This window comes from Scardinius erythrophthalmus (genome assembly GCF_964197995.2).
Source record: "Scardinius erythrophthalmus genome assembly, chromosome: 4".
Lineage (NCBI taxonomy): Eukaryota > Metazoa > Chordata > Actinopteri > Cypriniformes > Leuciscidae > Scardinius > Scardinius erythrophthalmus.
The window spans coordinates 3,794,822-3,866,910 of record NC_138224.1 but is presented as its reverse complement, the minus strand read 5'-3'; the positions used below and the strand labels follow the sequence as shown (position 1 = coordinate 3,866,910).

At 37.8% G+C, this 72,089-nt stretch overlaps 2 protein-coding genes across 5 annotated transcripts; both read right to left on the bottom strand.

Annotated features, from left to right (window-relative positions):
- Positions 1–46,330: 46,330 nt before the first annotated feature.
- Positions 46,331–48,621, bottom strand: phlda1 (pleckstrin homology-like domain, family A, member 1). Its single transcript, XM_081364526.1, has one exon. It carries the CDS (start codon positions 48,475–48,477, stop codon positions 48,043–48,045), a length of 435 nt encoding a protein of 144 aa, XP_081220652.1. The 5' UTR covers positions 48,478–48,621; the 3' UTR covers positions 46,331–48,042.
- Positions 48,622–49,745: 1,124 nt separating this feature from the next.
- nap1l1 (nucleosome assembly protein 1-like 1) lies at positions 49,746–64,361 on the bottom strand. 4 transcript variants are annotated; one of them, XM_081363822.1, is made up of 16 exons: positions 64,187–64,361; positions 61,826–61,863; positions 60,539–60,624; positions 59,397–59,499; positions 57,915–58,056; positions 57,292–57,372; positions 57,040–57,168; positions 56,497–56,568; positions 56,273–56,412; positions 56,043–56,188; positions 55,918–55,937; positions 54,932–55,054; positions 54,814–54,846; positions 54,686–54,736; positions 53,431–53,462; positions 49,746–51,091 (listed from the first exon to the last, which is right to left on the bottom strand). In XM_081363822.1, exons 2-15 carry the CDS (start codon positions 61,840–61,842, stop codon positions 53,457–53,459), a joined length of 1,149 nt encoding a protein of 382 aa, XP_081219948.1. In that variant the 5' UTR covers positions 61,843–61,863; positions 64,187–64,361; the 3' UTR covers positions 49,746–51,091; positions 53,431–53,456. The 4 variants fall into 4 exon arrangements, with proteins under 4 accessions (XP_081219948.1, XP_081219947.1, XP_081219946.1 ...); XM_081363821.1 differs by having other exon boundaries at positions 57,280–57,372; positions 64,187–64,305; XM_081363820.1 differs by lacking the exon at positions 53,431–53,462 and having other exon boundaries at positions 64,187–64,356.
- Positions 64,362–72,089: the final 7,728 nt, after the last annotated feature.

Here is a 72,089-nt window from a genome sequence, read left to right as displayed (position 1 = left end):
CATAAATGTGCACAGGTTTAATACGCATAACATCACACATCAAACACTGTATTTATCAGACAGACTCTACATTTCTGACAAATTTAAAGCAAATTGATTTTGTAACAAAAATTTCAAGACAAGAAAATGTATCCAATATGTGTAGATATTTGAAAAAATATTGAAGATAAACATTTGTATTGCAACATTTATGCATGCGATAACTTTATGACTTTATGAATTTATGACTTTCTGCTCTGATTTAAGACCTAAATTTGTGTACGGCTTTTTAAGACCTTTTATGTGTGTGTGTGTGTGTATGTATATTATGTGTGTATGTATGTAGGCCTATATATATATATATATATATATATATATACATACATACATACATACATACATATATATATATATACTGTACATACATATATGTATATATATATATATATATATGTATTATGCATTTTTTATTTATATATCATTTGACTTAATTTATTTTACAAGTGTTAATTTTACAGAAATAGATTAAAATATATTTTCGGAATTATATTATTTAATTTATTATGAATAAGTCATAGTGTCACAGCATCATATACAAGCTGAGTCTGTGTCTGGCTCTCAATGGACCTGCACAAAACCATCAAGACTCATTAAGATTTTCTTCTTTATATTCTCTTTATGGTAATTTAATTTGAGAAATATCCCATGTGTCACCAGAAAAAAACATCTAGATATCATAAACAAACTTGATCTATTTCTGGACTGGACACTATCTGTGTTTGTCTCTCCGCGGCATGCCCTTCCCTGCAGCGGTGTGTGTGTGTTCATGACAGATGCTCGCGTGTGTGCGTGTCTGTAGGCCTGACTTTGTTCACACTGCACCATCATCACTGGAAGAGCTGGCGCTTCAAGCACTGACACAAACGCCCTTCCTCCTACAAACTCTCCGTTTGATACTTCAGTGTGTCGTGCATCATCTGTGCTTTACGACTACATCAGATCTGCCATCAGTCTCTTTCAAGTCCAACCTTGAATAAAATCAGTTCAGACAGCGTCATGTAAACAAACCAAACTATTAAGGGATTCGCTGTTCGGGAGCAAGTTTCATGTAATATGGTTCTTCATTAAACAAGAGCCGCCGAAGAAGCTTTATAAAGAGTGAAGGCTGGATTTCCTCCATCTCTCCTTAAAAGATCTTGTTTGTCTGTATCAGTTTCAATGGATCTATACTGCATCTGTGCTCAAGACAAAGACAGAGCCTCTCCACATTTCAAAGCGACTCGAGTGAGAGCAGAACTACATTAGGAAGTTCATTTGGTCTCTATATGGAGGACAACTCATTTGTTCTGTCCTGACTTCAGGTTTATATTACACACCCTTTACTGACTCCTGAGACTCTAGACCTGTGGGAACCAGCGATCGACCGCCTGGAACACACACTTAAATACTAGGAGTGTGCCGAGATGTCGTGCCATGAAATTAAAATGTGACAATATGAATATGAGAATTTATACTCAAAGTAAAACTGAAGTGACATTCGTTACAAGGACTGTCACGATTCCTCGATTAAATTTGAGTGCTCGATTAAAAAAATTCAACATGCGAGAACCCATGAACCGCATTACTAGATAGTTGGTTGCATTAAAACATTTTAAAAATCATAATATAGCATAGTGCTAACATTTATAAACCTACACAAACACAGAAGAACACATCTAAATATGCGAACTGTTGCTCATCGACATTTCAAAATAAAAGTTCCTCTGAGTTTGCATGTTTTGATGTCCACATGTTCTTGTTCAGGAAATTACAGTAGCTGTGGCATTTCTACTGTAAATAAGTGGCCAGATATTAAAGATTAAGTAAACATTTGAATTAAATGTTGTTTGGCCAATATTAAACAAGGATTTGATCATGTTGTAAAGTGTAACAACAACAATCAGCACCTTTTGTGACTTTCAGTCGAATAAAAGACTATTTTTTCAGTCATATTTTGTCATTGAATATTTCTTATATTTCTTGAAAATATCATCTGGACTCATTTTCGTGAACCCAGTATCATGTATCGTCTCGTGAGCTAAGTGTATTGCCACACCCCTGATAAATACACATGTGGGTGGGAGACATGACATGCAATTCTACCCGTCCATGATGTCATAACCTAATAAAAATGGGTATTTTAAAAAAATATAAATCTTCATGTTGTTCCTCAGACAAGATATTATTACAGCATACCATAACTGTAGTTGGTGTATAAAGACCTCTACTTCAAATTTTTATCTAAACATCAAAATTGTCATGTGGTGTGACTGTCCGGGATATGTGTGACCTTACTAATATGACAATATATATCAGCAAAGTATAAATAATTGATAGATTTACAGTTTAAGTAACAGAATTAGGCCATTTCAACAGACACAGAAAGTGTTGATGTCTGTGTATGATTTTAAAGCAAGTTCTGGCCAAATACATTTTGTCCGCAAAATGGGCTTTCTATGATGAGACACTGCAATCTATATTTTGAACGGGTAATAATTTGGATATCATTATGATGAAGAGGTCCACACTCAACCAGGAAGTTGCAGTTTCATCTCTGGAGTGGTTTGCAAGGTCAAGAGTTGAGTTCTGGCTTTTTAATTTTTAATTAAAAAGCTCTGTATCTGACATGCTCACTAGTGGTCAGTGTTTTGTGTCTTATGGTGTGACATTATTTACATAAAAATGAAACACTTTTATACAAATTTTACTTATTAATTCTTAAAAATCATTCCTGCCATGTGGCAATTTACATGCTAAGTATAAGCTAGCTGTTTTTAGTTAACCAAAAGATTAGCCTAACTGAGCAAAACGTCATATGGTGTGACACTGTATCATATGGTTTGACTGTTTTTCTAAGTCACACCAAATGATATTTTTGTCACACAATATTACATACACCTTTTTTAATGATAAATAAATAAGTATTCAAAACATATTCAATGATAATAGTGAATGTTTAATAGTGATCATTAAATTACCTATACAATGAATGTATTTCTTTTCAATTTTATACTTAATTTAATGTTATTGAAGTGAGATGGTGTTTGATTTACTCATATTTATGGGTTTCTTATAATTTTAAAAGTTTTAAAACAATGTTAGTATGTTTTTTGATGAATGTTAACTGAATTGAATTAATTGAATGTTGAATGCAAATAAAATACAGTTTTTTGCATTGACAAATTATGGAGTGGTGCAGTTTATCATATAGCGTGACACTATATAATTTGGTGTGACATTCAGAATTGTGCCAGTAAAAATACTTTCTTAATTATAAATCATAAAAAGGTCAACAGAACACAAGAGAAATAGTATCAGCAAGAGTCACAAGCATTTTCATAGATTTATAACTGGGTTTAACATAATTAATCTAAAATATCTGGAAAGGCTGAGGAGAGATGACTTACTTTGCATGATGGTTTAGAAAAACAATACAAAATCTAATGAATCTGCAAAAAAGAAATGTTAAATCTTAAGAGAGTAATGAAAACTATTTATGTTGAAGTTAGTTAATTAGGAAGAGTATATCCCATTTTCATTTTATATAGAATAACTTTTATGTCACACCATATGACAATTTTAGGCACGAATGCAACAAATTGGTGAATAAATCCAATTACAAATACAAAATCTAAAAGACCACATATGTTGTGGGAAAAGCAAGAGTCAGTACAACACAACTCAATATTTTTTATGCCTAATATTTGAAGTAAAAAATAAAAACTTTTTTCAGGCTTATATGTCTCCCACCCATGTACAGTACAGGCCAAAAGTTTGGAAACATTTTTAATGTTTTTGAAAGAAGTTTCTTCTGCTCATCAAGCCTGCATTTATTTGATCAAAAATACAGAGAAAAAAAAATGTAATATTGTGATATATTATTACAATTTAAAATAATTGGTTTTCAATTTATTATACTTTAAATTATCATTTATTTCTGTGATGCAAAGCTGAATTTTCAGGATCATTACTCCAGTCTATCACATGATCCTTCAGAAATCATTCTAATACGATGATTCATTATGAGTGTTGGAAACAGTTCTGCTGCCTAATATATTTGATGAATAAAAGGTTAAGAATAACTGCATTTATTCAAAATAAAAAAATATTTTCTAATAATATAAATCTTCTTTACTATCACTTTTTATCGATTTAACACATCCTTGCTGAATAAAAGTATTTATTTATAAAAAAAAAGAAAGAAAAAAAAACTACTGACCAGTCGTGTATATTGTTGTTACAAAAGATTTCTATTTTTAAAACATTTGCTTCTTTTTTTATTTTTATTTTTTACTTTTTATTCATCAAAGTATCCTAAAAAAGTATCACAGGTTATGAAAAAATATTAAGCAGCAGAACTGTTTCCAACTTTGATAATGAATCATCGTATTAGAATGATTTCTAAAGGATCATGTGATAGACTGGAGAAATGATCCTGACAATTCAGCTTTGATCACAGAAATAAATGATCATTTAAAGTATAATAAATTGAAAACCAATTATTTTAAATTGTAATAATATATCACAATATTGATGAGCAGAAAAAACTTCTTTCAAAAACATTAAAAATAGTAATGTTTCCAAACTTTTGGCCTGTACTGTAGTGGCAAACACTTGAAATGCACCGCAAATTATTGCAAAAAAAACTGTGCGAATCGAGTCTTAAATGCTTTTGCCGTGATGTTACCACAGTAAAATCATGGTAGCACACATCCTGGGATGAAGAAAACCAGATGTACAAAACTCACCGGCATGATGCTAGGGTGTTGTTAGAGGTTGCCAGGGTGTTGCTATGAGGTTGCTAGGTGTAAAGAAGAGAAATATTCTAGATATATCAGATATTTATCATTCTATGGTATTCTAATCTCTAGATATGGCTCATGTTGCTATGTGCTTCTGAGTGGTAGTTCAGCCAAAAAGTGCAAATGAAAAAAGAGCCTCTATGAAAAGAAATGTGAATCATTCTTAGAACAATGAAAGAGGAAGACAAAAGAAACAGCAGGACAGGGAAACAAAGAAAGCAAACAAGAGACAGATTGAGACACACGCGACTAGTAACAATGTTGGCACAGCGGGCAGCGCCAGCTCGAGCTGCCAGTCTTCTGCATGGCAGGAAGTGAGGTAGCAGCGTTCGCTGTGGGTTTCCGTGGCAACACTCGGCACATGCACGGATGCGAGGGATGAGCGGAGAGAAAACTCTGGAAGAGAGGATAGATAAGCAGAAGAAAACAGTGCGCTCTCTCTCTCTGTCAGAGCGATGAATGATTTAAGACTGTTCAGAGTCGCTCCACTTTCACTGACCTTCTTCTGTCGCTTCTACATTTGTTTTTAAGATCCATCAATGATCTTCTTTTAGTTTTTGATCTCGTCTACACAACCACAAACTGCTTTAATTCATAAATCTGTCGAGAACTTGTTCAGATCATATTTCAACCCAAAAACAAATGGAATATATAATAAACTATATCTTACATAAAGAACATTTTGAGAGTATTATTGCATTGCAACTTTAATTTCAAGACAATTAAGCACATTTTAGCCCCCCACCAAATTCTCATTAGAGTAATGCAAAAGAAAGTTTATTATTAAAATGTAATATAAAACATTTACATGTACAGTATATTGTTTTTTTACATCCTGGAAATATTTGAAGAAACAAAGGCCTTTAATTTACGCTGATCTAAATTTAAAGAAATACTATAATGCTATGAGTTTGATGTGATACAATGTGCTTATTTGGCATGCAAATACATGCAAAAACATCATAAGTGTCCTAAAATATCAATGCAATTTCCATAAAATAATTATTTAACAGTAATAATAAATACTACTGTTTTAAAAATAAACAAAAATAATAATAGAAATCTGACCTGAACATGTTTTTGTGAGCTTCTCATTAGATTGCACACTGTCACACATTCTGTTTAAACAAGTAATACGCAGCAAAGGCCAGACTGTGAATAACAAACAGCTCTATAAATCACATTCCTCTCTCTGTCACACACGAGCGCTGCACGCTGAGCCGTGGATAAATCACGCTTTCCCTGCGCGCGGGTTAAGAGGACACGTTCAGACATCATCAGTATGAATGAAGTGAGATTCACAGACTGAAAGATCAATTTATTTAGAGGGTTTGTAAAACGGCATCAATCGTGTTGTGTTTGCCACCAGGAGTTACGGGTTTGGATGCAATTCATGCACGACTTCATGCATCACATGTGCTGAGGCCTTTGCAATTCAGAGACCCCTCAATGAGAAAAAAGACAGTGTATGCAATGCATTATGGGTATTCTCGAGCCATTGAGCGTGCATCGGTTTGTTATTTGTTATTTGTTAACACTTGTTATTGTGATGCATTGTGGGATAGAATGAGTGCACTCGATTATGGGTATACGGGGCAATTTCAGACACAGCCCAAGACTGTCTTTATAAGTGTAATATATTAATTCATTACCGAAACATCACTGTGTCGCTCAGAGACGTGGCGCTACTGTGGATTTGTTTGAAACTATTTTTGTTGGCAAAACAGCAAAAACAGACAATATTCTTTTTTTGAACTGTTGTATAAAATCAATATCATATTTGCAAATGTGCTGATTTTCGGGAAGACAGCACATTTGCTTGCATGGACTCATGAACCATATCTTCAATTTTGGGGGACTGTTATACATTTTGGTGGCATTGTTGCCCCAAGCAATATGAATTCAAAGAAGAAATAGTGTGCACATCAAAAAAACGTTTTGGCATGCAGGTGCTCGATCAAGTAAAGCAATAAACTCAAAATGAACAAGAATCGGCACAACGCCACTTCTGCTCCCAAGAATTTATTAAAAAAAGAACACCGTTTCGACCCAAAAGGTCTACGACAGGCCAGCAACAATCACAGAAAGGTACAATTTATATCGAACCATCACACCTGACCTCATTAGTGAACTAATTACCCAATCATCCAATGCAGTAATGACCTAATCAAACACAAATGTAACCTCTTAAAAAATAAATTAGAAAAAATACAGAAAAATAGCCAACATGATATAAAAAATAAAGGATGTTCACAAGAAAATGTTCACATCAAACTCCATATTTAAACCTTTTGGAGAAAGAGTATGAAGTGTATGTATATAAAAGGCTTCCCTCTGTAGTAAGATCTTATTAAAGGTATAGCGGAGGATTTTTTACTTCCGGGTGGATCACCGTTACACGGCGTTAGTTGTAACACACTTGTTTTAAATACTTCCGCACATGCTAGGATGACGAAACTTGGTGTATTTACTAGTTTCCATATCAACACTATATGGAGAAAAAATTGCGCCAAAATTTGGAAGATATTCATAGACATTTATCAAACCATAGCAAAAGTAAATTTCTTACTTAAGTTAATTTTTTATCTCTATTTTTTGTTTATTTAAAATTAGACAAATCTGATATTATATTAATCTCCATTAAAGATGTTATTTAACAGTTGAGATAGTTCTTTAATGCTTCGCTAACTAGCAGAAGACACTAGCCGGGTTTAAATCCCAGTTGCACAGGCGGGGCATGTTGTCACACTGCTTTACAATGTGCCCCTATTAGAAATATGCTATTATATTCTATAGTTTTATTAATTTTATTGAGAAAACGTGAGAAAAAGGTGAATAAAGACTGAGAGTCAATGTTCAGAAATTACTAATTATTTATTTGTTTTGAACTATGTTGTATAGCTGTGTTTTCATGTGTTCGTAATCAAAACTCAAAAATGAGTTTATATTTAATTATTAAAATTTGCCATTATTTTATATGAAAAAGTTTTTTAATTGTATTTTATTTTGTCTTGTATATTTGTTTTATTAGATGAGATAACATTTTAAGCTGTCATATGGTCATGTTACAATGTGCCCCTCACATGTTACAATGTACCCCACCTATGGGGCATGTTGTCACATTTCACTTCCATTCTTTCGGGGTATATCAAGAAAAAAGTATACACTGTATTAATAAAATAAAACCACACAATTGTACTAGACATGTGGGAAATTAATGTGGGAAAAAATAAATACTCTGAACCATAAGTTGCAGCACGTGAAACGGGTGAAACGTAGTAGCTTGTGTATACCTGCACATGGACTTTACACCAGTATTGACAGTTTTGAGTCTCACTTTCCACCTGCATGACAAGCATAATAAAGAAAACACTTTTTAATGAATTAAAGTATTGCTCTTTCTACTTAAAAAAATATTGCCTCGCTGTCCCACTTCCATCTTAAGCTTGCAGTCAGAGTCAGTAATGAGTCCTCACACCAAAGTCACTGGTTTCCGATCTCCCAGAATGCATTGCATGTTTAATTTATGGTGTTTTCCAGCACAGCAGTGGGCAAAATATGTATTTACTCACTTTCTCTGCAGAGACTGTAAACAGACTCTGAATATCAAATGGTTGTCTCCTCAAAAAGAGTCCACTACATAAAAGGCGCAAGCTCATATTAATGATGTATGAGCATATTTGAATATGTGCATAACGAAAGTGATGCTAAGTTGTGAATACTAATTGTAGTTTAGTTTGTGAGGTTTGCAGAAATGCAGAAACATATTTGCTCAGCATGGTAGAAATGTGCATTTGTCTGCCAGATGAAAACATGTTAGATTAGATAGTCAGAAATAAAAAAATCTTCAATAAAGAGTTCACACACTTTGATTTGAAGCAAATAAAAAGAACTAATTATACAGTAAGTACAGTAAAACAGTATATTATACATTTATTTTATTTCATATGTTTATGAAAACTTTGATTTGACTTCGCAAACTTTGATTTGAATAAATAAGAACAAAAATTGAATAAAAAAAGAACACAAATTGACATAAGCATATTTTAAAGGGTTACTTCAGGATTTAGCATTAAGCTTTGTATTAGTAGAAAACCTGTAGTATTTTCGAATTACCATGCTTTCCCCCCTCATATCCCCCTGAGAGGAGAGATTTATGTATTTTTTGTCTGGAAAAAATCCTCCGATGACGCAAAAATCGTCATTTTGCGTCATCGGAGGATTTTCTGTCCAGAGGCTAAAGACTACAGCCAGTAGATGGCGTTGTTCCGCATGTTTTCAGCCCGCCCATAGAGGGTGGGATCTCACTCACAGAATGTACACAGTATCAGCCGTCTTTCTTTGGAAGCTAAGCTATGCTCTTGTTCTGTGGAGAAAGCTGAATAATAGGAGAAAGCTGAGTAAGTAGGGGTTACCATCTTCCTTTTCCCGGACTTGTCCGGCGGGCGAGACTGTTAAAAATGTCCGGGATTCGGCTTTTGCGTTCTGCGGTCGCCATTCATTGTTTACATGCACACCTCTCGTTTCAATCTAACTGAATTAATTCCGATCGGTGAATCTGACTGTAGTGTTTACATGAACGCTAAACAAGTGATTGGTTGATGTGCATTTTAACATTGCTAAGAAAATTCCCGCTCCTCCGTGAGAGATGCGAGACCCGGCGCGTCTTAGTAATGAAGCCACCGGCCTCGCGCCGTTCTCCCGCGGCCGTCAGCCTCGTCCTGCTCGCCACAGTAAACATGATGAATGGCGACTGTAGAACGCAAAAGCCGAATCCCGGACATTTTGGGCATCTCTAAATCCCTGGCAAACTCATCACTTACTTAGGCTAGCCTTGTTGTTTTCAACTGTGCTCTCTAACCGGTAGGCGTGGCCTCCTAAGGCAGCGAAGCAAGTGCATTCTGGGAGTTGTTGTCTTTCATCCACATAAGCCAAAAATACATTTTCTGGCTTTTCTCAGTCTAGAAAGCTCCAAATTCAAAAATTTCTCCACATTTCTTCTACTTAAATGACCTATTTTAAATACACATTCATCTTCCCAGAGGTGAAGTATCCCTTTAAATGTTTATATATATATATATATATATACTGTATACGCTCACCTAAAGGATTATTAGGAACACCATACTAATACAGTGTTTGACCCCCTTTCGCCTTCAGAACTGCCTTAATTCTACGTGGCATTGATTCAACAAGGTGCTGAAAGCATTCTTTAGAAATGTTGGCCCATATTGATAGGATAGCATCTTGCAGTTGATGGAGATTTGTGGGATGCACATCCAGGGGATGAAGCTCCCGTTCCACCACATCCCAAAGATGCTCTATTGGGTTGAGATCTGGTGACTGTGGGGGCCATTTTAGTACAGTGAACTCATTGTCATGTTCAAGAAACCAATTTGAAATGATTCGAGCTTTGTGACATGGTGCATTATCCTGCTGGAAGTAGCCATCAGAGGATGGGTACATGGTGGTCATAAAGGGATGGACATGGTCAGAAACAATGCTCAGGTAGGCCGTGGCATTTAAACGATGCCCAATTGGCACTAAGGGGCCTAAAGTGTGCCAAGAAAACATCCCCCACACCATTACACCACCACCACCAGCCTGCACAGTGGTAACAAGGCATGATGGATCCATGTTCTCATTCTGTTTACGCCAAATTCTGACTCTACCATCTGAATGTCTCAACAGAAATTGAGACTCATCAGACCAGGCAACATTTTTCCAGTCTTCAACTGTCCAATTTTGGTGAGCTCGTGCAAATTGTAGCCTCTTTTTCCTATTTGTAGTGGAGATGAGTGGTACCCGGTGGGGTCTTCTGCTGTTGTAGCTCATCCGCCTCAAGGTTGTGTGTGTTGTGGCTTCTCAAATGCTTTGCTGCATACCTCGGTTGTAACTAGTGGTTATTTCAGTCAAAGTTGCTCTTCTATCAGCTTGAATCAGTCGGCCCATTCTCCTCTGACCTCTAGCATCAACAAGGCATTTTCGCCCACAGGACTGCCGCATACTGGATGTTTTTCCCTTTTCACACCATTCTTTGTAAACCCTAGAAATGGTTGTGCATGAAAATCCCAGTAACTGAGCAGATTGTGAAATACAGACCGGCCCGTCTGGCACCAACAACCATGCCACGCTCAAAATTGCTTAAATCACCTTTCTTTCCCATTCTGACATTCAGTTTGGAGTTCAGGAGATTGTCTTGGCCAGGACCACTCCCCTAAATGCATTGAAGCAACTGCCATGTGATTGGTTGATTAGATAATTGAATTAATGAGAAATTGAACAGGTGTTCCTAATAATCCTTTAGGTGTATATATATATATATATATATATATATATATATATGTTGCAGGACGGAAGTGTTTGGGGTTTGTTCAAATCATCAACCCTAAATATGAGCAAAATAAGAGCTTAAAGCATTTCCACTTCAGCTTCAACAACAATAACTGAGCATTGTTTGGCAAAGCAAACAAAAGCAGAGCCTGACTCCCGTGATAAACAGACATACAAACAAACGTGTTTATGCAGAGCAGGCATGAGCTTTGAGGTCTGTTTACACATTCATACGCACTAAACTGCCATTTTAACACACTTTATCATGGGCCACGTCTTCTCAAGCATTTCATAAAACAAAGGGCTATGGCTAAACCCCCCCGAGTGTGCAGATTTCCATGGCAACCGCATGAATCCCGACTGCGCCTGGTGAATCCCGTATTCTGGCGCCTAGTGGGCCGAAACAAAGATCCGGAAAACTCCCACACTATCTCTCCAGAACACACCTGACCACCGCGGATTACCGCTAATGAACGGCAAAGCACGCCAGCAAAGCCCTCTAATTCTTCAGAGCATTATTGAAAATTAAATGTAATCACATAAGGTTTTTAAGTTAATTGAATAGCTCTGGAAATCTTATGGATTGTGTTTTTTTTTTCAGATGGCTGCAGGTATGGGCTGTAATATCTCAGGGTTCAGAGACACTGAACAGTGTTTAAATCCAGGCACATCTGTGCGGAGGTGAAGTAACGGCCCTGTGGGAAGAGAGACGTTGAATACTAATCAAGGATTTTGTAGGAAGCTTGTCTTTACGAGCTCCAGAGACCACAGATTTAGTCAAACACCCGCTGGTTTCCCGATCTCCACAGACACTGATTAGCTGCATTCACAGAAGAGCTTTATGAGATGCGTAAGATGACAAATGTCACAGTTTTATGAAGTGCCACCTGTTTATTTTCACACCACTTATCGCACAAAAGTACCCTAGCAACCATCCAGAATACCCTAGTAACCACACTAGCATCATGGTCTTTTTGTAATGCAGTCCGAGGAAAAGTTTTCCACTGCAGTACTTCCTATTAGATTAAGCTTCTTTTCAATCTACTTGACTAATTGTATTTTCTGTTTACAGAAGCAGTGCATCAGTGGAGGAGCCCGACGACTGACTGATTGGATTAGTTTCTAAAACATGTCCGATTCTGCAGGGACGGACGTTCTGATTGGCTAAAAGGATTAATTGCTGGAATGCTCAGCAGGAGATAGTGACGTTCAGCAGCATCGCTTCTGGAAGTATTCCCATAAAACAAGCATAATAACAATATATTTTAAATTAATTGCCACATTATTTATTTATATTTATTTATATATTTTAACAAATTTTTCATTAAATATTCTTAAAAGAATGTTTTTTTTAATAAATATTTTTTATTCTTAAAAATATTTCACTTATATTTTTGGCAATATATTTAAAATTGATAAACAAATTTTTGAAAACAAAAATTAAACAAAACATTTTAAATAAATTTCCACGAATATCTGTTTAAAATGAAAAAATTCTCAGTAGAATTTATAATGGGGTTTATATTTTAGTTATTTATTTAAATATCATTAGTAAAATATTTCATGTTTAAATATTTAAATGCATTTCAACATTAAGTTCTTCAGTAAATACAAATGTATGTAATATATCATATATATATATAACATTTTATAAATATATTTTTTAAACTATAATTATTAAAATATTATTAACTTTTTCTAAAAATATATATTTTTACAACAATAGATTAAAAATGTATACTGATTATAAGCATGTAATATTTATTTGCAACCATATCTGTGAAGTTCTTCAGTAAAAAAAAATAAAAAAAAATTCTCTATAGAATAAAATTAATGTGATTTTTATATCTGATATTTTATATCTGATATTTTATATGATTTTTAAATATTTATTTATTTAAATATTATCATCATTTCACATACCTGTGAAGTTCTTATAATATTATTAAAAGTTTCTAAAAATATATATTTTCTCAGCAATAGATTTAAAATGTATATTGATTATAAGCATAAAACAATACATTTGTAATTTATTACCACATGTACATTATTATCTGTGAAGTTTAACGGAAAGCATCTTTTGTTTCAGAACTGTTCTGCGCTCTATAGAGGAATTAATCAGGTTTTAGGATCAGGAGTCTGTACAGTGAACACTATGTTCTTGGCTGTCTCTACACACGAGCTGTGATCTGTCTTCATTTGCTTTGGATATTAAAAAGCCGTCCAGTTCAGATGCGAAAGCTGATCAACGTGCATAATTCATGATGAGCCGCTTTAGAAAGAACTCGCCTGCTCCAGAAACACTTCCTCCAAATATAACTTTTATCAACTGGCTTTCCTCCATGGGCCCGGACAGAGGTGGACAGTAACAAAGTACATTTACTTGAGTACTGTACTTAAGTACACTTTTTGAGTATCTGTACTGTACTTGAGTATTATTTTTTCTGGAAACTTTTTACTTTAACTTCACTACATTTGAAAGACAAATATCGTACTTTTTACTCCACTACAATTCTGTCAAGGTCCTTGAGTAGAAAGTAACATCAGTCAGTGGATGGTTTTGGTTGCAGGGGTTGCATTTTGGTTGGAAATGAAAGTCGGGTTGACGTCAGAACCCTGCATCTGATTGACATCAGAACCCGACGTCAGATTGACGTTGGATATTGATTGAAAATGAAAGTCGAGTTGACGTCAGAACCCGACTGATGTTGGTTTCTGACGTCAACCCGATTTTCATTTTCAACCACAATACAGCGTCTGTCCAACGTTGGAGATCAACGTCAATCTGACATTGGATTCTGACATAAACCTGACTTTCATTTTAAACGTTGGGTTTGGTCTTCTACATGCAAATTTTGTAACTTTTTTGGAGCACACTGGCTTATAGATAACAATAAGGCTAACATATTCATACTAAAAGCCAAAAAACTTTAAATAGGGCAGTATTTGAGGGAACAGCCATTTGGGTGTCTGAAACCATTGTGAGTGAATTTATTCAATCTCACATTCAATCCCACTACTGGAACTGTGTTCTAGAAATAAATGTGATATTGATATGAGGGTAGGTATGCAGGCATAGATTCAGAGGCATACGGTACTTTAAGTATTACATACAACAATGCAACAATAATAAAACAATGCATTGACATTTACTTTTTACTTTTGATACTTAAGTATTTTTAAAAACGAGTACTTCTGTACTTTTACTTAAGTAAAAATAGGTCTTTACAACTTTTACTTGTAACGGAGTAATATTTGACCAGTAGTATCTATACTTTCACTCAAGTAAGGAAGTTGTGTACTTCGTCCACCTCTGGGCCCGGATGAAAGATCACATCCGTTATGAATTAATAACATCAAACGCTTTTATCATTCACGACCCGAAGGAGGGAAAAGCTCCGAGCCACAATTAAAGAGGGCCGGCTAACGCTTCAAATTATGTTCAGAAGCGGAAGTCTCAATAACAAAGAGAGATTCTTTATGTCCATATGTCAAGAAACGTCTTTTTTCCAGTTGCAAGTTGTTAAGAGGAAATGCCAAGTCAAACTATCACGGCCCTCGGGGAAAAGAGATTTAATTAGTAGTAAATCAGTTGAAAACTTCCTGGATATTGATGGAGAAAACTAGTACAAAGAATCCGGCCTGATTCAATCTAACCACTTGCCAACCAGAGATGGTGTAAAATAGTACTAGATTCTATGGTGTATCTGGATGTGGGTGTCTATATGACCTATATATGCAATTAATTATAATGCATATAATTAAGGCAAAGGCATAAAACACTGGGTTCCCAGTGGGCTGCTACTTTTCTGTGACTAATTAACAGAGTTGACCACAGGAGCTTTAGTATAATGTTTTAAGAATATTGGGTTAATTAAGGCAATATTAAAATCGTCATTTACTCACCCTCATGTTGTTCCAAACACGTGCAACTTGCTTTCCCCTGTAAAACACAAACAGAAATGTTTTATTGTGAATGCTTTCTTTCATTTTAAGCGAGCTACTGCATTATTATAATCTAACGTTCCCATTAAGTGATAAAAAACTTTCCTGAATGTTCTCTGAACATTCAAACAGTCTGTTATTAAAGGGATATTTCACCGCTGGAAAGATGAATGTGTATTTAAATTGGGTCATTTATGTAGCAGAAATGTGAAGTTATTTTAGGAGTTGGTGCCTTCTAGACTGAGAAAAACCAGAAAATGTATTTTTGGCTCATGTGGATAAAAGACTACAACTCCCAGAATGCACTTGCTTCGCTGCCCTACGAGGACACTCCCAAGCCACGCCTCCCGGTTACAGAGGGCAGTGTCGGGAGAAATGATACAGCTAGGCTACTAGTGGACTCGAAACTGAAAAGACGGCGTTTTATGGTGAGATCCCCCTATGGGCGGGTTGAAGACATGCGGGACGAGCTCCTCCTACTGGCTGGAGTCTCTCGCCTCTGGACTAAAGAGCCTCTGATGAGCTAAATGATGATTTTTGCGTCATCGGAGGTTTTGTTCCAGACACACAATACAGAAATCTCTCGTCTCAGGGGGACATGAGGGGGGGAAGCACGGTCACTCGAAAATACTACCGGGTTTGCACTGATACAAAGCTTATGCTAATCGGTGAAGTATCCCTTTAAATGTTTTTCTTGGTTATACGAATGTTAAAAGAACATTCCATTTGATCATTCTGCAAACAGTGTGAGAATATTACAGTTCTCTGAACATTCTAAAACTAGTTACATTTAAAAAACTTCAGAAGAATGTCCAACTAAAATTGAAAATGTTCATGAACGATCTACAATTAATGTTATTATTCAAGAGTAATCTGTTGACGTTACTGGAAGGTTCCCTGTTAGCTGTGATGTTGTGTTCAGGTTTCCAGAGATGGTTTTGCTCGACAGTTTCCTTGTACATATTGGCAGAGCGTCTATATATCATTTGCTTATTTTAGCTGCTTAGCTCATGCGGAGTAAGAGGAAACCAGGGCAACATTACAGCCACCACCCAACTTAGACACATCCTCAGACACACCTAGAGACAGTAACACTATCTGAGACCACACACACACACTCACACAGCCTTTCCAGAGGCCTAGTATGGCTGATACATCTGATCTGATACACTTACAAGGAAAAAGTTTCTTTTGTCACATTAGCTGCCAGGCATAAACCAGCCAAGATCTCTGTGTGTGTGTGTGTGTGTGTGTGTGTGTGTGTGTGTGTGTGTGTGTGTGTGTGTGTGTGTGTGTGTGTGTGTGTGTGTGTGTGTGTGTGTGTGTGTGCGTGTGTGTGTGTGTGCGTGTGTGTGTGTGTGTGTGTGTGTGTGTGAAAACAGCACACTAAAGTACTGACCGGCTCTCAGTGGAGCAACTCCCAGTTGTGCGTCATAGATACTGTTGTCATGGCAATTTCTAAATTCTGACACCCTGTATTTAGAGGATTACCGGAGAAATACTGAGTGACAGTTTCACATTAAAGGAATACACTCTTTATGGTTCCATGAACATCCCTGGACTCTTTCCATTACACAAAAGGTTCTTAATAATGGAAAAAGTTTCTTAGAATCGAAGTTCTTCACACTAAGAAAAAAAATAAATGGTTCACTGAAAGGTTCTTTGGGGAACCGTAAATGGCATCACTGCAAAAACTGTTGGAACCTTTATTTTTAAGAGTGTAATTGCAAAGACATGCAGCAAAATTGTAAAGTGATTTATTATATAGTGCAACACAATATAGAAGGAATCTGTGCACTATAATCCAAGTCTTCTGAAGTCATACACCATATCTTATATATTTTGATCCAGACCCGAAAAAAAAAAAAATTAATTTAGTCCTGGTTCGCTTAGCGTTCACAATGTCATTTTTAACACAGAATCTAAAAATACAAGTCCAGTTTACAAGTCTTTGGTCCGTGTTTCAATAGTTCAGTAGTGTTTGGAAGCGGACTGAGACTCTTTTCAGCGTCTCGGTCCGCTTGTTTGGTGCACCAGGGTTCAGATGTTAGCGTTCACACTTATTCAGATGAACCGCACTAACAGAGCAATCGCACCAGGCTTCGTCTTAAGTGAACACAGGCTAAAATAACACGGCTGTTTCATCCCAGGAAAGTGACTTTAACTCCCACTTATCTTCCAAAAACAGTATTTGAGGTGTGTTTAGAGGTTCCCGAGTGCATCCGAAATAATAAAAAGCACGGGGTACCATATCGTCAATTGGACGGTAACCATGACGACCGATCATCTGTCAGGTTCGCTACAGCAGTGAAGTGGGGGAATGCCAGCGCAGGTCGAGACGAGTCCACACCCACCAAATTACCCAGCAGAATATAGTATTTAAAGGATTCATGTTTCTGTGCTCAAACTATTTTTACATGCACACACACTTCAGCTGCCTACAAAGAGCTTTCACTTGAACACACACATACACACGGATAGATAGATGGACGGATGGATGGATGGGTGCGGGGCAAACAGAACAATACAGACTGATCCAGTGTCACAGAGCATGTCAAACTTAGAATCAAGAAAGATGATCACTTACTCTATTCTGTATTGGTTTTCATTACTGGGAATGCAACAGAATACTGGTCATTCATTTGGAACATTCTAGAATCAATACGAAACATCCTTTAAACAATCGATGTTACAGTGACTTTCTGTTTCACTTAGCTTTATTCTGTTTTAGATTTACTTATACAGAGAGTTTTAGTGTGTGTGTCTATATATATATATGAGTCTCAGTCCGCTTCCAAACACTACTGAACTATTGAAACACAGACCAAAGACATGTAAACAAACCAAAAATGGGACATGATGTCACAAGATGCGACATTTTTTGTGTTGTATTTTTAGATTCTGTGTATATATATATAAATATATATATATATATATATATATAGACACACACACTAAAACTCTCTGTATATATACTCTCTGTTTCCAACCAGAAAAAACACACAAAGTGACTGTATTTGAGGTGTGTTTAGAGGTTCCCGAGTGCATCCGAAATACAGTACTGTGTAAAAGTCTTAGACATGTTAATACCCCCCCCCCCCCCCCCAAAAAAAAAAATAATTTGTTTTAAGTCAGTTATTTCTATCTTTTGCTGTAGTGTGTCAGTAGGAAATATCAGTTTACATTTCCAAACATTCTTTTTGCCATTAATTGTAATAATCCAGTGAGATTTGTGTGTGTGCACAAGGAGTCTGACAACAGCCGGTATGATCTGATCTCTCCATCATCGAGTCCGTCTGTGATTACATGAAGAAACAGAAGAAACTGAGACAGACTAAATCCAGAAGAACTGCGGGAACGTCTCCGAGATGCTTGAAGAAACCTTCCTGAAACATTTTTTTGGGGGGGATATTAACATGCCTAAGACTTTTGCACAGTACTGTATATATATATATATATATATATATATATATATATATATATATATATATATATATATATGTTATTATTATTATTTTATTATATTATTATATTTATAAATATAATAAAATGAATTATTATATTAAATTATTTGAACTATTTTTATTAATTATATAAATATACTAATATTGCTGTACAATTTTTCTGTTCATTTCAATTCAAATATTGTATTATATTTATATATTATATATTTAATTGTAATTTATTTTACTATTATTTTAGTTTTAGAATTATAAATTGAAATAGTGGGCTCTGCATTATGTGTTTTCGCTCATTTGTCACCCTCACCTCTCAGTCCATGCAAATACAATAAAAATTCAGTATATAACATTACCATCTAATTCAACTATATTTCCTAACCAGGTTGACACAGTTCATAAAGACATGAAAAGTAAAAAATACGAATTGAAATGAAATTTGACCACGGAACCCGGAGAGGCACATTTAGGAAATGAATATTAAGTTAATGTGACAGCTTATCTCTCTGGAAGGAGCTTTTATTGAAACTATTAAACTAAGCTTAACGACAGCATCTTTTATTCATGAGATTGGCAGCGTGTGCGGAGAGGCCGGGAAATGAGGTCTTTAAAAGACTCCCGGCGAGGACGGTGCTTCCCAGACCCAGCGGAAACCCTGATTTTGTGTTGTACATTATTGCATTATTAAAAATGCATGAATTATTTTCTCAATTCATACTTATATGTGCATAGAGAAGACTAGATGATAAAAATGAGTTGTGGTGGAGTGGTTATCAGGATCTTGCTGTTTAGTTGCAAAAATGTTATATATACAAACACATATGTTCAGAAAACGTGTGTGTGTGTGTGTGTGTGTGTCGTACATGTTGAAGCAGCAGGAGTGTCATGATCAGATATCACCTTGTAAGGAAACAGTGAAGCGCTTGTCAAACAGATCCACACTTGCAGGGACTGTAAGGCTGTTCATATCGCTCTAATGCTTATTGTCATGCATACAGACATGTGTTCTGCTTTAATGAAGTAGGAGAAATCCGCCCCGGGCCAACAACGCCTGCGACTCGCTCTGTACAAAAGACTCTTTATGCACACAAACACACACACACACACACACACACACACACACACACACACACACACACACAAACAAAGCAGCTAAAACAGTAACGGGCTAAATTTACTCATAAGAGCTTCTTATTGTCCTATTCACTCAAAACATTGTAAAAGATCTTGTGTTTTCAAATTTTAGGAACATCTATCCTTTCAATTTGAGGTCTGATGATTCCAAGAGAGCGAGCAAAAACACAAAGCAGTTTTTGAGCAAAAGACCTGTGGATGTGAAGTGGTTCACTGCATCCCCTGCTGTATTTAGAGATTAATCATCACTATTGTCGTTCAGACGGTATCTGGTCATCGGCTCAATCATCATCTTTCATGTCCCGCTGCAGGAGGCATTAGTTCAGAGGATTTAGAGAAGAGGACCGGCACCCAGTCCAGATCACATTACAAATGAAATATGAATTTCTAGTCAACTCAAATGTGAGTGGTGCTTATTTACCACCTCGAAACCGGTGTGATCGGGGTATTAACTCAATAAAGTGTGAATCCTATTGCAATGGGATGCGGTCGCTGGGATGTTGCTATCCAGTGCAAGTCTAAATTCAATCTGTTCAACATATAAGGCAAAAATTGTGACTAAACCACTCGATTCATGTGTTAGTTTTACTGTTTGTTTTTTTTCTCTTTATAAACTTTTTGAAATGACAAAGTGGTAGTTGCATGAACTGTCAAAGGAGGGACAGAAATCTCTCAGACTTCATTTAAAATATCTTCATATTTGTGTTTTGAGGATGCACGAAAGTCTTACGGGTTTGAATGCATTAGTGAGAGAGCGAGTGCGTGTGAATTAATTCTACCTGGCAGCGTCTCTCTACTAATAGTGAAGCTGTGGGTCTTAGTTACTAAGAAATATATGTTAGAACTTTTCAATTTCTAAGTTATTTTACTGTGCGAGCTACTGTCTGTATGTGTGCGATACAATGCAGCAGAACATTAGTTTAGAACAACGATTAACTGTTAGCTGTTTAAAACGTGCATTTACCCGATCAATATTGAAAAATCAAACATATCTTGTGGAGCGCTCTCTGCATTTATTTGTCACTTTAAAGCAACACTAAGGAACTTTTCCTCTTCGGTCGCCCTACAGGTTGGAAGCAGAACTGTCCATTACCGCTGTCGTAAATAATTTCTCCGCCCGCAGCCTACTGTCGCACACATACTCGCTGTTTATCCAGCACTGGCTTTGGAATGAACGATGTCCACTGACAAGGTAGAGTATGTTGCATGATTTCATGAAAGTATGATGTATTGCGACATCAGAAACGAAGAAAAACTAAATAATGACTATTGTAACGCTTGGCGTAAAGCAAGTCAAATTTGTAGTTTTCTTATGTCTCTTTCGAACTACAGAAACGCTACCCGGTTTGGCAAACTTGCATAGTGTGGTTATAGCAGATAATGGACTGCAAAGCGAATCCAGAAGTGCCTTTCACCCTGTTACGACTTGATGAACCACTTTGGAAACATTATTTTAAGGTAAAAAATGTTCCTTAGTGTTGCTTTAACTGTTGGAAACAGAGCGTAAAAGTGGACTTCAAAGATTTCTTATGCCCTCTATAGGCCATGATCAGCGACTAGTCGACGTCAAGCTTAAAGGGTAACTAAACCCTAAACCAACTTTTTTTAGTTAATGCTCTCTGTAAGAATGGGGCTTTATTAGTGCTGTTCACTGATTCAAGTAATTTTTTTAACATTTGTGTTTAAAGTGTTTTAATTTTACAAAATATGGTGTAAAAACGCCTGAGTGCTGCCCTCTTCAGGTTGAACAGTGGCTACTGCAGTTGAATTTTCCTATTGGAAGTTGTGGTACCCTCTGACGTCAGAGAGTACCAGCTAACCACGCCCTTGCCTGCAGAGAGATGCATCTCAGATGCACGCCCCCTCTCCACTGGGCTCTGCCTACTTTTCCAGCATTTTTCAAATATTGCCAGTGGGTGGAGTCAAGCTCTGACCAGGGGTTTAGTTACCCATTAAAGTGTCATGGCAGAGCATTAAAGTCGACAAAACACTTCAAGTCTGTGCAACCCCTATTTTGGACAGAAATTTCATTTTTGGATGAACTAACCCTTTAAATCAAAACGAGGGAATGAATTAGTACAAACCTGGCCATGATTTACTAAAGCGAATGAGGAAATTAATAAGTTGTGGGAGTTAAATCTTATTTCGGGGCCCCAATTTAACTAAAACGAGAGAAGAAGTTATTAATTTGAGGCCATGTAATACAGCTCTGTACTGCTCAGTTTTCTGCTCTTCTCTGGGTTTGATTTATCCACTGGCCTCTGTGTGTTGGCGGGTCACTGTATACGGTGTTATATTATGGCTCATGGCCATGAGGGCCGCTCCAGCTCGACCCGTGATGCCCTGCCGATAATGGCCGTCTTTTAGCTCTGTGTGCTTAGCGCTGCGATTAGCATTCAGCTCACCATGTGACACGGGCACCGTCTCAGATTTGACAGGCTGTGCCTCGAGGCCTCGTATGACGACCATCTGATCCCAAAGAAACGTCAGGGCAGAGGCCAGGTGCAGTCAGATAACTCGCTGTAAGAGTTAAAGTGGCACAGGACTACAGTACACATGTAGTGTTTGTTAGCCGTGTGCCACTGAGACGGACATGGAGGGGTGTAACAGTCCACTGATAAACTCTTTTACCCTGAGGCATCGAGAACAAGGCTCTATTGTGACCACGTGCTTCCATACGCGTGGACGTCATGCATTGGAGACGTCAGAGGACGAAAGGAAATTAGGGAATAATCGCACAGCACATTTTTGTTTTGTTTTCTTGTTTTCAAGCACAAATATCTAAGCATTCTTAATTTAAGACAGTAGAAGCCAAAAGTGATGTCCGGCCTAGGAAAATTGACGTCCTCACCCTTCATTCAAATGTTATTACAAATTTGTTAAAGATTTTGTAAGCATGTTGCGTAGTTGTGCTTGGAGTCAATTGTTTTATTTGTGATAATAACGCAATGTAACATGCCAAATTGTGCGGACAATTTTTGGTTAGGGTGTCATACAAAGAAATTATCATCACGTGCAAAAACAAGAGAGAACCAATGAAATATTAATAACTGATTTTGTTGTGGTCAATGTATGTGTTTTTTTTTTTCTGTGAGCTTTTTGTTTTTCTATGCATTTTGTTTTTGCATAGTAAAATAAAACATGTAGCCTTTTTTTGCCAAATAATTATGTCAGATAAATACCTTAACCAAGTGTAGTTTTATACTTCCCTCATATTTAAAAAAAGAAAAAAATATTTTAATGAGAGTTAATGAGAGTTAGTTGACGAAGTTTCTTATAGTAAGTAGAATGTGGACATTTGGATTAAAGTGTAATCTATTCATCTATTGAATGACACTCCGATATTATGTGAATTACTGTACTGAACACCGAACAATGAATGATCTGGGACAGGACGGCTGATGTATCGCTGTTCTCCGTCCATCCGGAACGCTTCGCCTCGCTTTTGTGAGAGAAAGAAAGAAAATTCAGAGTGATAAAAGTGTCATTGTGACCTCAGAGTAACAAAAGAGGAGACGGCCAGCGTCCAGAAGAGAGTCAGATGTCCACCAGATACTGCAGCACAAGAGAGCGTCTGTCTGGCTAAAGCTCAAATGAGCTCTTTAATCTCTTTAAACATCAAGTCAGTGTGAAATCAAAATCTACTTTCTTACTACATTTTCCTGGTCTTATTGTGAACAATTCATCAGTGCTTTTAAAATAGAATAACTTGATTATCACCTGGGCTGCATACAAATTTCAATAAAACAAAATTAAATTAAATATAAAACATAAAATAAAAAAACGAATAATAAAATAAAATAAAATAAAATAATTGAAGTCCTGCTATTGCTTTAGTAAACTCGTATTCAAAATTGCCTCCATTTTGGAAGTAACGGCCACTTTTCGCAATCCAATAAAGACAAGATAAGATATGTTAAGATGATAAGATCAAATTAAATTAAATATAAAAATGAAAAACACTTTTTGCAAACCAATTAAATCCCTAATTATGGAAGCTTGTTTCCGCCACAAAATAAAACATTTTAAAAGATAATTGCGACTTTTTATCTCAAAATTGCGAGTTTACATCTCGCAATACTGACTTTATTTCTCAGAACTGCGAGATATAAAGTCAGAATTGCGTGAAATAAAGTCGCAATTGCGTGTTATAAAGTCAGAATTCTGACTTTTTTTCTTGCAATTGCGACTTTATATCACGCAATTCTGACTTTATAACACGCAATTGCGAGTTTATATCTCGCAATTCTGACATCTTTTCTCAGAATTGTGAGATATGAAGTCAGAATTGTAAGAAATAAAGTCGCAATTCTGAGAAATAAAGTCGCAATTGCGAAATATAAAGTCGCAATTCTGAGATATAAACTCACAATTGTGAGATCTATAAAGTCCAATTCTAAGGGAAAAAAAGACGGACTTTTTTTTTTTACCTCAGAATAGTTTATATCTCCCAAATGCAACTTTATTTCTCAGAATTGCGACTTTATATTTCGCAATTGCGACTTTATTTCTCAGAATTGCGACTTTATTTCTCACAATTCTGACTTCATATCTCACAATTCTGAGAAAAAAAAGTCACAATTCCGACTTGATATATCGCAATTGTGAGAAAAAAAGTCAGAATTGTGAGATAAAAAGTCGCAACTATTATTATTTATTTATTATTCAGTGGCGGAAACAAGCTTCCATACTAATTCTCCAATCAAAAGTCAGAGATCTTAAACATTTCTCATCAAATTCTCCAAAGACCACATGATCTGAGCAGCTGAAACATCTGAGAAACGCAGAGAGGGGAGAAACAGAATAGTGTTTCTACACACACACACACACACACACACACACACACACACACACACACAATAATATCCTGCGGTCTTGACCTTGAAGATCTGTTGAATGTCTCTCGCTTTTTCCAATAAAATCTACAGCCAGCAGCTCACACAACAAAAACACACAGGCCGTCTCGTCTTGTCACCAGACAGCCGACAAACAATTAATTGTTGGAGACAATGCAAACAGCCAATTTGCAAATCTTAATTATTCAGCTGCTTCAAACACGCTGAAGATAAAGCGCCTATGAGGAGAAGAATGGAGGTTCATTAGCCACCAGTTAACGAGAACTAATCGGAAACGGCGGCAGCGTTGAGAATCGAAAACAAAAAAACGCAGAATGAACATTGTTCAGCCTGTCGAGGAGTGTTGTGGAAATGAGATTTCAGAGATACTAATATCTCCGTGTGTATTTAACAGATCCTCTTCTGAGCTCATGAATATTAAAATGAGCAAGTCTACATTCTCTCACCAATAGCCGGATAAACCCGGTCTAATCGCTAGTCATCACGCGTCGATGAAACAATGGGTTCATAAATTTTTCCACGTCATTTATCACCCAGAGGCTTTAATTGCATGCGGATTAAATAATTGCATATAACTAATATCAGGTTAGATTTTGACAGGTGTCAGATCTCTAGAGGATATTTAGTTTTCCCAGCATCCTTCAAATGCGCAGAATAAAACATCAATCATGTTGAGCGGGAAAGGTCACACGCCTCCATAACCGAGTTTAACGTTGGTCACACAACAGGAAAAAAATTAATCGGAGATGACAAGAATGGAGTGTGATGAGAAAAAGACAATTTTGCAGTATGGTGTATGCACACTTTTGTTTTTGTGTACATATGTAACATATATTGTATTGTAACGTGTATGTTTTTGTAATACCTGCAGAGATGGTCATGAATGTCACGTTCAATACGGCTTCAGCCTGACGGATGATAAGCTGCTGAAGATGCTGCAGGAGACACGTGAAGAACATCAACATTATTAATGCAGACACACACACAGATTCAATGACGTTACACATGAACCACACGGGATTAGTATTACCCGGTGACCTCTAGTCATTTGTAATAATTGTGGAGGTTGTCTGTGATCTTAATCCCGTGTAAATCGGCCATGTCTGTAATGTGTAAAGTAATAATTCCCCCGCAAATGACCAACCATATTTCGCCGAACACACCGTGATGATAGTCCCGTGCGAATCGGCATCTCTGTGATTTGGCGGGTCGTATATATTTTTTCAGGGTTTTTGTTTCCTGTGCGCTTTTTTATCCATCTTTCGTGAAGAATAAAGTTATTAGTATTTTGGGTGCTGGGTCATATCATTATACACCACACAACTATACAATTTGCAGCAAGAGAAAGTTGAAAACCATCAGAAGAGCGAAAACAAAAAGAGTGATTAGATGGAGATTAGACGAAGGAACATTATTCTGTTTATGATATATCATACAGCTAGACCTATAACAACAAGACATGTCCAAGCAATAGCCTATATTGACATCATATACGGGAGATAAGTCAGTAAATTCAGGTAAAATCACAGGCTTCGCTTATCGCGTGCAAATGCGCCACAAGAAATTCAGATGTGTGTGTGTGTGGGGGGGGGGGTGATTTCTAAATCACACGAGGTCCCCATATAACTCTAATCCAGTGCGAATAGGGCTTTACTGAAGAGTATACTGCATACCGCCACCTATAAAATATATAAGTTAAGTTAACCACTTCATTAATCCCACAAGGGGCAATTGTTTTAGGGCAGTGGCATCACATCACAAACTATTTAAAACAATCATATTCCACATACACATATCTACATATTACAACATTCCCATGCAAAAAAATAGCAAACAACACCTCAAGAATCCTTAATAGAAAGATTTGCATTGCAAATAGGAATGACTTCTGGTACTAAGTGTACAAAAGTGAAGTATCGATTTGTTAGACACTTATAATATATATATATGAGTTTCAGAAGACATCTCCGCAAATTTGCAACGATAATCAAATGATCCTCTAATGAAATGAGAACTGTGGGAAATAAAGGTTAATTAACACAATTACTTCACTGGAATGAAATACTGTGGCTGAGGCTGGCAGCGATGGATAAAACACCAGTTCACTGAGCAGCAAACTCTGTTAAAAATGCATCATACAGAGGCAGGAGAGCGCGGGGAGTGTTATATGGACAGGCGTTATTCCTCTGGGTCTGTGGAAGAGCAGACATTAACTGAGAGATCCACCAGCCCTCCTGCATTAGGACTCAACCAGCGTCTTCCAGCTCACTTCACCAGAGCTTCCCTAGAGGTCTGACACACTCCGCCAAATCTGCAGACCATAACATCACAGAGACTCGAGGTGTGCTGACTTCTGACTACCTAAACACCCTAGCAACCACCTAAACACCCTAGCAACCACACAAAACACTGTAGCAACCACCCAAAACACCCTAACAACCACTTACAACACCCAAGCAACAATCAAACACTGTAGCAACCACCCAAAACACTCTAACAACCACTTAGAACACCCTAGCAACAATCAAACACTATAGCAACCACCCAAAACAATAAAAAATTACAGAGAACTTCCTAACAACCACTTAGAACACCCTAGCAACAATCAAACACTATAGCAACCACCCAAAACAATAAAAAATTACAGAGAACTTCCTAACAACCACTTAGAACACCCTAGCAACAATCAAACACTATAGCAACCACCCAAAACAATAAAAAATTACAGAGAACTTCCTAACAACCACTTAGAACACCCTAGCAACAATCAAACACTATAGCAACCACCCAAAACAATAAAAAATTACAGAGAACTTCCTATCAACCACTTAGAACCCTCTAGCAACAATCAAACACTATAGCAACCACCCAAAACAATAAAAAATTACAGAGAACTTCCTAACAACCACTTAGAACACCCTAGCAACAATCAAACACTATAGCAACCACCCAAAACAATAAAAAATTACAGAGAACTTCCTAACAACCACTTAGAACACCCTAGCAACAATCAAACACTATAGCAACCACCCAAAACAATAAAAAATTACAGAGAACTTCCTATCAACCACTTAGAACCCTCTAGCAACAATCAAACACTCTGGCAACCCCCCCAAAACACCTCTAAAAACATAGAACACCATATCGATCACTTAGAAGACCATACCAACCATTTAAGACACCCTAGCAACAATCAAACACTGTAGCAACCACCCAAAACACCCTAACAACCACTTATAACACCCTAGCAACAATCAAACACTGTAGCAACCACCCAAAACACCCTAACAACCACTTAGAACACCCTAGCAACAATCAAACACTGTAGCAACCACTCAAAACACCATACCAACCATTTAAGACACCCTAGCAACAATCAAACACTAGAAACCCCCCAAAACACCCAGGAACAACATAGAACAACCTAACAACCACTTAAAACACCCTAGCAACAATCAAACACTCTGGCAACCACCCAAAACACTCAAGAACAACATAGAGCACCCTAACAACCACTTAGAACACCCTAGCAACAATCAAACACTATAGCAACTCCCCCCCCCACAAAAAAAAACCCACCCAGGAACAACATAGAACACCCTACCAACCACTTATGACACCCTAGCAACAATCAAACACTCTAGCAATCACCCAAAACACTCAAGAACAACATAGAACACCCTAACAACCACTTAGAACACCCTAGCAACAATCAAACACTATAGCAACCCCCCAAAACAATCAAAAATTACAGAGAACGTCCTATCAACCACTTAGAACACCCTAGCAACAATCAAACACCGTAGCAACCACCCAAAACACCATACCAACCATTTAAGACACCCTAGCAACAATCAAACACTATAGCAACCCCCCAGAGCACCCTAGCAACAATCAAACACTGTAGCAACCACCCAAAACACCATACCAACCATTTAAGACACCCTAGCAACAATCAAACACTATAGCAACCCCCCAGAACACCCAGTAACAACATAGAACACCCTAACAACAACTTAGAACACCCTAGCAACAATCAAACACTCTAGCAACCACCCAAAACACCCAAGAACAATTTAGAACACCCTACCAACCACTCAAAACACCCAAGCAACAATCTAAAACACTCTCGCAACCACTCAAAGCACCTTAGATCAACTCAGAACACAATACCAACCACTTAAAACACCTTAGTGATCACCAGATCATCCTAGCTTAAAATCTTTAGAAACCACCTAAAACACCCACGAACAACAACCTCCTAAACACCCAATAACCACCAAGAACACCCTAGCATCTGCAGAGCGACCAACCTCAAAATACGCTAGCATAAGTGCAAATGGCACACTTGTTTCTTCAGAAAATGCTAAATCCTAGTAGTAACCAAACAAATCCATCAGTTTGGTGGTTTGAGAAGGTTTTCCTGGCACTGAATCAGAAACAGGACGCCTGTAAAGCGCCCATGTGTCCTCCAGTCTCTGAGCAGTGAAAGACGCTCCTCAGGAGGACAAAGCTCCCGCTGCGCCTCCTCCGTCTCACCTGTGGAGAAAACTCACACAAACGAGTGATAATTACCTCCTTCATCTCGCTCTCGGACTCAAACAAAGCTGCAAAACAACACTCACTTATCACTCAGCAGAAGCAAACATCAAGAATACAGCAAATCGCACATTTAAAACAGACAGCCAATCAACGCAAGAACCTTAATTTGCTTTCTGATCAGATGCAGGGTTTTAGAAGGGAAACTCATGTCACACTGTCTGAGTTTCCTCATTATGTGCTCTGATTTGCTCTTCAATTCCAGAAAACGTGACTTTTATTGTCTAATAAAGTGAGTTGTCTGAGCATTTAGGCAAGACAAATGAACAAAGACATGACATGTTCTCATCATCAAATGCATTCATAAATCCTCAAAGCTTCGTATGTAAGAGAAAAAATGAATCAAAAACTACTTTTCCAGCGTTATCACCTAAGAAATTACAACCATTATCAGACTGACATCTCAAAGTCTGTTTGTTTAGAGAGAGAGCAAATGTGTTATAAATCAAATAATTGAATGTTAACGTGCATCTTCATTTACAGTTGTTTGCTGATCTATTAGAGCAGTGGGACTATGTATAAAACTGAGTCTTAAAAAGAGAGTGTGTGAAGATGAAACTTCTGATATCTGCCGTTTATGAGTTTACAATCCAGCTGATCCATCGCACAGCAGCTGTGGGCTGAATGTCATTTAAACACAGAAAACATGTGGTACACGTGCCTCAGGCTAACAGATACTCCAGTCTATTAACGCTGAAGAGGAAGTGGGTGATAAATGGATGTTTCTGTAACGTAATTATTGTCCCTGAACACAATGGGTCTCATGGACCGTTCCTTGTGTTCGTGCTCTGTGGCTTTAGGCTCCTCCACTATCTGCCCTCTTACTATGATAATGCATTTCAGAAGGACATTTTATTGCTCAGATGTTGCTTTTTCGAAGCTCAAGAGACATAATGGAGCGCTCATTTATCATTTAACTTTGTCACAGATGATTCACAAAATATTCTTTAGGCTCCTTGACACAAGTTGTGTTGATATAAGGAGTGAATCTCATACAAACTGGCAGGAGCATGACGAGTCATTTTATTTCACTTCAAAATCAAAATGCTAGAAATAGCATAAATAAAATTAAGCCAATTTTTAGAACCATGATTCTAATAATTCATAAAACCATGATATTTTTTTCATGACAATTAAGCATATTTTCCTCTAGAATTCATATAGCTGTAATGCAAAAAATTAAATACATAATTTGTTTTTTCAAATATATTACACAAAATTGAAAAAGTTTTTTGTTTTGGATAATAAGTGAATATATTAAGTGAATATATACTGTACGTGACGGGGATTTACATGATATTATATTTACAAACTTGTATGTTAGATATGATTAATCACGCTTAATCGATATGACATATATACATACACACATAAAAAAATATATATATATTTTACAAAATAATAAAAAATATTTTAAATTGTATTACAGTAAAAAAAAAAACATTTTGCTATGTTAACGTGCTTCATTTTAGGACATTTCTAAATGACATTCACCCACAAACAGCACAGATAATTTGATGAGAATTGTGAGATAATTAAGATCTCTGACTACGGGATCTAATCGATCTGAGCACAATTTGAGATCTCTTTTCACACTATTAGACATGCGATTTCTGGAGGGGGTTTTTTTTGTTCATGAGAAACATCTCCATTTAATCCAACAGCAGTCTAAGATAAACATTTAAGATATTTGCTACATGGGTTCAGGTGTTTTCTGGAAGATTCTCAGATTCTGTGACCCCTAGATGAAACTGAAACCCACCGTTGGAGGTTGTGAGCGAGGAGGAGGTGCTAAAGGAGAACCAGCTCGAGGAAGCACGGCTTCTCCTGGAGTTTTACTGTTTCTATAGAGCACAATCCTCAGGATCCCTCTGGGCCACACACACACACACACTCACACATACGATCCGACCTCCCCCTCGCTGTCTGACAGCGCTCCATCAAAACCAGGCCGGCCTCTTGCTCTTTGTTTCCATAGAAACAGCAGTCTGTGGAAAAGTACAAGGAAAAAGATGGAGTGAAAAAAGAAAAGCAAAAAAAAAAAACAGGCAACAATAGTTGACGTGAGAGGAAACACTGTGATATCACACACACACACTGACTGTACTGAGAGACTGATGCATCATAACACTGTGGAAACTGTTGAGGATTGAGCCCAAGTGTAGATTTATTTTCCAACAAGAATCTAAAACATAAATTAACTAAAGCAAAGTCAAAACACCCTAAAAACAAAAGGGGAAGTATGGACATCCAACTGAACTTCAAAAACATGCGAACAACTCAAAACAAAAGGTCACACAGCTTCATTTTCTGACTTGAAAGTTCTCGCAAATTATTTTAACATCTGTTTAACTCAGCTGGTCATTATTTAACCAGACATTTTTGTCTAGAATCAAAAACTAGAAATGATTTTCTGAACTAAATGTGCATAAAAAGATGATATTATTTATTTTTTTATTTTTTCATGAAAATAAATTATTATTTGACCTTTTTGTAATGAAATAATATAAAACCAATTGCCCTGAAGTAGTAACAAATGTTCTGCACTTATTTTGGGATTTTCTTTTGGGATCTTATGAATACATTTCTCTATTCAACTAGTTTAAGCAATACGATAACAAGATAATTATGCCACTTGCTGAACTGAACATGATTAACATGATTACTGAACATAATGTTTGAAATGTTTGTCATTGCATATTGCAAAATGCTTCATATACATTATATTACATTCCATTCCTGTTTAAGCAAATGAAATGAGTGTTGGACCCTAAACTTACTCCATACAAGTACGAAAAGTATGTGCGACAGGACACATGTTTGTGTATGTTTTCTGTCCTTTTTAGTGGCCACATTATCTGTGAGTGAGTCTGAACAACAAGTGAGAAAAACAACTGTGTGAAAGATGGAGGAGCAGAAGTGAGTTTAGTGCTGATGGGGCGTCTCTCTCTCTCTCTCTCTCTCTCTCTCTCTCTCTCTCTCTCTCTCTCTCTCACACACACACACACACACACACTCTCTCTCTCTCTCTCTCTCTCTCTCTATCACTGCCAGTTCTTCAGAAACACACACTCTCTACCAGCACACTGATATTGAGAGAATGCATGTATTGTCTTTCACAGTGGATCTCTGTCTAAACCACACAGGAAAAAAATAATCCTTTCTTATTCAGTATTTAAGACTTGTTTCACAATACAAATATCTAAACATTCTTAAATAAACTTACATTTACTTGAGAAGCAAAGTCACTTAAGGTATTAAGTATAGTGTTCTAAAAAAATATCAAAATGAAGTTTATACATAAAGCAAGAAAAAAATAAACATAATTCATAGAGAAAACGAGTTTTATTATTTTAAGCATAATCCACACTTTGGCAAACATTCAGGCAATGTTCTCTCAAAGTTAATGTTCTACCAGGGGGTGTTAACAGAAAGTTTATTAAAACTTATCTGGTCTTTAATAATGTTCTCTAAATGTTAGCACAAAAACATTTAAACAACATTCTTTGAACATTTTTTCTTGGAATGTTTTAGTTGGACGTTGATCTAACGCTTTTAAATGTTGCTACTTGTTTCGGAATGTTCCGAGAATATTCAAAAGTAACAATTCCAGAATGTTTGAAGAATGACAAAATGGAATGTTTTGCATAACCAAAAAAAAAAAAAAAGAGTTTGAAACATTTTAAAAACTGTACTTTTTAAAATTCAGAGAACATTCAGAAATTATGTTCCCTCAATCTTAGAACATATTATTGTTACCTGGGAAGCCATTTAATTTTGATGAACTTTTCAGACTTTTTATCTTGCTTCTCAAGTAAATGTATCTTGATTTGACAATGTTCAGATATTTTACTGTAAACCGAGGCAAAAATACTTGTTTGGAAAGTCATTTTTGGTGTCCCGTGTCGGTGTGTTGGTGCTCTGAGCTGACCGGATGTTTGGTTTGAATGATCTAACTGTCCTCAGGAGCACGAGACTGTGTGTTTGCAGCTGGAAGTGTTGAAGTTTTTAAGGGCACATCATGCCCTCTAATCTCCCAGCATGCACAAGGACGCCCTTCTAATCCACTTCCTGCGCTTTGATCCCTGATTGGCAGCATGTGGTGCGTCTGAGACAGTTTCTGCTCCGGCAGCGGGTCGTTGTGGCGGTACTGCCAGTTTACTGTATTTCACAGTGTGACTATATTTGATGGGAAGCTAAACAGCTGTTCCAAACACTAGTGAGCTGCCTCACTGTATACCAGTGGCGTAGCTACGAGGGGGCCTGGGTGGGCCTAGGCCCCCTCATTTATATGTCCGGCCCCCTCAGATTTCTGATGGCTTAAAATAAATTAATAAAAATAAGAAATTATTGAACTAACTAATAGATTGACCAATCAAAATACTGCGCGGTAAAATGCGGCTGTTTTCAAACTTGATTTGACTTGTTGTGCATAACCTACGCTGTCATCTTCGCGTGAGAGTTCATGCGGTGAATGGCAGCTTTGTGCAAAGTACAATATTACGCACGAAAAGATGAGCGAGAAGGAGAAAAGCCATCTACATCTGAGTTTGCTTCAGCTTACTACAAGACGACAGCGAGTGAAGCGGCTAGGAGACAGAAACGTATATTTCATCACAGGAATAGCGGTGAGACTTCGACTCAGATCGGCACAATAATGCGCAATGACTTGTTTGCAATTGATGAACCGCCTTCACAACCAGTGATGACCACATTTCCTGTATAGCCTATATCTGTTGTATATGAAGAGTTTGGTTTTAAAACGCGATAAATTCATTATGATTAATTTTGAGTAATAGTGTGTTTTCTTTACCAAGAGAGTGGAAAGATTAAAACCACTATTTTTTGTTTCAAACTTTCACATAGCATATTTAGGTTATAATAACATAACAATTTCAAATCCATATTTTGATTTTCAAATATTTATTATAAAAAAGGATTAGTTTCCCCTCAAAATGCAATAAATCCATGACACTTTTTCCCCAAAATGCAATTAATCCATTGAATCAATATAAAAGTTATTTTTCATATTTTAACTGTTGAAATACACAACAAAGTAAGTTGATCCACATATGACAGCCTCTGAACTTGGTCAATACTAATTATATAACTTACAGGCACTGGACTAAAAATAGCCGACATTAAAATCACCATCGCTAAGAAATACCTCCTGAACTTTTTTTTACGGCGATCAGCTGTAAAATGGCTTGGTCCTGCTCGGTTTTCGTTGACTTTGAGTAAAACAATTGAAAGTTTTTCAAAAGATCCCCTGGGGTTAAAGTGTCAGCGTGACAGAAGTTTGACGCTGTCGTGTGAGAACAAGCAACAGTCGAGATTTTTCCTCCTCCCTCAGTCATCTTCTTAATCTCCTCAAATAGCCTAAATGATTAGATTTCAATGGCTCACGTTTCTTCCCCACCATAGGGTCACCAATGCCGTCAAAATGATTATTATTAATATTTTTTATTTTTTTTTTGTGGATCACAAAGTAGAAGGAAAACTAGGATGCCGGGTTTATTCAAAGCGCCGCCGTTGCGGTTTACAAAGCGTGGAATGGTGCGCTGACTGCGCGGATATCGTAGGGGGAGACCGGGGACAGTTGCAACACTTTTTGCATTTCTCTCAGTTACTCAGAGACTATTTGGAGTAGACCAACCAAATTTGTATATATTAAACTTGCATCTGCCTGCTAATTACCCATACCATTTAAAGATGATTATATATGACATATCGTTCACAGTATTTATTTGAATGGAAGAAGTCAGATGTTGCAACTGACCCCGACCCAGGGGACGGTTGCAACACAACCCAGGGACGGTTGCAACATGTTAAAAATACCTTAAATTTCTCTAATTAATTTTAGCTTTTTGTCTCAATGAGCATATAATTCTGAAAATATTAACTGTTTTAGGCCTACTATAATATTATAGTATTATGTATTTCAATAATATTATTGTAGCCTATTATTTATTTATTTAGTCATATTTATCAAATAACAGTTATTGAGTTTTGTTTGTGTATGTGTAAAACATAGGCCTACATAGATTCAGTGTGCAGGAATTACAGATGATATTCAATCTCTCCATATTTCAGTGTCAGACATGAAGAATTGAACAATTTGCAATGCAACAAACCTTTATTAAACATGCAATTTATAACTTGTTGCAACCGTCCCCGACCCTATCAGCCATGACAGAACATCATATTCCTGCTAGACACACTGACTTTGACACATGCTAACCATGTCACTTAGAAGTCAACAAAACAATAATTCAAACTAAGTAAGTTTTGATTAATTCATACAAAATGTCTGGACAATATGACAAAAATACATCTCAAGAAAAAAATTACTTTCATACCTCCAAAACAAGTTTTGTTCAATAAATGCAGCAGCAGATGTTGAATATGTCTACTGTCTTTTTGGTGGGGGGAGGGTCTAACTGTGCATGTTCAGTATGAGTGTCATCACTCTAGCTTGTTTCTGATTGGAGAAAAATTACATGTTGCAACCATCCCCTGTTGCAACTGTCCCCGGTCTCCCCTATTTTACGTAAAATTAAAAATGGACTTTTCAACACCGACCAGATAGCCTACAATACAGATTTTTGGGGGAACTAAAAAAAAAATATATAGCCTACATATTTAACGTTTATCGCGTTTTGGAACCAAACTCTTATTTGCGGAGTAAGATGACATCATTGACACTTTTTATAATCGCCCTTGTAGGCCTACTTCATGTAAAAGATAATAATCGCCGAGCTATGTCGTAGGCTGCTATAGCCTAGGCTATATATATATATATATATATATATATATATATATATATATATATATATATATATATATATATATATATATATATATATATATAGGCTATAATGTGTATATATATAGCCTACTGTAGGCTATATTAGTTGCCCCCTCATTTTAAGTTGGGCCGCCCCAAAAATAAAATTCTGGCTACGCCCCTGCTGTATACTGAGCTGACTGCAACACCAGGCCCTTTTAATGAATCTCTAACACATGAAATGTAATTTTCCTAGAGATTGGCATGGAGTACTTTCCATAAGATCATCTCTCAATGCAAATCAAACTAGCTATTAGGCTAACTGAAATAAAATCATGCCAATCTCTAGGTATGGTGAAGGCTATGTGATGATGTGGGGCTATTTTAATTCCAGAGGCCAAGGGAACTTTATCAGGATGTATAGTATCCTGGATCCATGAAGTAACTGGCCTTTAAAAATAAAAATCTTCCTGCCTCTATGGGAATTTAACATAGGGGTGTCCAGACTTATGCACCCTGTATTTTAAGGAAGAGCATTTATTTATTTACGATACATTATTCATTCACAAAGAAAATTGGTGTCCTTAAAGGTTGGATTTTTCCTAATTGTTTTTAATTAAGGCATTAAGATCAATTTCCAAAAGATGTTTTTTTATTCCTCTTTTTAGTAAACTTTACCATGGGTGTCTAAACTTATGCATAGCACTGTATGCCCTAATGCTATTTAATCTACCCAGAAGCCAAAGTGTAGACACAAGGATTTTTGATGCATAAAGGCCATCCCGTCTGGTCCGGGCCAACAGAAGATCTATGTGGCACAAGTCACACAAAATTATGAAGATGGTTATGGGAGGAATGTGTCAAAACACAGTGCATCGCATATATGGACCAATCAGAGTGCCTATGGTGTCCACCATCAAAAGTGCAATGTGAACATGAACGTTGCAACTAAACCTTAGTGGAAGAAGCTCGCCTTTTACGATGAGTCCCGTTTTCTTTTACATCAGATGGACGGCCGTGTATATACGTGTGCCGTTTACCCAGGGAAGTGATTCACCAGGATCCACTGGGACGATAACAAGCCAGAGGAGAGACTGTTATGCTCTAGGCAATGTTCTGTGGGAAACAAATGTCCAGCCATTCATGTGGACATCAATTTGACACATGCCACCTACCTAAACACTGTTGCAGACCAGGTACACCCTTTCATGACTGGTGTTCTCCTGATCCCAATTCCTCTTTTAACAGGATAATGCGCCCTTACCACACTATAGAGCTTATGTAGCTCCGCCCCTTTTCAGCGCTGCGCTCGTTGTCTTTTGACTTCCGGCCTGTATTTTCACAGCGATCTTGCGTATAATGAATGAACGGCTCGTTTTAAAATCTTCCCGGTCGACTGACATTTGTTAAGACATCTGCTTTAAACATTACAACCTCATGATAACTTTCGTTAACTTTACATTAAGTAAATCCACTTCAAAGAGCTAATTACTCCTAGACAGCAGCGCCATAGAAATATAAAGCGACCGCAAAAACGTAAGTTCAAAGACAATATTCTAAAGATGGCGGCGCCCTCGTTTCTTTGGCGCATAAAGTCTATACAGATTGTTCCGGAATGGTTTGAGGAACATAATAAAGAGTTCAAAGTGTTGCCCTGGCCTCCAAATTCCCCAGATCTCAATGCAATTGATCATATTATGGGATGTGCTGGACCAACAGGTTCAATCCAAAGTGTTATTTTTCATAATTATTTTTGTGAACAATCTGTACTGTATGATGAAGTGCTACATAAACAACTCGACCTTGATCTTGAACTCATTGCGGTTTGGAACGGAGTCACAGTCTCATAACATTCCTTCCTCACAGTCAGACGGCTCACACCTTCAAAACAAACACGGTTCTCCTGCAGAACGATCAGCGAGTCAGATTTATGACCATTTCCATGGTATATTCACTCGTATCTGCTCATCTCTGACTGCTTACTTGAACACAGATCTCACAGTGTGAAAACAGTCATCTGCTTATGACAGAGCGCCGTTATCTTCAGATGATCTGAGGTCATCTGACCCTCAACTAGAAGCACATGATTCCTGTTGATGTTTCCCCTTAAGCACAGATTGAATTAAGATGTTCCACATTGCTTTTAAAGGGATAGTTCATCCAAAAATAAAAATGTCCTAGTGGAACAATGCATTCATATGTTCATAATCAATTCATTTTATGAACAAGTTTACTTGGGAAACAACACTCCATAAGATATTTAAGACTATAAGATATTGTTCACTTATTTAAGTTTTAATATTTTATCCAAAGTTGCTTCTCACAGCATTTTGTTGGTTTAAGATTTTTTTTAAAGATATTTTTACTAAAAAACAAGTCCAAAAGGGCGACTTTAAAACTAATTTTTTTGCGTTGTAAAGGATGCTGTTGGCCTTTACGAACACACAGGTGAATAAACAGTATCTATTCTCTAAGGGCTGAGAGGTACAAAGCAATGAAAGAACAATTATCATAGCCAGCGGCCGTTGTTCTTGAGAGGTGGCGGTTATGAGTGGGAGGAAAGGGTGGGACCGTCCCGTTGCGGTCACACACTCCTAGACTCCTGTATAAACAACCGCTCATCTCCCAACTGACTCACAAAACCAATGACCTTCCTCCACACATCTAAGAAATCGCACTCATTCCTTGAGAAACACTATCAAAATGTGCTTCCTTCATGCATTTTTGACATGGTTAGTATTTCCATAGACTTGGGCCAATGAGAAACCAAGCAACAACCCACATATTGACACACTAAAACCGCTCAGAACAACTGAATATCGACACTATTGTCTTCTGTAGAGCTGCTTTACAGCTGAAATTGAATTGGTTTCATATTTGATGAACTTTGCTACATTGATATTGTCACTGAACTGAATTGAATCAACATTAAACCAAATTGAGCTGAATAACAACACAATAATCTTCTGTAGAGTTGCTTTACAGCTGAATTAAATTTGCTTCATGACTGTAAACACTGATTTTTCAAAGTTGTAAAACACAGACTATTAAGAGTATGTTTCAGACTATTTCACTATTTCAAAATTTCAAAATGTGTTAATCTTTGTAATTATTTGTGAAAATTATGAGTGAAAATTGTTTCACAGTAAATTCTACTTTTTTTGTCAAAGTAGCTAAATGATGAACTTTACAACATTTACACTGTTATTGAAATGAACTGAATCAATTTTGAAATAAATTGAGCTGAATAACTACGATTGAATTGAGGTTGATTCATAATTGATGAATTTTGCAACATTAAGTAATTTTCCTGATTATTTCTGTATTGTATAAAGCACAATATAAACAACTTTGCAACACTATGCACAAACAGCATTGTGATTATTGTTATTAATAAGTTTGAATATTTATTGACTATTCCTTATTATATTGTTGTTGCAGCCATTAAAAGCAAACAGCCAACAGCCTTTACTAAAATCACTAACTGAGAAAAGCATGAGTGTGGGAACCCTGTTGCTCATGCAAAACTATCTTCAGGTTATTGATATTCCACTTTAACGCACACTAACGTACAGCACAGCCGCCTGGCAGGTTTTCTTTGGTCTGTTATTCAAATCAGTTGGGTGGTACAGAGGGGAAACCTCGGCTGATTTAAATGTCAAAAGATAATTTGAATGGGTATGTTTGGGAGTTATTTAATTACCAAGAAACCTTATAGGCCGAGAGAAGCTGAACATGAGTAATATTCTGAAATGTCAAGCGCTCTCTCGCCTCATTTCAGAGCTGAAACTCTGTCGGATGTGAATCAGCTTTTGATAGTCCGTCCGTCCATCCGTCTAATAATGTGCTTAGTTGGTTATTTCAGTCTAAAAAACGATAGATGAGAAAGTCACTCCGGATTTTTGTGCATGTATCATTTGGGAAGAGACACAGTTGATTTTCTTCGGCTACAGAGCCTTGTTCCTCTCAGGCGCCGTCTTATCAGTGACCTTGAGCGGTTTGCTGTGAAATACGACGGACTCGTGAAGTAAGCAACACCTGGGCTGTGTGGGTGTGTGAAAACACTGATACTAAACGCACACAAGGAAGCACTTAAACTCATTTCTGCTGACAAACGCAGAACTAAAGTCAACAACAAAATCCTTGAGAGTTTTACTGAACACACATTCACCAAACTCTGAGCAAGCAAATCAAGTGCTTGCTCAGAATTTTGAACATGTAGAAAACATGAAATATGAAACATTGTCCTCAGTGGTTTCTCCGAGAGAGCAATACTAAACAAACGGACTCCTCGGATTCTCTGGAAAAAATGATCCCAGTAATCATCACATGAGATCTCATTCTCAACAATGGCTCAAACTGTGTCTTCAACTAAAAGTCAAGAGCATTTCTCATCAATTGATCTGAGATGCAACCCACGTTCATTTTACAGCTCCAAACTCTTGCTGTATGTCAACAACATTTTTCAGTTGATACTCAAATGAAATGCATTCCCATTAATTCTCCAGAAATACAAAAGAGCAACTTCCAAACAATGGATTTTTGCTTTGGATTAATTTCCTTAAGTGTCCAAAACTGTTTCCTACTTTCATCCAGTTGCAACATTTTGATAACACTTTACTTGAAGCCTTATATACAATGCATTATACAAGTATTTTAATCATCTTATAATACAAAGTATGACATTATGGTAGCACTTTAAAGGTCTCATTTACTAACATTAGCTATTACATTCACCATATTTTACAGCATATATAAACCTTTGTTATGATAGTTTAAAAAAATGCTCATGTTGGTTCACAGTGCATTATATTAAGCGTAGCGTCAGTTCTGGCAGGTCAGGTTAGTCAAGCTCGCATCAGTGACTCTCAGCTGATCCACGTATATGCGAATACGACTAGGGCTGGTCCGAATACCATTTTTTGAGCTTCGAAGCTTCGGTCGTAATGAACATCGAATATTCGAAGCTTCGGAGAGAGGGTGCTGAACATATTCTTCTCTCTAATAAAGGCAGGAATCTCTATGTGTCTGTATGTCCGTTTGCATTTTGATTATATCGAGAACCATTCATCCAATCGACTTCACAAGGGAGTGCAGTGTCGATTTGGTGCAATATAGATTGACACGCGAGACGCAACACCTTCAGAATTAATAAACTTTTAATAAACTACAGAACAGCGCGAGCGGGAAGCGGCGCGCCTCAAGGCGGGCAGGGCTTATTTGCTCCTAACGGACACTGCACTAGTGATATAAAACGCACACACACAGGTCTGTTAACTTAAGCAATACTTTTAAGGTAGTCTAATTTTTTCTGACTAACAAATTACTGTAAAGGGCAGATTTAAATAAAGAAAAACGAAATTTAAATAAAGAAAACACGAAATTTAAATAAAGAAAAACGAAATTTAAATAAGAAAAAACGAAATTTAAATAAAGACAAAACGAAATTTGAATAAAGAAAAACGAAATTTAAATAAAGAAAAACGAAATTAAGTTAAATTAAAAAGGAGATTAATTTAGATTGATAATAACGGGTAAAAATAATACATTTTGTTTCTATTATTCTGTTTTCCACAATGTCAAAGCAATTAACGCAGCTTAACCAAAACACAAGCTCAGGCACGCACTTCCACACACACTCCGCTGTTCTCATGCACTTCTGTCCACACACACTCCGCTGTTCTGCTTTAGCCAGAGAACAGAACACTCCCGTTGCTGGAACACAAGGTCGGTTCTATTTCTAGCGTGCACGCGTTTTCCGCATGGCTCGAGCTGTGCCTGAGACGCGTGTATCACGCAGGCAGTGTGCAAACTCCAACCTGTTAACATGGGAGCCGAAATAAAAACGGACGCCACGCAGCCAGTGTGTCGCCGGCCTTATTCAAGCGCGAATGAGAACCGTTTCGCGGGGGATCCCAGGTGTGCAAAAAAAAAAAAAAAAAACCCGAATATTCGATTGTCAAATTTTCAAATCGAATACCAACCCACCGAACGAATATTCGATTATTTGAATATTCGGGTCCAGCCCTAAATACGACGCCTATCACTGTATACATATATAAGCTATTGCTGCTCTCCCACAACAGAACCACACCGCCAATCCTAAATGTATGCTAATTGTCAATCGTATTTGACGAAAGTGGTCCTGACAGAACTAATGTTAATACAACTTTTGAGTAGCTTAAAAATGCATTAGTAAATGTTGAGATTAAGATTAATTAATGCATTGTTCATTGTTAGATCATGTTGACTATAGTGTAGTTAACTATTAACAAATTTAAAGTGCTACTTGTCCATTCATTGTGACACATAAAATGTAATGCATTTAAAAACATGGCAAACAACCATTTTCAGAATCTGCAAATATAATGCATTTTTACAATTATTTATGAAAATAATGCATTATACATAAAAACCTCAAGTGTTAATAGAGGAAAATCCCTTTAAGTGAAGATAAGACAGCATTTTCTGCAGTGTTTACTCACTCACTGATGTAAATCACCAGCATGATCATGTGTCTTATTCTGGTCGCCAGCGCTTGATATGGGCAAGGTGACATTCTGTATCTAATCTGACTTCCTGTCTGTGGACTGAGGGGCGGCAGCAGCTGTGCTAATGAAGACTGGTGTGACTGGCTTCAGGGTGAACGGGAACAGGTGCAGGCTGGAAGAGAGAGAGAGAGAGAGAGAGAGAGAGAGAGAGAGAGAGAGAGAGAGAGAGAGAGAGAGAGAGAGAGAGAGAGAGAGAGAGAGAGAGAGAGAGAGAGAGAGAGAGAGAGAGAGAGAGAGAGAGAGAGAGAGAGAGAGAGAGAGAGAGAGAGAGAGAGAGAGAGAGAGAGAGAGAGAGAGAAAGGGCCCTCTGTTCCAGAGATCACTCACCCATAACAGACACAAGGGCCAAAGTCAAGTGTTATGCCAGGAGATTTAAAGTTAACAGCTAACACATAGTTCACATAGTACTTCTGAAATATCACATAAGTATTTTGATAACACTTCTGAAATATTACGTTAAAGGAATGTTCTTATAGGGATAGTTCACCCCAAAATGAAAATTCTGTCATCATTTACACGCCCTCAAGTTGTTCCAAACCTGTATGAATTTCTTTCTTCTGCTGAACTACACAAAAGAAGATATTTTGAAGAATATGGGAAACCAAACAGGCCCAGGGCCTCATTAATGAGTCGATGCACTTCATTAGGGGGAAAAATAGGGAAGTTTTTGGGTGAACTAGCTCTTTAAAGGAACATTAAGACTTTAGTGCATTAACAAAAGTGCATTAACAAAAATTCTAGCTTCAATGTTTTGTTTGTTTTCACGAACTGAGGTCTGAAGACTGCAGCATCAGGTATTTAATACGGTTACGTTATAGTTCGATTATCATACTCACAACCGCATCTTGAGTGCTGTAATTACTCTAAACTGAAAATAAGTGTGTGTTTGTTGCTTGTTTTCGGTACCTTACAAAGACGGGGACACGCAGACGCCGTGTGTCAAGTGACGGTTTTAGATACTGACGTCCACGAGAGCTTCCGTGTTTATTTTTTTGTTGTTTGTTTTTTGAGTTGTAACGTTACTCTGCGCGTGATGATCTGCAGTTGATGGATATACACTCCCAATTCAACCGAAATATTGCGTCAACATCTTTGATACTTACATTAGTCACTGCCACAACAATAGTTACAGGTAATATTCACAGCTGCGATTACCAAAAAAGCGATTGACCTCGGTTTTATGAAACGGTTCATTCAGTCGAATCGAGTCCGATTCACTTCAACTAACCTGTATGATTCGATTATTGAAAATGTGATTCTTTCCGCGAACCGGTGTCTTCAAACAATTCTACTCAATGAACCGGTTAAAATAATCGATTTCGTCAGTAATTTCGTCATTTCTACTCTATATGGCCCTTCAAATGGAATCAAATAAGTAGCACGGCTATTAAGGTTGTTTTTTACTTTATAATAGTTTTGCACCTAAAGCAGCCAATACAGGTAGTGAACGACTTCATTACATCTCTTCTCTAAAAATCTATTTTCCAAAAATGTTTTTTTCCATAAAATGCTATTTAATCAAAGAAAATTTAAGTAATAAACATATTTTCATCACATTTGTTAAACGTTCTGCTTGTGATTAAAGAAATATACATTTCTCTCCCTTAGTCAGATCTTTTCAGCTTTTAAAATAGCCTTCCAGACACTATTTATTAACTTTGTTCATCATCTGACAGGCAGCTGACTGGAAGATAACACACCCGAAGTGTCTTTGTCAGCGCTTTCAACAGCCATGAAGTTAATAACAAATATCCTTTTAATAGCAAATATCTAACTAGCTAGCTGGGGGTTTCACTTGGTTAATATGACAATCATTATCATCAGCTGACATTCACAAGGGTTTGTAAGTTTGCCCCAAGAAGTATCTGAGACTAAAAGCAAATTATAACCGTTCCAAACTGCCTGTTTTATCTCCAAAACTGAACAATATTAATAAATAAATAAAAAATAGAAACGTACTTGCAACCAATATGTCTCATATGTGTCTTCATGTTTTATGCTTCTGTTATTAGCTAACATACTGAAATTGATTCATCAGACTCTGAATCTTTTGGGAGTTGCTTTGCTGGAGTGCTTCGAATAAGGAGCGCTGTAGGTTTCCGTAAAGATGCTGTTTTAGACGATACCTATGTAGACAGCAAGACAGTTCACATGGTTCTGTAGCAAAATGACAAACACATAAATACAGCATGTGAAACAGATGCTGAAGTTTCACTGTCGCCCTCCGGCTCTGTCATTGGCTTGTTTTCAGCACATCTCTCCATCCTACACCTTCTGCTTTGATAATTAGCTTTCGTTTAATTCCACACGACTGCCGGAAGGAGTAAATGATTACACGATTAACTGGCATTTAGAAAATTACAATGATTTTGTAGCAGAAACACTGCTGAAGCACAAACCTCAGCCTGTGATTTCTGGTGCAATTACGTCATAATCTGACGTGGTTTGTGGATGTTTGATCACTTTAGGAGCTGATTGTGGATAAAAACGTATTCAAGAGGATGTGTGAATGTCCATTTCCTGGTCAATAATCTGGTTTGTGATCCAGAAATGCAATTTTTATAACAGGCCTGTTTCCGTTTGAAAGCCGTACGGTGCCATTTCTGATACTGTGACAAACGGATGTGGTTCATAAACACATGAGATCAGCATCTATAAGAGTGACATTCCTGGAGCACATCTCAGATTACACAGAGGTGTACAGGCGTAAAAATAGATAATCGGGGGTGTGTGTGCATTGGGTAGAGAATGAGGCAGTCTGCCATTTTTACACTCTTACCCATAATGCCCTGCGAGGCCTTTGAAAGAATCTCAGCCATGCACTGAAACACACACACATGCATTTGTCAGCAGCACGACTGATCTTTCCACTCACACTTGCTGATCAAATCCACACAGGAACTATGACACGACACTGAAGTACAGTAGTGTGATGTAATGAAGCCGTCCTCCTCGTCTGCAAAGGTCATGTGTATCCAATAACACACACTCATCCTTCACGGCGGTGCTCGTTCTGATTTAGCGTTCGGGTTTTAATTAAGTTGGACGGCTTCTCCGGGTGCGTTCGGAGGCGTAGATGCGTGGCCAACACTTCGTCTTACTGACAGCTCTGACAGTGAAATATTATTCAAGGAAACGGCTTCCACTTATAGCTCAGGAAGACAGACGAGTGATTTGACGGCAGGAGACACGAGACGCGCTGGAAACGACTCGAGAACCATAAGGCCTGAAACACGAGCATGTGATTGCAAACGCTGTGCAATGAATGCAATTCATAATGCAGTGCACGTGTGATTTGCATTCTCAGCATCTTCTTCCACGACTAATTTTCAAGTCGAGGCAGAGCGAGAGTTTGAAGAAGCCATCATCATCGTCATTTCACCGTCTAGGTTAATTCGTCCGGCTATAAGTAACACACTTCTAGCCAAAATAACCTTGAATTTGGTTACATGTCAAAAATAACTAGCGAGATGTATGATATTCCATCATGCAAGCAAAGTAAACAGTGATTACAAGGTGTTTGGTTTCATTTCTTCACTCATTTCATTTCTTTGTTATCTAATTGATGACTAGTCTATTCTTAGGATATGGTTAGACGTCTATTAAATGACCTAAATCGCCTTGTTTTAGCCTAGACGTCTGGGCTGTGTTTGGACGGCTATTAGACGTCTTTTAAACGCAAAATTGCATGCTGGGAACCTAGTTTAAGTTTAGCTTTGTTGTGTTGGCATTTGCACGTACGTAATGTTTCTGGCTGAACCGTGTGCATTGCCATTTGTTCTTTCTGTACCACGAAAACCCCAAAAATCACAGCATTAAGCAAAGACAAGGATGCAACATTCATTTGAAATGGAATGTATATTTCAAAAGTGGCATTCACATCAGCTTAAGGAACAATGCCGTTCCATCAGAAAATGTCATTGTCACGCAGGACTCGACAGCAGATCATCTGATGAATCAACAATATCCAGTTCTGTCGCTGCGCGTTCAACTGAGACGTTTTGCATTATTGATCGGAAAATACACAGATCAACATCCTCAGTCAGGATAGAGGCCACATTTAATTCAACGGGAATGAAGTGGAATGAAGTTTTTCCAGTGGAACAAAATGGAAAACTGCACATCAATCACTGCATTAAATATGGCGTCCACACACTGACTGAGGTCAATGACACAGTCAACGTTCAGTTCAAATGAATGAACCTTAACAGAGTATGAGTTACGTCATGTCAACATGATCCACCCAATAAAATGAAGTACATTCTTTGGTTTGAAAAACAACAAAGCGAACCAACAATGTAAATCTTCAAAACCAGCATTGGTCAAATGTGAATCCTCCATCCAAACCAGTTACATGAATAAAAAAAAAAAAGTAATCAAAAGCTTATTCTGAGATTCTGAAATGCATCAAGTGTACCTTAAGAGACATAACCTGACATTCAGATATGCAAATGACCAGTTACAAAATATATGTACAAATAAATATATAATCAAATGCAGAAGTGCTGAGAGCATCTCTACTGGTCGAGCATCAGAGATCACTAAAGATCTGGTGGATCTGAGAGGGTTTCAGGAGTCTGCAGTTTTCCAGTGAACGTTCACTGGACGTGTGACGCTCAGGTGGTCTCTTTAAAATCCCTGCACACACACACATGCAGACCGCGATCTGGACCGTGACGAATTGGCCTCTCAGGTCTCCTGGAAGATATTGATTCCACGTCCAGAGCCGCACAAGACTGACAAATGAAACCGCGCTGAAGTGGAAAGTGATGATGGCACTTCTGTTCAAGACAGAGACGAACGGTGATGCACTGAAGGCATTTCACATTCACAACCCATAAACGTATAAGAGAGACGGGGGTTAGTTGTCACACCTTTCACTTTCAGGCAGTTTTTGTATCAATACAGACTTTAAAGTATTTGCTTCAGAAATCATATGAACATTTACACCATTACAGCCCCAGAAAAGAAAATACAGTTCATTGGGGCATGTTGTCACAATGGGAACCTTTCATTTTTTGACACTAAATTTAGCTAAATAAAATAATTCTGAAACATAAATTCAAAGAGCAAAATAAAAAAACTGACCAACATGGATTTTAATTCATTACTTCGTGTGACAACTTGCCCCAACCTGGCATTTTTGGAGAATACAATCTCAAATCTACCTTAATGTATATCCCAGTGTGATTTTACAGATTAAAAAAAAAAAAATTATATTACATTCCTTATTAGGAGGGCAGAATCCACAAAACTGATCATAATTGAAGATGGATGTTTGAAACCAACACGCATAACCACTGCTAGACAATAAACCTCAGTGTGACAACTTGCCCCGGCCCCCCCTACAGTCTCCGAGGTGATATTCCCGTCTGGTATATGATGATAATTCAGCTGTGATGTCTTTCAATGCATGAAGAGCGTCTGCACGCGCGTCCAAGTGCACAGGGTGACACCGAACCGACGCCCGAGAGCTCCGCGCTCCTGCAACGCGCTTCCACGCGGGAGCGTCCCTTGATCTCGCGCACTCCGGAGAGGCTCCGCGGGGTCTCACGCGTCCTACTGCGCGTTTCGGAGCATCTTCTGCGAGGAGACCATCAGCAGCTGCTGCTGCTTCTGCCGGCTGGACTTCACGGCCAGGATCGCCTGGCGGTTCTTGTACTGGACCATCTGGAGCGTGATCTCCGCGTTCCAGCCCTCGTCCTGCGGGCACCTGAAGTCGATCTCTCGGCCCTCGGACATCACCACCGTGAAGTACACGTACTTCCCCTTGCGCTCCACGCAGTCCACGGTCTTCATGTTGGCGAAGTGCAGCTCCTTCACCTTGCAGCCGGTGTCGTGGGGGTGGTGGTGGTGGTGTTTGTGTGGGTGAAGCATCAGCCCGTCCTCGGTCAGCACACAGCGCTTCTTCTTCCACAGCTGCAACAGCCCGTCACTGCGCTTCTCCAGCGCGCCCTCCTTCAGCACGCGCGCGCCGCCACCGGACTCCAGCATCTCGTCAGATCGCGCATGAAACGAGCCTGTGCGGGACTGGGTCTGGGTTCGGATTCGGGCTGGGACTGGGGCTGTAGCCTAGGTAGGCGGACGGATGGATGTCCCGGGTCTGCGAGGACTGTGATGATCGGGACAGAGCGCGCACGGGGGTTTTCTTTCACGCGCGGACCGCCCACTGCATGAGTGAAGCACGCGCGCTCAACTCGGCAACATCAGCACGCGCGCGCACACACACACACAATCGAGTTCATCATGGACCGTCTCAAAACCAACCAACATTTGTGGGAATCATAATCTTAATTATGTTGCATTATGTAATTTAACGCGAACATTCAAAAACGAACGTTTAGAAAGAGATATCATAAATGCCTAAAATATGATAAATGCCTAAACGTCTTGAATATATCGATTAAATAAACTAATATCTGTTTAAATATTCCATTACAACGGTATAGTAATACCGAAAAATATAAAATGCGAACTAACATTAAAATGAGAAATTTCTGAATACAGCTCTATTAAATTACTAAAAAATAGCCTTTCAATATATACCATTTAATTACAATATGCACTAATAAAGCATAAAGCAAAGACATACTTTAATTTAAATATTCATTTTAACATTTAAACCTTTCTGTAAAAAAATATGATCATTAGGTTATGAAATGATTCTTACATTGCTTTTACGCATCAAAATAAGTTAAGCAACTTTCAACTTTAAGTTATACAAGTAACCCATAATAAACCATATTTACCTGATGTTGCTAGAAAGATAATCTCACTTGATGGTTTAAATCTGTAATGGATGAGAAAAAAAAAATGCAGGAAAAACATTGTATTGCACTTATCCTTAATTGCTTTATTTTTTCCTTTCAGTCTTCAGGACCGTTTTATATCTACAATGTTAAAGTTTCTGCCTTAAATTAAGTGCAATCAACTTGGATCTTAATAGTTTTTAATAATAATAGGCCAATTTGATCACTTAAATGACTGCACGTCAAACTTGATAATTTTGAGTAGTCAAACTGAATAACTTGAGGGAATTTAAACTCAACGCTGCCACCTAGTGGTCAATGAATGAGTACAAATATTCACAAAAATTGACAGACCATCGTGACATTGACAATTAGTTTAACTTATAGTTGCCATATTGCAGATTCCTGGTAATAACTTAAAAAAATATTATATATATATATATATATATATATATATGTATATATGTATGTGTGTGTGGATTTAAACATGCAAAGAAACAGACAGACCAATGCTTGCACATTTTACCAATTTATTTTTCATGAATATACATCCACGTACAGTTATTGAGTACATTAGTATTTTGTAGCATGGCATTTTGCTTTGACAACAGCTGCTGAGGGGAACAAGAAAGACCCCCGCTGCTAATCGACGAGCCACGCGGTCTGAGCCAGACATGTGCACAGAGCCGGGGCGACGAGACACGGGATACTGCGGCGTTGGGGGATTCGGAGTGAGAATATTGCTCTATCTGCTTCAGACCTGCTGGGCTGCGCTACGAGTGAGAGGAGACGAAGGCCTTCCTCTGAGTGCACACACACACAATCACACACACAGTCTGTCGCACCCCTTCACAGTGATAGGTCTGCCAAACAGAGGGTGGCGTGTCACCACAGACTCCTCAACAAACATCACTCAGGGCCGAGCTCAGAAACAAACCAATCAGAGACCAACTAGAAATGGCTCCTCCAATCAGGTTCTCGCATTCTAAGTCTAATCCTCCAATGAGGTCGTTGGGATCATTGTAAGTGCATTCTGGAGAGATGCATGGAGCAGAGAACCCACCTGAATAACGGCAAGCCAGCGTAACGTTAAGCGCTTGGTCTAATCGACGTTGGAAAGAGACGCTACCAACACATGACAAAGAACAAAGTGCTCATAGAAGAAAAAAATTAAAGGAAAAACGACAGTCATGCAGCATTAGAGCGTCTACTGAAGGACGAACTCCTTCGCACAGATGTGGAATGTACAGTCACCACCAACAAAACACAAGTCTTTGAACCGTAAGCAGAAATAGTGTGGCGCTTTGTGGAATGTTTTAACCGAGAACTGATTTAGCCTGATTACAGGGGGGGGGGTTTGAACTGAATGAACGAGCGCCTTTGTGTGAGACAGACGGTCTCGTGCCTCTGCTTTGGTTGCTCAGAGCGTAAAGGAATCACTTTTCCTGTAAACCGGACAGTCTTTCCACAGCTGTTGTCTAAGAGCAATACAAAAGACTTCACGAGAACCCGACTAGTTTAGCAGTGAAGAAACAAGTGTCATGCTTTGAGGGATTTTCTGCATTCTAACCATGTATACAGAGAGAAAAGAAAAAAAAAAGAAAAAAGAAACCGGTCTAGTAAAATACTATGCGTCATGAGCAACGGCTCCCAATAGGAGTTGTTTTTCTTTTTTTTTGTAACAAAAATCTTGAAACCCTTTTATTTATTTTTCAATTATTTCTACCAAGAAAAATACAAAACATTGTAAGGCGGTAAGTAACTATGTTTGTTTGAAGCCGTTACAGTGTAGGGGATCCTGAAGGAGGCGGGCGCCGCCATCACTGCTGTTTGCACTCCTCTGGGGGGTTGGCATCCTTCTGTAAAGCAGAGGACGGACGGAGAGTTACTTTTCATGCGCAAAACACATTTCACTTGTAAAACCAACAGCTGGGTCCTCAGCCAATCAAATCACACGGCCACAAACTGAGGGGACACAGGGCCCTATGATTTACACGATCGGTCTCGGCCTGAATCATCCAGTCAGAAAAATTATAATATTGGAATTTACAGTTTTAGCTTTTTACCATTTCATCATCAAATCATACACAGAAATTCAGGTCTTCAAGAATACTGGTGAAAATAAGTACTTGTGAAATTGTGACAAATACATTTTAGTAAAGTAATAGTAATAATAATTATTAATATTATAAATAATTACATTTTTCCCCCCATGTTTTAATTTCTACAGTAAACCTCTGTTGTGCAGCACTTAAAAAGCCAGCAGAGTCAATTTGATTGCATTTATTTATAAACATTTGTGTAAAACCATGAATCTAGAAACATTGAAACAATTTCTGGGGAAAAAGGAAATCATAAGTTCCTATTATTTAAAAACTTATCTTGATTAGATATATTTTTTGATTATTAATCCAATTAAACCATTAAAATGGAATCCAGAAAAATGTAAATGGGGGATGTATACACACACATACATACATACATGAAGAGTTCAGATGCAAAAGCCTCTAAGTGCCATCTTAAATTTTCTTCTAGAATGATCATTTTTATCAAGCTCGTATATTTAAGTTCACAGGGTTTCTGGGGGTTTCAATAAGTCAAATTTAAGACCTTTTTAAGACATTAAGACCATAGAGATTGAAATTAAAGACCTACACGACGCATTATCCAAGTTAGATAGATAGTTACCTCGGGATCATTAGAGTATCTATCTATCCATCTAGGATTATCTGATGTGTGTGTGAGAGAGAGGGAGAGGTAGATTTTCTTTTATATAGAAAATTGTACTTTTGCATATTATACTGTAAAAACACAATTATTGTTGATTTTAGTTGATCATAGTTGATCATAACTAAAGAGGAAATGAGATGATTAAAATTATCACGGTTATCACAGAATCCTGTTCAAAAAGTACTAATACTACATAATGAAGTCAATTCAACAAAGTTTTATGTCGAAAAACAGCAAATAACAAATTGATTAGCATCAATATGCACCTTTTGTTTACGTGAACATTAAAATACCATTAAAAGTGATGGCCAGATTTTAAAAGAGTGTCTTGCAACATGTTATCTACTAACATGTACAAGTTCAAATAGTTTTGACAAAAAAGTTTTATACAAAGATAAACCTCATATTTCAGCCTTTAAATATTTTTTTTTTATAAAAAGAATGAGTCAAAAAAGACAAATTACTGACATTTATACATTAGCTTATATTTATTAGTAGTGTTTGGGTGCACCCCCATCCTTCATGTTGACTGAGCTTTCAATGTTGTTATGGAAAGGGGTGATTGGTTGGTTCCTGTCACATGACCTGCGGTGCGTTTGCGGCATTCTGAAAAGTTTAGGTTTTTTTCACCTCGTTGGGTCTGGTAAAAAAAAATTAGCGCGTCGCTTCAATTATGAGCGCGGGTAAACACTTTTTAAGACCTGACTAAATGAAATTTAAGACCTAGGATGAAAATCTGGCCGTTTTTAAGACTTTTTAAGGCCTTAAATTTAAAGTTCAGAATTTTAGACTTTAAGACCCCGCAGAAACCCTGAGTTCAGTAATTACACTTAAATGGCAATGAAAATTACCTATGAATTGTCATTTAAGTGAAATTACTGAACTTAAATATACAAGCTTGATAAAAATTATCATTCTAGAAGAAAATTTAAGATGGCATTAGAGGCTTTTGCATCTGAACTCTTCATAGTGCATTAAAGTAACTTGCTAAACTTTTTTTTTTTTTACTTAAATTGTAAAAAAGTTTCATTATATAATTTAACCATTAAAATGGGGGGTAAAAATGAATTCAGAAGAATTAAAATGGGGAGAATTGTTCAAACGTCAAAATAAAAGGTTTCATAGGGCCCTAGGGATGGCACAGCAATGACTGACACCGGGCTCCACCAATGGCATGACAGAACGAGTGCGGTCGGTCTTTCCCACCCTCAGCGGGAAAAGACTCCAGACGACAACAAGTCAAATCAGGGTTTAATCTGGAGAGCTAACCGGATGCTTCAACATACAGAAACAATACAGATGCTAATGCCAACTCACGATGGTTAAAGAATGAAAAAAAAAACAAAAAAACAAGCACAACAACTGAGCGTGTTAGTGATTAGTGTGAGGATGGGGTGGAATCATGGGAAGGGATTTAAAACGCAACAGGAGGGTCAGGGAGGGACACTGATTCAGGAGCGTTACCTACCAGGGCAGGGTTACTACAGACATCACTTACACCTAGTGAGGAGAAATTTAGAGAGGAACTCACAAGGTGCCAAAGTGCTTGAAAAGTTAACATGTTAATCATGTCGTCACTTACAAAAGTCAATCTTTTTTCTAGTCTTGACTAATCGAACATCAGTGTAGAGTCGTTTTTAGAGCATGCTTTGAGAAAAGATGAGATGCACGGGCAGAACTTTGACATGCTGACAGAAGTTTACATAAAAACCCCTTGTGTAAAGATAAAGTTGTAAAAGTGGAAGATAAACGTGCAGTGATGCTTCTCTCATCAGGACAGCAATTTGTATAACATTCTAATATCAAGACAGGCTGTATGATTCATAAAATAATCGCAATAAGAAAGTGATTTTGATTTTAAATGTTTTAGTGAAATTAAGACGGCAAAAAACATCAGTATTGTAATTCTTACGCTAATTCGTTTAAATACTTGTCTTTTTTTTTTTCTTTTTTCAATAATATTATTTCTAATTGTTTTAGTAATTTCTTATTTACTACTACTACTGTTTGGCCAAGATTTGTTTATTAAATATGGAATATTAATATAGAAAAACCACGGACTGCAAACGTGGATTATCATCATCATTATCACTATTAATACTATATAGCCAATATTGAAATAAAATCTTGGCCAAACTGCAAACCGACAAAGCACATAATTATTATTATTATTATTAATATTACTACTACACAGCCATATTGATCAACCAAAAATATAAAATAAAGAATGCAATTAGATTTCCCCCCCAAATCGTGCGACCCTAAGTCAGTCGGTAATGCCAGAGGAAAACCATCCATTAGAATTCCCATCCTGAACCTTGACCTCTCAGAGCAAGTACTGATGCATATGTTCAGATTCAGTGAAAAATAGGAAAAGGACTGTGCAAACTGACCCTTGTAGGGCAGGATATTTTCAACATTGACGCATGAAGTTTTAGAGCTGCACTGTAGTATTTATAAATCAGGGTTAAAGGTCTGAATGCTCCTGCAATAACAGCCAAACAGAGATGACGCCAACACTGCAGTCAGTCATTAACAAAACAATAGTGTTCTCAATTGGCCTAGAAAATAATAACTCAAAGAATAGGATTTTTGCCAGGAGAATTAGCATTTGAGGGCGAGAGGCGGTGATGCATGAGTGGAGGTGACCGTATGTGTTCTGTATGTTGAGATCTCAGTATCAGACTGCCTTGAGGAGCATTGATAGACATCTGGACTCTTACCTTGGGCTCATAGTCTGGATCGTTTTCCTCGTCGGCTTCCTCTTCACCCTCCTGCAAATTACAAACACAGTTTACAAACAGTCGAGGGCGTTAAGATGATAAAAACAAACAACGAGATGAAAACTAACCTCATCGTCGGCTTCCTCGCCCTCCTCGTCATACTGGCGAACACAACAGAAACACAGAGGTCAGATGTTTGGAAATAAAGCATTTCACTTTATGACAAAGGATGTCTCGCTCACTCACGTCATCATCGTCATCTTCGATGGCCTCCCCAGTGAAGTACAGCACCGCCCTGGGAACAATGCGCTCACGGATGAAGTGACCAATCTCAAAGTCTGCTGCTAACACTGCCTCCGAGTCCTCGTCCTGAACACACAGCAAAAACAAACCATCAGACACTGATGCATGACCTCGAGATTTCATGGTTACTGGCCAAAATATCAGATTACTCACCAAGATGAATCACCATGCTTAAAAATAAAGGTTCAGCCGTTATGCTATTGAAGAACCATTTATGGTTTCCAAATAATCTTTTAAAAAGCTCTAAAAAGAGTCTTTTCTTAGCAGGGTTCGTACAGATACTGTAAATTGAAATTCCAGGACTTTCAAGGACTTTAAGCTCTACTTTTTGGTTTTCAAGGACTAACATCAGAGATCGCACTTATCAAACAATATTTTTAGTATTTTTTAAACTCAAATTACAGATATAAGGTATCCAAAATACAACTTACAACGTTTTTAATAATATATATTAAATACAAAGTTTATAATGGCTATTATTGTTCTATAAATAATATAGATTTATAATGTTGGCGTATCGAGGAAAGGTCTGATGGAGGTTTATCAGACGGGCTGCAGTGTTACATTTTGCGTGAAAAGATTGCATTTGTGCTTTAACAAACAAAAAAAGAAATTTCATATATTTTCTATTTAAATTAGTCAAGCACTTTTCAAGTACCGCTTCGTAAATATGGCTGTTTTCAAAGGTTTTCCAGGCCTTAAATTTCCAAAAGTCAAAATTCACCTTGTACGAACCCTGTCTTAGTGCAAAAAAACATTTTAAAATTATTAAGAATCTTTTGTGGAAAGGAAAGATTCCATGGATGTTAAAAAGTCTTCATGGAACCATCAATGCCAATAAAGAACCTTTTTGTGTGTAGAATAAAGTTACTAAATGTTCATGGCAAAAAAAAAAAAAACGAAAAAAAAAAAAAAAAAGGTTTACTCACCAGTTCACCGGTTTCTGGAACTGGAAAGAAAATTAAAGAAAAGAAAGTTTAGACCATGTCATTATCAGCAAAACCAACTCTTGATTAAAAACAAAACAAAAACCACATTATATAGTTATATATACCTTCAGGTGGTGAGAAAAAGTTGAAGAATGAATCATTGGGGACCGTCTTGGTAACCGTCCTAACTGTGCCACGTCCCTTATGTTTCTGTTTCTTCTTAATGGTTTTCAGTGTGACGTTCTTGCCCTTACTCCAGTCGATCGTGCATCTGAAAACAGACATTCAGTCTCACAGGTTTAATATTGGCACATCAATGCCCTCAATGGAGTTAAAGTCGAAAGTTGAGCCGTACCCTGTGCAGCCCATGATCTCTGGCCCGTCAAATGAGAAGGGATCGGACTCATCTGGCTCGGACCTCATTTTGTAGGTCTTTGTCAGGACTGTTTGTGTGAAGAAATCATTGGGCTCAAAGTGGAACTCTAATGTGAAACTCTGAAACGAGAGCAAACACACAAAACAGTGAGTGAACTGTGAGCTTAAAGACATCACACAGAAAACAACGACTTTCAGGCTCACCATCGGCTGGCCGGCGTCAGAGAATTTGACTTTGATGTCTTGTAAGTGCTTGAGGATTGGTTCATCATGTTCCTAGACGGAAACAAATCAATAGAAACAAATTAATCTAGTCTATTTGCTTTAATAAAAATGCACATTATAATAATGAAAATGCACACAAGACTAAATGAAAATGAGAATTGTTGCTTTGTCATTTACCTGATATAAAAGTCCAATATAGTTTTAGGTAACTATAATAATCCTGATCAACTAACCCAAGTTTCATGTTCTAAAACTGCGATTAATTATATTAATTCCTGATAGAAACTGAATATTTGGAAGGAAAGTCATATTATGCTGTTTCATGATGCCTGTATAATTACCTAAAATAAAATAAGTTGCAAAGTGCACTTTCACATCACTAGATGGCAGCAACGACAAGTCCAACATTTTCCAAAGAGAAATCACTCGCTGTAAATTCCCATGATGCATGACCTGCTTTTGAACACTACTACGGTCACAATCACTCCCTCGTGAGCCCACGTTTGGCCGCTCTTTCCCTACCTGCAACATTTCACTGAGAAGGTCAACGTTCTTGAAAACTGTGAGCCAGAACTCTGGGATTCCTTTAGGGTCTTCCTTTTCCTCATCTTTCTTCTCCTCCTCCACTTTGGCCTTTTCCTTCATTTCCTCCTGATAACGGCAAAGAGCCAGACAGAGTCAAGTTATGACCGAATAAATCAATACAAGAATGATATAAATGAGGTGGCATTTGAAGAGCATGCAGGTATGGATCACCTGTACCTGCTTACTTACTGTCAGCTCTTCCTCTTCATCTTGTTTCCACTCGCACTCCTCATCTGTGGGTTCGTATGCCGCTCTCACGATATCACTCCGCTAAAGACATAAGTTCAAATGCATCAAAATTAAACAATAAAAGGCTAATTCACAGAATCTTTAGGTCCAAGCAGCATTATCATCATTAACTACAACAAAATGCGTGTATATAATAGTAAAGGTGGTCCAGATGCAAACTTTATGCTGTAAGATTTAAATAGTTAAAGCATCTAAAGCAATGTTCTCAGGCTTTAATATCTTGAAGAACCCTGTTTTTAATTGAGCTTCTCAGCCATCACAACTCCTCTGGGAGAGAGAAAGAGCTATGGGAGAGGATAAACAGTTCCAGCTCAGGTTTTATTTTCTGTAAGACATCTCTTTGGCTGCTGTTGTCTCGTGTCCTCGATTGACCACATGATCTCACTGGAGAACACTTTGGTGTTTGCTGCAGTTGGAAATGCTGAGGCAGCAGGTCAATATAACAGCTTTAACAATCTGAACTGTCTTCTGGTACACAACAGCAGGTTGTTTCATCTTAAACTGCAGCTTTTACGAGAATAAAACCAACGTTATTCCTTCTGGATGAAAGAAATGAGTCTCACCTTGTCAAAGAGAGGCTGATACAAAGCGGCGTATTTTCGCTCCAGTTCGTGGACTTCCTCGTAGAACTTTGCTTCGATGTGGGCGCATTTGACCTGGAGGTTCTTAAGGGCATTAACGCGTCTCTTCACCACCTTTGGTAAGCTGCGTAGACACCAAAAACAACAAGAGGTCACAAGGGGGCAAATGAATAATTCATGAATGACTCAGAATTATAGTTTCGTAAACAAGAAAGAAATGAACTTCTCCATGATGTAATTTCAGCCCACTTAAATGGATTTTCAGATTTTTAATACCTTTATAATGGGCAGATTTTACATTTTACATCTTTTATGCCAAATTCTTACATTTAAAGAAATTCAACTAGATCAAGACGACGAGAAGTTATTAATCAAGTCAAAATCGTCCGGATACATTATTAACAACACTGTTGTTTGGAGACGAGAAACAGTTCTGCTGTGGATTCGTTTGTTGAACTATTATCATTTGTAAAACAGAGCAAAAACAGACAATATTGACATTAGGGGCTTTCATACCAGGCAGTTATAGGAAGTCAGTTATAGCAGCTAGCCACGAGGGCGCAAGTCGGCTAACAGTGTCGGTTAAGCGCGCCATTCAACAACGTCAACAACTAGAGCATGGAGGATGCCATGATCGGAGCCGTGTTTCTGTTGTGTGTCGTAGTTTTCGTGATAACGGAGATGGAATGTAGTCATAAGTTATGCAATTGAAAGAGCAAAAAGGAGGCAAAGAGACAACTTGCAGTGCTTCATATCAGAGGCTGAGAAATAAACAATGGCGACGGGTAAATGCTGTTAACATGAGCTTTCTGTATGTTTGCCATTTTCCATGTTCATGGAGTATATGTAAACTGTCTACACAGCTTTTTAAAAGTGGCGGTACCGGTGTTTTGTATGGCGTGTGTTCGGCCAATCAACGCACACTTACGTCACTGTTAGTTCCTGTTGTCCTGGGTTAGACCCTACTCTGAAGTTGGAGCTAATTTATTCCTCAAAAAGGTGTTCCTATAACTAAAATCATTCCCAGTACCAGTACACAGCAAAAAGCGGGTACATCTGCCAATAGTAATAGGAACTATGGTGTGAAAACCCTTAATATTGTCAAAAATGTAACTCACTCAATATTAACTTTTTATACATCAATTCAATGAACATCCCATTAGCAATTGTGCTGATATTCAGGGAAAACAACACTTTAAATAATGAAATCTCATTAAATAAAGGGGCATTTTTCCCCCATCATATCTAGAATTTGTAGCATTTTTATTAATTTTGATGCCATGCCAAGCCCCTGTTAATTTTCAACCCTGATGCAAAGTAGCAAGAAGAGGATCTGGCCAGAATTAGAAAGGTTTAATTCAGTCAGTGTTAGCAAAATAGGGAAATCAGATGCAGCCAATGAGAAACATTTGAAGTCGTGCTCTGCATATATGTGTGTGTGTGTGTGTGGGTGCGTTCACACACCTCTCCATGTACCCTGAGGGAGATCCCACGAGTCCGTCCAATCGCTCCTGCAGTGCCGCAAGAATCTGGGGGTTCTGCATCATCTGCATCGTCAGCTGACGTGCTAAAACCAGAGCAAACAAACATGACTGTTAAATGACAGCAGGAAGAACCAACCAATGACAAGGGGCGGAGTGCGATGCCTATATTATCCAATCAACAACTCTCAGAACTAGGGCACCTTCTTTGCCAAGGGTCAAAAAAAGATGCACTTTTCATCCCAAAAATAAAGCGGAAAACACAGGCGAGGTCAATGCGACAGAGCAGCAATCTTTAGAGAGCAAGCGCACATCTAATGCCCACATTACTTGATATTAAACACGCTTTGAGTTGCGCTAATACTCTGCCCGACGGATCGGTCCAGCTGCTAAACACAGCTAAGGTCACTGAGGTTACTGACTGATATCACGTTACCCAACACAAAAAGTGCCAGCGCTAACGTGCGCACAGCCTCTTCCTAATGACTTTGACCGACTGTCAGGTGTGTGTGTCAGCGATAAGAATCCATGACAGACGCATTTAACTTTCCGACACAGCAGCCTAGTGAAGAAAAACAGCAAAGGGACTCGAAACAATAAAAACACACTATAAGCTCAATGGAGGAGTTACGATTCGTTTAAGCAAATCGTTTCAATGTTGCTTTAAAGCATTAAAGACCCACTTTTTCCAACTTTTCACATCTTTTGTGATAAAACACCACTGTTTTATAATGGTTGTTGATTGTTACATTTTTGCTTTATGATTTTGAGAATCACTGCAAGATATGATACACAAACCTGGTCTGGTTGTGATGATTTGTAATGCAAATAAAGCGGATCAGTCAACCTGTCCTCTCGAGTGGTAGTCACACTCAACCAATATATTGTTTTTGCAGATTTATATGCACAGATAGTTGCGTTGTGGAACTATTTGTTGTCAGTAAACACCAGTGGCAATAGTTTTTAATTCCTTTGTGAACTGTCAAGCACCGGCAGTGGAGGATAGTTTTAATTGGTTATCAGCCGCTTGGTTACTGGCGTACATTTTTTTATTTAAACTGGTTGACCTTTAGTTTACACAGGAACCGAGGAGAAAAACATGCATAAAAGAGCCAAAGATCATACCTTTACTGTTGTCTTCCCCAGTCTCCTCTTCCTCCACCTCTTCAACATCCTCCATATCTGCTGGGTCCATTTCAGTTTGGTCTTTACTGCAAATACACATTAAAGGAGTTCTATCATGTTTTATGTTCATCTTTCTTTAGTGTGTAATGTTGCTGTTTGATCATGACTGAAACAAAGCGCAAAGTCACTCCAAAGGGAGTTATTCTCTATATCAGTGTTTCTGAACTCCCTGAAACGCCTAGTCTTGTGTTTTCTTCCGGGAACGAACATCACAATATTCATTTAAATAATTCCTGCTCAAAGCATATGCAAAAAAAGGGACGGGGCCTGGTTGAGTTGGTGTTTGACTTAATGTGTTCAGGACATTTCCCAAGCACATTTGAAGTGCATGACCAATCACAACACACTGCTCCAGCCGACCAATCAGAGCACTTAGTGCTTTTCAGGAGGAGGAGCTTCATAGAGACAGGAACTAAACAGAGCGTTACTGACAGACTTGGAAGAGAGAAGCTAGTCAAAAATTCGATTTTTTTGAACATTCAAGTATAAAAACCTGTTCTAGTAGACTACAAAAAAGAGATCCTCTTTAAAAAACAATTCCCAACTAACATTGCAAGTCTTAAATATTGTGCTTGCATTTGCTTCTACTGAGGTTAACATGACTTTCTCCCAAGAGATCTTTTAAAAGAGTTTTTAACTTCTTTAAAGTTAAGAGTTTAGCTTATTATTAAAAAAAATTGCTAACGAGAAAAAGTTTATGCATTCACGCTTTTATGTACATTGTTAAAACTTAAGCAGGGCCTGAAGCGCTGAGCTGAAATAAAAACACAGGAGCATGTGAACCAGCATCACATATATACGGCGCTCTTAAGAGACAGGAAGTTCCTGTGGTGAACAACAGGTGATTCGCGGATATCACTCGTACCACGTGTCGAATGAGTAAACCCAGAGCTGTAGAGTTGCAAAACACGTGTTAGGCATTGCATAAATGCTTGGGATGACACACTGAGGGTGAAAGCACACATGTTGCTGGCCTCGGTGTCTCTTACAGGGAGGAGAGAGGTTAGGACCGTACAGATCAGTTCACTGGTCACGCGAGGCTAATCAAACATCAGCCGAGAGGGGCGTTTATGTGCCATTTAATGCACAAACAGCCATAAAGAGATTTTAGCTGATAATGAGAAGGGCGTCAATCCAATAAGCTGTCAAACTGGGAAATGATACATGATCAAACCATTACTGACAGTCTAAAATAAAAAGCTCTTTAATAGACAAACAAGCACTTACTTGTCGAGATCTGCCATGTTGTTTCACCGTTCTGATTCCTACAGGAGAAAGAGAGAAGGGAAAATGTTAATGCTGTGCATTATGTTTAACAGCCTCAAGCCAAACTCGGTTGCTGATGGTCTTATCTGTCAGGTGATGGTTTACCCGCTGCACTGACGTGATTCAGGCATCCAATATGCACAAGTTTAACTATTTACGTAATGGACATTTGTCAAAAGCATCCAGATGTGTCCAATCAGACCTGATTTTGAGACACAAATGTATTGAAACTCGCACACGCTGCCATCTTCGTGCTAAAAAACTTCAATGGCAGAATTTCAACCCCTGGGGTTTTCTGAGATAGATTAGCAATAAACATCAAAGGTGTGAGCCCTCCATCTTCAGCTCTAATTCTGACTGGATCCATTTGTTAGTGCATCCGAGCCAGTTCCACCGCCTCCAAATCTGAAGTCTATGAGCCAGTCGTATCAAACACGACCTCAGACACCCACGTCCAGCGGCAACACTGAGCAACTTCATTCATTCAAGAGCTGATCGCTACAGACAGGAGGCTCTTCGCCTGTAGGAGATCAATAACATGAAGACCTGACAGCATCCATTCTTGACAGATTTGAAGGTTAATCTCTTCCTCTTTCTGTCTGCGTCAAGATCAGACAGCTGAAACCTGTCAATACAGACACATAAGAGTTTCCCAAACAATGGCAGCTACGGATCATGGCGGGTCACAATACCGGGACAAAGTTCCTGGCAGGTTTCCTCCAGCCTCTAATAACCGTTCGTCAGCAGTGAAAGCTGACAGCACGCCTTTAAACCTAATAAAAGCCATCCGACCTGGGAGCAAAGGCTAAATGCACTTGTTAAAAAGCCTCTCTAAGGTTCCCAAACCTTATGACCATTGAATTTCCAAGACTTCGCCATGATTCACCAAAGACTCTTTCATATAAATAGCAATTTACGGTCTACAATGTAGACTAGAAAGTGCATCACAATTCAATGTTATTTCATGACTGAGGGAAGCCTGTCTCGTCACAAATTAAAGGGATAGTTCACCCCAAAATTTAAATGGTCAGATAGAAGATATTTTTGTGTTCAACAGAAGAAACTGCACAAGTACACAAGTACATGTGTACTTGTAAATGCACAAGTAGAGCATTGGCGCTTGCAACGCCAAGGTCATGGGTTCGATTCCCAGGGAAAGCAAGAGCTGGAGTAATGGCCGATGAAAATATTTAACAATATGACTGTTTTTCTGTATTTTTAATCAAATAAATGCAAGCTTGATGAGCATAAGAGACTTTTCAAAAACATTAAAAATAGTAATGTTCCTAAACTTTTGGCCTGTACTCTAATGCAAAATCATTTAAACAATAGCAACATAAGACTTGCAAAAAATAAGCCAGACATAAATAAATAAAAAAAATTTAAAAGAGAAAATTAAATATTGTATTACTGGCTGACTTCAGTAGTAAAGCATTATTCTCTCCAATTAGAGCCTCTGGCAACTCACCAGCCAGAACTCATACAGATGTGCCGAATTAAACATCAAACTAGCCAACTAGGTCCAGGCATTGCTAAAGCTACCATTTAAACCCTCTGTTTAACTCTTAAACTGGGTTAATGATCTTGAAATTGATCCACGGGTCAGTGCAGTGGTCAATTCTCACCAGGCCACATCACCACGTGTTTCCTCCACAGATCCACCGGCTAAAGCTGTTAGCAGCACAGCATCCCTATAACCAAACCCTCACAACAAGAGAAAACTTATGAAATTACCAAAGCCATTCAACGATTCAGATTCAAGCTAATGAGGAAAACGTTAGAGTAAGCTGAATTTAAACCAGCATGCGTAAAAACATCAGATAATTTTATCCTAATCATGATCGAACATGTGCCATGTTTACGTCCCTCCATCAAACTTGCATTAAAAAAGACGGTTTAATCAAATAAATTGGTTTAATTTCCATTTTTCCGACAACGTGATGAGACACCCCCTAAAAAAAACTTACCCGCCAGATCAGACCAACTAACGTTACCATCATCCACCAACACGAGAAAAGACAACGTTCCTAACAACTGTAACCAAGCAAGTCTGTCAACAAAGAAACGTTTAAACGTTAAAACGGCAGGTTAAATATCGGTTAAACTTGGATTTAAACGATATTTAAAATACGAACAGCCATTTTCATCTCCATCATGGAGGAGTCTGTTTCAATGGCTGCTGACTGAACGGTTAGCTCACGCGCTAAATATCCAATTCTGACCACTTAACTCTCGACTTAAGTCGTACTTTATCTTCTAGTATGAACAAAAAGACGTCTATAAACACGGACAATCAGTCGCTCAGCGGTATTATGTCCTTACCGAGGAGCCGACGAGTAGAGGTCTGTCTGAGGCGGAGATGCTACTGCGCAGTGAACAGCGCGAGACTCCCGCTCTGATGGCGCTAAAAGGGGAAAAAGATCCCGCCGCGTGCGCTCATATACATCTGGCGTCAGCACGTAACTCAGGTCGCGCTTTGCTAATCCTACCATGGAATAGGCTGGGTGCATGAATATTAATTACGCACCGTGCTGTTCTGTCTGTAGGGCTATTCTCATTGGTTGAAAAGCAGACGTTGGCGTGCACTTTAGCTCATTAATATTCATGAGCCTAGCCTTGGTCATAGTAGGGTTCGGAAATATGCCACCAGGACAACGGTAAAGGAGAAGGAGGGGCTGCCGGAAATCGTTTAGGGGGGAATGCCATTGTTCCAGAGTGGGCCGGGGTGGAGGTTCCCGCCAAAGCGTTTGCGACGATATCTATCTATCTATCTATCTATCTATCTATCTATCTATCTATCTATCTATCTATCTATCTATCTATCTATCTATCTATCTATCTATCTATCTATCTATCTATCTATCTATCTATCTGTCTGTCTGTCTGTCTGTCTGTCTGTCTGTCTGTCTGTCTGTCTGTCTGTCATCTATCCATCTAATTATCTGTATGTCCGCCTGTCTGTCATCTATCTATCTATCTATCTATCTATCTATCTATCTATCTATCTATCTATCTATCTATCTATCTATCTATCTGTCTGTCTATCTATCTATCTATCTATCTATCTATCTATCTATCTATCTATCTATCTATCTATCTATCTATCTATCTATCTATCTATCTATCTATCTATCTATCTGTCTATCTGTCTGTCTGTCTGTCTGTGTGTGTGTCTGTCTGTCTGTCTGTCTGTCTGTCTGTCTGTCTGTCTGTCTGTCTGTCTGTCTGTCTGTCGGGTGAAGTATTTGAGTTTGGATAAGACTTTGTCTTCTGTATGTTTAATAAAATAAAAACAAACTTGGAAACAATCTTGTTGAAACTTATTCTGTCAAAGTGTCTAACATTTCTTGGTATGTGTTGCGGTAAAGCATTCCTGGGCCACTATCAAATTTGTAAGAATATAAATAGAGTCATTGTTCTGTGTGATTAGAAACAGGCATGGATGCAGAAACCTGGAGCAAAAACTACTCAGCGTAGATTTTAAGGTTGATTCGCCGTAAATGCCATTTAATTCACAGCAATTACACTGCAGAAAGTGTCAGAAACAATGAACAATAAGTTCCATAGCAAAAAGCCTTGATCTTTTTGAAATAACTGTCAAAATGTTTTTGTAGAGGTTCTATAAAACCTAACGACCTTTGACTTGACCTCAGCGAGCCAGTGATCTCTGACACTATTGTTTCTCTCTGTATGAACGGTGTCGCACTGCAAAAGCAGAAACACGACAAAAGTTAAAGAAGGACAGGAAATAATCACCATGCAGCAACATTGAAACAAAAGAAGATAATATTAAAGATCAGTAAAGCTCAGTCCACACCTATTTATTTATTTGCTTATAATAATGTTTTATTTATCTAACATCATTGGCCTTTTAATCAGCTTATGATATGCAAATGAGCCTATCTTAGATCACAGACTGTCACGACGGAGTCAAAGATGATTGCCAGAATATTGCAGCTTAGCAATTATTTAAACCTGAAAAGAGTTGCACGACATCCTTTCATATATAATTGCATAGCTATAATTATTTTTAATATGTACAAATGCAGACAGAGATATCAGCTATAATAGAAAGTTCTTCAATGCCTCATGCCATTTCATTCAAATCATTTCACAGTAAGTGTGTCCACATCACGTCATCTTGAGAAAAACTGGCCCTTTTATTAATTCAAGGGAGGATGTTCATGGTGAGACTGCTGATATTTAATAACCTACACATGACCTTTAATCAGCATCCACAGTTCACTGCAGACTGGCATTGGAGACCGCTTCATTGGCTTCTAGTAACAAAATCTGTCTTTTAAAGGAATAGTTGCTTTCTTCAATAAAAGTGGATGGGATGAAAGAGCCGTCAAGCTCCGAAAAGGACCATTTGAGCATCATAAAAGTATAGTCTATATGACTTGTGTGCTGCATTTGAGTGAGTAAATGATGATGGAAATGAACAAAGTCTCCCTTTGACTGAACATTTGAGCTGACAGTCCGAGCGCATGAGAATGAAAGCGCGTGTCGACCTCTCACCTTTTATTGTTTCTCTCTGTAACTATCATCTAGCGCTGAGACTTCAACCCTGCTGCTCGCTTTCCGGCTGACAGTAAGAGGAGCTGACATATACCCACAGTTTTTAAAAATTAATGCAATGACAGAGACACAGTTAACCCATCAGTAGCTGTATCTGTGTACACACACACACACACACACACACACACACACACACACACACACACACACACACACAGTAACTTAGTGACAGAGTTACATAACCAAAAGCAGCCCGTGGAGGCAAGGACAGGTGTTCACCCACTAGACCTAGAAATAGGTGCAAAACACCTGAGCAAAACTGGCTGGTTTAGATTAGCCTCATACTTCAGGTTAGTGATTTGAACAAATAAGACATGTTAAAAACTTACCTTAATTTTTTTTTTATATAAAAACTATATAGACATTAATAAAAAATTATAAAAACTATATATACATTTGAAAAAGCAGCAAAAAAAAAAATGCAAAACCAAAAATTAAAAAAAAAAAAAACATTTCAAACTATTATCTTTCACATTGTTTTTGCTGCAGTAAAATATCATAGAGATTTGAGGGTGTCATATATTAAGTATTCCTTTGATCAAATGTTCTAATCTTGATTTACACACACACACACAGACATATATATATATAGTATATATATACACACTAGATTTTGAATTTTTCTGAAGCGCCACACATTGTCTTCCGAAAACGTAAATATGTTGCATGAAAATTAAAAACAAATGACAAAATAAATAAAGCATTATGGCAACAACTTTTGCAATTTCAAGTGCCATATAGTAAACATGAAGAAAAAAAAAACAGATTAAAATAAAAATGTACATAAATCATTGGGTTAAAGGAATGCATGCATAATATTTAAAGAAGATGCATGATATAAACAATTAGCAGTGATATTCTCTATATACGTCCAGAGATGTTTTATGACCCAAGCATGAGCACTACATGTTCTATATGCTGATGCTGATGGTTGATTTGCACTGTACTGTACTGTACATGACCTGGTTGTGGGTCAAATATTTGACCACAAGGTATTTGCAGAATGAAGCACATGAGGTACAATAATATCAGACTCAGCAGAACCCCTGTGTTCGATCTGTCACTGTCACATGACCCTCACTGCAACGTAATCCAGCGGTCTCCCGGCACAGGACATTTAAAGATCAGCGTCTTCCACAGCAACCAAAACATGGGACACAGAGCGCCACTGCAAAAACACGACAGGATGGTCTCCATCATCCACCCCCTTCTGAAAAGCTTTCAGGGGATTTTATTGCACTGCAAGTGGGAGGTGTGGAAGTGCTGCACTCATGCATCTGCAAAGAAGCAAAACGAGAAAGATGGCATGCATGTGCCCTCCAAAAAAGATCTAGAGCGTAAACAGGATTCCCCCCGCCAGACGGGACCATGGGATAATCTTAGTACATTTGGAGGACTGTGGTACTGCGCCATCACCATGGCAACATGCCCGTCCTGTCGAGCCAGAGGAGAGATGAGGAAACACACCACTGTTACAGAGGCTATAAGAGCCGATTGGACACAGTTCAAATATACCTTGCTATTTTGAGAGGCCAAATCTTTTACATGTGGAATACATTTATCTGGTTAGTCAGTGTCATTAATGTGACTCTAGCAGCATCTGTTCACCACTGCAACTCCAGAGGAGGAGATGCCGTGTCTCTGTTTGACTGAAGCATTCCTCCCTTGGGATTTACCACCAAAATATAACCTGCAAAGTGCGCCATTTTTGACTGCTACAAATTTGTTACAAAAAAATTATGAGTGCAAGAGCATGCAAACATACAGCGCAAATCAAAAGTTTGGAATCATAATGATTTTTCTACATTCGATTTGAACATATTTTAAATATAATATATTGTAAAGTGTAACTTATTCCCGTGATCAAAGCTGAGTTTTCAGCATCATTACTCCAGTCTTCAGTGTCACACGATCCTTCAGAAATCAGTCTAATATGATGATTTGATGCTGAATTATTATGGCCACTAAATTATTAATAATGGTTCTTATTGTTATCAGTGCTGAATACAGTTTCTCTACTTAATATTTTTGTGATAATCATGTTCTTTGATGAATGGAAAGTTCAAAAGAACAGTGTTCATTTGAAATAGAAATCTTTTGCAACATTATTAATGCGTTTACTGTCACTTTTGATCATTTTAATGTGTCCTTGCTGAATAAAAGTATGATGGATGGGTGGATGGATAGATATAGATGGAGAGATATAGAAAAATAGATATAGACAGACACAGACATACAGAGACATAGATAGATCCATGGATGGATGGATGGATGGATGGATTTGTGATCATATAAAAGTATTCATTTCTTTACCCAAAAATGACCCCAAATGTTTGAATTAAAGTATCAGGTTTTCCAGGTAAAATGTTTTCAACATGATGGATGAATAGATGAGATGGACAGATACATAGATAGATTAACCCTCCTAATGCATTAAAAAATATATAATACACCTTTTGTATTCCCGGTGGAACGTAAGCTTATAACACAGACATAACTTAACATTTTTCAATTAAAACCATATAACTTCTCGTTAATGAGTGAATGCACAAAAGTTTGAAAGTGTGGGCCTTTCCTCCTTGACTTTCTCAAGTGGATAAATGAGGTAAACAGTGTGTGCTGGAACAGAGGCGAGGGTTCGGGACGGGTGTATGTATTTCTGCAGTCTCAGATGGTGTTTCCCCTGTAGAAGCTGCTGTTAGATGTCAAACCGCCACACCAGCCAGAACCTCCTCATCACTTATTCATGCAGATTTCGTTTTTGCACTCTCACACTCTTCTTGCTCTGCCAGTAGAAGTTTCTGCGCCACAGAAACTGACCTCATACACACTTACTAACTTCCTTTTTTCGTATAAGACACCATTACTGTTTTAAAGACTGATAGTTCTAACAGTCAGTAAGTGTTATAATTAACTAAAGCTGAAACCACAAATAAAATAAATACAGTTTAATGGTGTGGGAGGTCTGTTCTGTTCATAAGCAATCATATATACCACACTAAATCTGCTTGACAAACACAGATGTATTTGAAGAGGCAGCTCACAGAGCTCATACGCAGCGGCCATATGGAGCTCTCTGTCAGCATCAGCATGAAAGAGCTGCATCACCGTTCAAAGAGTCCTTCACACTTTTGTTCGTCATGAATAATTCCTTTAGCCCACAGTCCACATTGAATTAACACATTTCTGTGGTGTCAATTATGGACTAATTAATAGACTGATAATCGTTTTCTGCACAGCATGCTAATGTCAAATGTGTAGCTACTTGAATGACTGTTGGGAACAATATCATCAAAATCAATGGATCAAGTGGAAACACAATCATACCCGAAAACTGAACAAAAATGACCTTTAAAATATGCAATTTTGGCGATTAATACTGTAGGTTTTGAAGATGAGGGGATTGTGAGTAGGCTAGGCCGTTTTTACTTTTTTATTTATTTATTTTTAAACTTTTCCTTTATCATATTGCAAATGTATAGGCTAATAGTTTACTTCTTTATGATTGAGAAAATATTGTTCCTCGTTATTTCGAACTACAGAAATCGAGACCTTGACGCGATCGCAACGTCCGAATCGCGAACGAATCCTCCGAGTCGATTTTTATTGGCGAATCTTTTAGATCGGTTCACACAACGCACTGAACGATTCATTCGCGAACGGGAATGATCCGATTGCAGCTGCTATCGAGTGAACAACTCACTGATTCAGTGATCCGTTGGAGAATCGGTGAACTGGCTCAAAAATGAGAACAAAACCAGGAGAAACACGAGGCAAAGTGCTTGAATGTTGGGACGATTTGATTGTGAGTTACTAAGATGGAATTTTAGTAGTGTTTATTGTGGATGAAAATCATATTTTTGTTGACAAGTTTGTGATTAAGTCTGTGGTATTAAAAGGTATTTTGATCAGAAGGATGGAGCATCTGCTAAAAAATGAAATTAATATTGAAATATGATACATTAAATGATAAAACACTGCAAAAAATTCACTAGCTCACTAGCATATAGCCAGAGCCATATAGAGATGGCTCTCTATATGGTTATATAAGCTCAAAGACAGCAACTAATGTTAAATGCCACAAAACTCTCATTTTGATATCATGAGTCTTCAAGCTTGATTTAATCAACAAGCCGTAACAGTTTGAGCATGCTAAAGAACAAATGTATTCAGATTTAGTTTCTTTTTTGTTTTAGGTGGGCATAATGTGCAATATTGTGGGTTTTATGCGAGCTCCCCATGGAGATTCGCTCTCTCTTGCCATCTTGTCTGTGCCAGCCAGAATCTGCCTCTTCTGTGGATCTCTCTTTATTTCTTTGTGTCTTTCTGGCTCACCCACTCTCTCTCCATTCCTTAGCAAAAGGCGGGGGAGAGACGAATGTGAAGTGACACAGGAGAACGCTTTGCTGTCCTTCAAGTCTCCGTGTGTCCTCTGAAGAGCTGAAGGTACAGCGAGTCACTGTCAGCAGCCAAATGAACAAGCCAGGTTGTTCTGTCACACTAATTCACTCACCGAACACAAAAAAGCCCAGCATGCAACTCAAAAAGAGAGAGATTACATGACTGATTCACAAGACGAGGGACTCTTTCTGGATCTTGAGTCATTTTGGCTCACGTTGACAAATTTGAACACGAGTATTGCTCAACTAAAGGTTGCCGTCTCAAGATACGACTCAGATCTCTTAACCTTACAAAGCCTTCTGTGTCATATTTGATGCACACATTTCTAAGGCCTCTAAATGATCAACATGACCAAAGCTTTGCAGATAAACCCATTGCACACAATCTTACATGCCTTCTGGCGTCTGATTGATAGTTTATATATATTTTTTATCAAGTAAAAGGCCCTTAGTGTGATTGATTGTACAAATGTACAACCCTCAACTCGCGGTTCACAAGTCTTTTTTTGCTGTGAAATCTTTACTGACTTTTATATATATATAGACTTTTATTATAATTTTTTTTTCACATGTGGATCAAATATGATCATTTGGTTTTTGTGGAAGGTTTATTTGTTCATCTCTCAATCATTATTGCATTGCATTATATGTTTTAAAACTACAGAGCTTTGATCATAAATCTTAAATATAATTTTAAGATATTGGCAGATATAGCAGTGACGACTGATATTTATATGCATTTTATGTCAGTACTCTGTTATACTGCTATAAAGATCTCATTGAGTTACATTACAAGCTATCAGAATTTCATCGTACTTTCCGGCCATATAAATAACAGCATCTGCAGCAAATTGCATGTTTTATTATAGGCCTTAGAAAAAAATTTAGGTGTTTTTCCTCGAGTTTGAGCTCCATATTCTCACTATATCACATAAAAGCCTGATGTATCAAATATGATACTCAACATAACACACATATGCAAACTTTAGGTTCAATAAGCTTCTAAAAAATGTATTATTATCTCATATGTCAAGCTTTGCACTGTTGAATGAGGAATCATTCATGTCTTTTGCACACAGTTTTAATACTATACTATAATAACCCTAAGCTAAAAGCTTCTGGAAATTAGATGAGGCTGACAGGGATAATTGAGCATGACTGAATCAAAAGTGGTTTAGTCACCTCCATGTTATTAAATTGACCAAAATGGAGGATGCTTCACATCCTCCTCTCATTTCTATGAG

Excerpts from the sequence above, each read along its gene's own strand:
- phlda1 (XM_081364526.1), bottom strand. The coding sequence starts at position 48,477 with ATGCTGGAGTCCGGTGGCGGCGCGCGCGTGCTGAAGGAGGGCGCGCTG.
- nap1l1 (XM_081363819.1), bottom strand. Across the intron at positions 58,057-59,396 it reads CCCTCAGGGTACATGGAGAG|CTTACCAAAGGTGGTGAAGA; the intron begins GTGTGTGAACGC and ends GTGTCTACGCAG. Across the intron at positions 56,413-56,496 it reads CTGACGCCGGCCAGCCGATG|AGTTTCACATTAGAGTTCCA; the intron begins GTGAGCCTGAAA and ends CTCTCGTTTCAG.